This window comes from Eubalaena glacialis, chromosome 18, assembly GCF_028564815.1.
Source record: "Eubalaena glacialis isolate mEubGla1 chromosome 18, mEubGla1.1.hap2.+ XY, whole genome shotgun sequence".
Lineage (NCBI taxonomy): Eukaryota > Metazoa > Chordata > Mammalia > Artiodactyla > Balaenidae > Eubalaena > Eubalaena glacialis.
Window position 1 is genome coordinate 12238357 of NC_083733.1, and position 62320 is coordinate 12300676.

A 62320-nucleotide genomic window follows, 5' to 3' on the forward strand; every position below is an offset into this window, starting at 1 on the left:
AGGCGTGCGGGCTTCAGTAGTTGCGGCATGTGGGCTCAGTAGTTGTGGCTCACGGGCTCCAGAGCGCAGGCTCAGCAGTTGTGGTGCACGGGCTTAGTTACTCCATGGCACATGGGATCTTCCCGGACCAGGGATCAAACCCGTGTCCCCTGCACTGGCAGGCAGATTCTTAACCACTGCGCCACCAGGGAAGTCCCTGGACTCATTATTGATCATGTATCAATATCTGTTCATCAACTGTAGGAAATGTGCAGCACTAACGCAAGATGTTAATTACAGAAGAAACTATACGTTATAAATTGCATCTTTATAAGAACTCTTTGTGCTCAATTTTTCTGTAAACCTGAAACTGTTCTTCAGAGTGTGTGTGGGCAAGGCACGTAGAGCGCTGGGGGTGCCAGGGGCCAGTTGGGGGGATCCGCGGGTGAGGCGTTCACAGCAGCTCATGAGCTGTCTTCTTGACGGAGTCTGCGATGCAGTTGGTACAATCCGCGTCCCTTAATGCCCTCTGAGAGTCCTCTCTGCCACTCTCCCAGCCTCTACCACCCCCAGTCACGCAGCCCATATTCAGCCTTCTTGATGAGGTGAAAGAGGACCCTTCAGCAGTGTCCTGTGTTCCTCCGCGGGAGATCACAGGTCAAGAAACTTTCTCGTGGCCCTAAGCTGTGTTTTTCTGGGGAAGGAAAGATGTAGGCAAAGTCAAGCTATTCCTCTTATCCACTCCAATGCATCCAAACTTTTTTCCCCTCCAACAGTGTGCTGGAACTTCTCCTCTGGAAACTCAGACTTCCACAAAGGCTCTCTTTTCAATGTCTTTTAGAGGCTCCCTGGTCTGAAGCAGAGAAGGGCTGGAGCTGGTTCACAGGCCACTGCAGGGTGCATGACCAGGACCAAAGTGTGTGTGCCTATTACCCAATGCACAGGTGGGTGAGATGCCTCCTGGGTCACTTGGCATATGGTGCTGGATCCCACAGATCCCACAAAGGCAATTTGTCTGTGGATGAATGCCAAGTGTTTGTTGTTGCGGGGGAGGCGGTGACAAGAACGAGTGACATCTTATGCTGCCATGATGCTGACATCCTGGAGACATGTTGATTGTCATGATGGGGAAGGACGCCACTGACATCTAGTGGGTAGAGAAACCGCTAAACATCCTACACTGTCTAAGACACCACCCACAGAGAATGATCTTATATAAAAATGCCAATAGAGACAAGGTTGAGAAATGCCGATGAATAATATCCAGTTTTGAAAAGGAAGAACAAAGTCAGAGGACTTAAACCGCATGATTTTAAGACTTAATATAAAGCCACAGTGACCAAACCATGCAATTGGTGTACAGATAGACAAATAGATCAATGGGACAGATTAGTGAGTGCAGAAATAGACTCATACATATAAACTGATTTTCCACCAAGGTCCCAAGGCCATTTGATGGGGAAAGGATAATCTTTCAACAAATGGTACTGAAACAATAAAATATATGTGTAAACCTCTACCCTTAATCTCACACCATATACAAAAATTATGTTGTGTCATAGACCAATTTTAGGAGCTTAATTTATAAAATTCTAGGAGAAAACATAAGCAGGGCTTCCCTGGTGGCGCAGTGGTTAAGAATCCGCCTGCCAATGCAGGGGACACGGGTTCGAGCCCTGGTCCGGGAAGATCCCACATTCCGCAGAGCAACTAAGCCCAAGCGCCACACCTACTGAGCCTGCACCCCAGAGCCCGCAAGCCACAACTACTGAGCCCACATGTTACAACTACTGAAGCCCGCATGCTTAGAGCCCGGGCTCCTCAACAAGAGAAGCCACCGCAGGGAGAAGCCCGTGCACCGCAACGAAGAGTAGCCCCCGCTCGTTGCAACTAGAGAAAGCCCGTGAGCAGCAATGCAGACCCAATGCAGCCAAAAACAAATAAATAAATAAATAAATTTATCTTTAAAAAAATAAGCAAAAATCTTAGTGATCCTGGTGTTGGCAAGGTTGCTTAAATACAACACAAAGAGCACAAAGTTTTTTTTTAATGTAAAAAATTGGACTTCATCTATATATATTTTGCGTTGCTAGAAAAAGGTCTCCAGGAAAATGTTATATACATTGTCTGTAGTCAGGATGCCCAGTGAGGGGAGAAGCCAGGGGCTGGCAGGTAGGTCCCCACCAGCCCAGGACCCTGAAAGCCCCACATTCAGACTGCACAGGGGCAGCCTCATTCTGCCACCAGCGTCCCCCCCGTGCAGCAGAGGGTGGAGCCCACGCTTCCACCTCCCACGACCAGGGCCTAGGTTTGCTCATCTTTGGAATAGGGGGGAGTGTGAGCCAGGCTAGTGTCCACAGCACTCTCATTCACAGTGTGCTGGTACAGCTGTGTCCTTGGTGCAGGGTCACTCACCCTTGGCTAAGCTGTTGGGTGCACCTCCCCTGCCTGGAACCAGCTCAGTCCAAGCAGCCAGATCAGGCTCCTGGTTTGAGTGCTGTGACCAGACCTGGCTCCAAACAAAGCCGTGTCCCATGTAAAGACAAAGCATATTTCTGTGTGGAGGTGGCGAGTGTGGAAACAACGGGCACTAGGGGATGGCAAGAGAGCTTGAGTTTGTGATCTGTCCTGGGCCAGGTCCTGATTGTGCTCCCACCTCCCTCATTCCCACCTCAGCCTGAAGCCCCCTCTCCCAAGGAGGGACAGGATCAGAAATGAAAGGAGGGGCTTCCCTGATGGTGCAGTGGTTAAGAATCCGCCTGCCAATGCAGGGGACATGGGTTCGAGCCCTGGTCCAGGAAGATCCCACATGCTGCAGAGCAACTAAGTCCGTGCACCACAACTACTGAGCCTGCACTCTAGAGCCCACAAGCCACAACTACTGAAGCCCGCATGCCTAGAGCCCGTGCTCCGCAACAAGAGAAGCCACCACAATGAGAAGCCCGCGCACCGCAACGAAGAGTAGCCCCCACTCGCCGCAACTAGAGAAAGCCCGCGCGCAGCAACGAAGACCCAACGCAGCCAATAAATTAATTAATTAATTAATTTAAAAAAAAGAAATGAAAGGAGATGAAGAACAAGTGTCAGGAAATATTGGACATGAGGGTTCTTATTGCAGTGATTGAAAGGTTCTAAAGCACATTAATGCTGATTGTTGCACCACTCAGTAAATTTACTTAAATCACTGAATCATACATTTGGTAAGGGCAAATTTTTTATGTGTAAAATGTACCTAAATAAAGCTGTTTGAAAAAAGAGCATTGGCCAGGGATTACTGTATTTGTCCCTCTCCCTCAGCTCAGCTGAGGTCTGCCTGGTTGCCACAATGCTCTCAACACTCTCTGAAGTCTGCTGTGAGCAGCAGCGTTCTGGACACGAGGTAGTGCTGCAGTATTCGTGACGCTGTGTGTCCTGCCGGTCCAGGAGATGTGGAGCTGGGCAGTGGCGACACTTTCAGGGGACCTCAGACCAGGCCTAGCTCTCCGCTCATTGCTGTATTTGATGGGAGTCGAGATGGTCATGGTCGGAATTATCAAGGTCTGACTTCATTCAAATAGAGACAAACTAGACACTGGAGACTCTGCCCCTCTGGAGGAAAGACAACATATCTTTACACTTTGCCTAACTGAAAATGAATTTGAAGGGCATGAGTCAACTTCAGTGGAACCCCTTTGGGAGACCACAGTATCAGTAATAAGAAAATTAGAAGCCATGAATAAAGACCTAGAAACATCTAACCTTTTTCTTAGGTGTAAAGTGGACATTCCAAAAACTACCAAAAGAGGACAAATCTCAAAATGTAAAACAAGTTGAGCTAATGGCTGGCATTACCAGAAAAATCTGGTCCTTAACAAGGTACAGCAGAGGACACACAAAATTCAAGTAGTTGCTCCTGTTATATCCTTCAAAATCCATCAGGAAAATGAAGAAGAAATTCAGGTATCTCTATAAGGAAAAGTCTCATCTTCAAGGAAGCCTAACACTGTTTTCAAGAGAAGCTGAATGAGTGAAAAGAGTGAGCACATTTACTATACAGAATAAAAAGATATTACAAAACTTTTTTTAAAAAGCCAGATCAAGCTTCTGGGTGAACTTTGGGGAAGAAGGAGTATTGGGCTTCTGCTCCTGGAGAAGACACATGGGTGGTAGGAGCTTGGAATTGGATGTAACAAGTTCACCAGAAAACAGAGACCACATGGATGACAAATCAAAGGGAGTTTTGAAGACTACGACTGATGTGACTGAGTTAAATACTTATTTAAAAACTCTTGAAGAAAAAAGAAACCAACTGCATACTAACTGAACTGAGGAATATGAAATAATTGATGCCCTTAAATTTCATATGAAATGTCTCCAAACTGGGAAAGCTTCACTGCAGTCAGAAAAAAAGCACAGTTAGAAAGGGACATGTCACAGCTCTAGTGGAAACTTAAAGTCCTCCTTGAACCGTATCAGGAAAAAAATAATGTTCACCAGACACCTGATTTAGAGGGAACATACCTGCAAAGAAAGGTACAGTAGAATCTTTCAAAAGCAGACGACAAAACCAGCCAGCTGTTAATGTGAAGAGATGGACATCTACAGAATACAAGCCAGAATTCTCTTTTTTTGGGGGGGGGGGCGCGGGCGGGGGGACGGCACTGCGCAGCATGTGGTATCTTACTTCCCCGACGAGGGACTGAACCGGGGATCGAACCCAGGCCCTTGGTAGTGAGAGCGAGGAGTCCTAACCACTGGACCTCCAGGGAATTCCCAAGCCAGAATTCTTTCAGGAAAATGTGGAAGAATCACACATTATCAAAGCCTATTTAGAGAAAAGTTCATGACAATGAGTTGAAAGCTCTGTTGGCTGAATTCTGTGTAGTGTCCCTCCATAACTTAAGAAAATGTATACCTGAGACAAATAAACTGAGGAAGAACGTAAGGTTTTGTAAAAGATCCTTATGTCCCTGATGTTTCACACAGGACAGGGGGAGAGGACAGACAGGACTATCAGGCATCCTCTGGATGTCCAGATCCTCAAGGAAGGAGCAGCCCCAGGCTGAGGCTCGTTGAGGACCCAACGTCCCTCCAAGGACCAGGACCCCAGGGGACAGATGCCTCCAGGAGGTCAGCTTCATCCTGACAGAGCAGATCTTTCTCAAGATCAAAAGAGAGTGTGCCCTGGTGCAGACAGCAGCTAGGGACTTTCTCTTGATTCAACAAATCATGGGATCGGAATTGAACTGGTCCAGGCTCTGATTCTGCACCTTACCCCTTGTCAAATGTGAGAGGTTTTAGAAAGGCTTAAGGGAGCAGCTCAGGAGAAGAGAACTCTCTGGTCTTCCCCCTGTTCCAGAAATTCAGGAAGAAATTGCCTGGGAATCTTCTCCATGGAGGGACTTCCCTGGCCCCGCACATCTCGCCATCTTCCATCAGCCACAAGAAATGATTTTATACCAAAGGCTGTCCACACAGCCTGAAAGCAGAAGTGAGTCACCTTAGAATTGATCCCACTTTCTATTGAGCCTGCAACTATAGAACCAGAACCACAGCCAGACGCTCTTTCTCTCTCTGCTAAAATAATTTTCTTTTTCTCTATTTTAGCTTTATTGCTATTAAGTGATTATATAATGTCTAAAATGAAAACCACATGGGATTATGCTTCGGGGATAATTTTCTATGCCTGTATATTATTTCAGTGTGACACTAAATTAATTGCTTCCATTTTATTTTATTTGCAAGCAGTGTAATTACAGTTTGTTGTTTTTAACAGGTGTTCTAAAATAATCCAGGAAACCAGCAAATATTTTATTTTGACTTCCTTTTAAAATAATTTATGTTTTTTTCTCTATTGGTTTTTTTTGTTTGTTTGTTTGTTTTTTTGGCTGCCTTGGGTCTCTGTTGCCACGCACGGGCTTTCTCTAGTTGCGGCAAGCAGGGGCTACCCTTTGTTGCAGTGCACGGGCTTCTCATTGCAGTGGCTTCTCTTGTTGTGGAGCACGGGCTCCAGGTGCACAGGCCTCAATAGTTGCAGCATGCGGGCTCAGCAGTTGTGGCTCACAGGCTCCAGAACGCAGGCTCAGTAGCTGTGGCACACGGGCCTAGCTGCTCTGCAGCATGCGGGATCCTCCCGGACCAGGGACCAAACCCGTGTACCCCGCACCGGCAGGCGGATTCTTAACCACTGAGCCACCAGGGAAGCCCTCTCTATTGGTTTATTGCCATTATACAAAGTGACACACACATCTCAAAAGGAGACCTGATAGGTTTATAATGTTTAGGATTGTGTTGTACCTGTTGTGAAAGTGAATCACATATAACACTGAAGCCACAGCTGTTTTAACCTCCACAACCTAAACTCCTTAGGGTGTTGACTAGAAGCAACCTTAGCCTTGACTCTGAAAGCTGCCCCCGGGGAAAGGGAGGGCTGACTGAGTTCACAGGTCAAACCCAGCCACTCTTCACCCAGCCCTGCCCCAGACAATATTATGAAGGTGACAAGGTTTTTTCAGGACCCCTGATTCCCTTGCCTGTCCCTGTCCTGTGTGCTGTACCACTCCACCCCATCACAAGCCTGGATTTGGGATTGGGAAGGACCTCAGAAGCCAGAGTCAACCCTCACCACTCCCTCCCTGAGCTTTCTCACCTTCACAACTGTGCAGTCAGTGGAACATTTAAAAACCCTAAATGAGGGCTTCCCTGGTGGCACAGTGCTTAAGAACCCGCCCGCCAATGAAGGGGACACTGGTTCAAGCCCTGTTCCAGGAAGAACCCACATGCCCGTGCACCACCACTACTGAGCCTGTGCTCTAGAGCCCACGAGCCACAACTACTGAGCCCACGTGCCACAACTACTGAAGCCCGCAGGCCTAGAGCCCGTGCTCCACAACAAGAGAAGCCACCGCAGTGAGAAGCCAGGGTACCACAATGAAGACCCAATACAGCCAAAAATAAATAAATTAAATAAATAAATAAATAAAACCCTAAGTGAGACCATGAGGCCACCCTGCTCAAAGCCCGTCAATGCCTCCAAGTCACACTGAGACTCAAATCCATGCTTCCATGACCCCCCCAAGGTGGTGCATGTCCTGGTCCAGGCATGTACATGCCCAAGCTCCTCCTAACAGCCACTGGCCATCCTTCTGTTCAATTAGCATCTCAAGCTCACTTGTGTCATTCCCTCTGTCAGAAGCACCTTTCCACAGATAGGTGGGTGCTCCCTCCTTCATTTAGGTACCAATTCTGATCCTGTTTTCTTAAAGTGGCCTTTACCGACCACTGTAGCTTAGTGATGGCATTTCATCCACCCCTCTCTATTCCTTTGCCCTATTTATTGCCTCCTAGCAGTCATCCTTCCTGAAATCGTTTTATTTCCATGTTTATTCATGTCTACTTTCTGCATCACCCTCTGCACTATAATGGCCAATAGGACAGAGAGATTATCTTACTTCCACTGAGTCCTCTCCTGTCTGGCATGTGACAGGAGCTCATTAAGGATTTGAGAAACTGAGCAAGAAATTAACGAGTCCAGTGGGAAGACCCATGAGATCTCAGACCTGCCCAAACATCAGAGTAAGGCCATTCTGGGCCTCCAGTGCAGGACCTCCTTGGAGCCTGACCTGGGACCCAGCTGCTCCCACTACCTGAATGTTCCCAGAGGAACACAGCTTATGTCCCAGAAACTGCTCCTCTCTCACGAGTGGGTTTCAGGCCAAAGACTGTGCATTCACACGGTCCATGTGGAGGGCAGGGGAAGCTCCAGGTTGCAGGGAAGCAGGGAAGTGGTATTAAGGAAAGAGACATGGTGGGGTGGCCACTGCCTCCTGTACCGCAGTATTGAGCAGGAAAGAGCTGGGGTGCCTTTGTGGTAAAGGAAAAGCCGCTGGGCCTCAGGGGCCCAGATTACTTCACTGGTTCGGACAGTCAGTCCCTAGCGAGGAGGGGCCTGCAAGCGTTTAACACCCAGCTCCTCCTGGGAGTCATGACTAATATCTGCAAGGCAAGAAGTCACAAAGCACAGACCCTCATAAGAGCTCCATGCTGTCTTCTACTTCATCACCTGTAAGCCCCGCTGATGGCTCCCCTCTAGTACAAGGGTTACATGCAGAGATGAGGAAACAGGTTCAAACGAGCTCCAAATTATGAAACATTGAGAGGTGGTTATCAGCTCAGAAACTTAAACCCGCTCCCTGGAATCCCTCAGCTCTAACACAGAGACATGCAGGTTAAATGAGATGAATTTATGCAAAACTCTTAGCACATGGTAAAATAAGTTGCTACGTTTATCATCACACTCATAACCGGCATTGAATCTGGGACTTCCATCCCCAAATCCCATTCATTTTCCACTCTCTGAAAAGCTGTTTTGCCTCTGTTTATGCTTTTTTTTTCCCAATTATTTTTTTTAATTGAAGTACAGCTGATTTACAATGTTGTGTTAGTTTCCAGTGTATAACAAGGTGATTCAGATATAGATATATATTCTTTTCAGATTCTTTTCCATTATAGGTTATTACAAGATATTGAGTACAGTTCCCTGTGCTATACAGTAGGACCTTGTTGTTTATGTATTTTATATATAGTAGTGCGTATCTGTTAATCCCAAACTCCTAATTTATCCCTCCCCCTCCTTTCTCCTTTGGTAACCATAAGTTTGTTTTCTGTGTCTGTGAGTCTATTTCTGTTTTGTAAATAAGTTCATTTGGATCATTTTTTTAGATTCCACATATAAGTGACGTTATATGATATTTGTCTTTGTCTTACTTCACTTAGTATGATAATCTCTAGATCCATCCATGTTGCTGCAAATAGCATTATTTCATTCTTTTCTATGGCTCAATAATATTCCACTGTATATATGTACCACATCTTCTTTATCCATTCATCTGTCAATGGACATTTACATTGTTTCCATGTCTTGGCTATTGTGAGTAGTGCTGTCTACAAGAGACCCACTTCAGACGTAGGGACACATACAGACTGAAAGTGAGGGGATGGAAAAAGATATTCCATGCAAATGGAAATCAAGAGGAAGCTGGAGTAGCAATTCTCATATCAGACAAAATAGCTTTAAAATAAAGACTATTACAAGAGACAAAGAAGGACACTATATAATGATCAAGGCATCAATCCAAGAAGAAGATATAACAATTGTAAATATTTATGCACCCAACATAGGAGCACCTCAATACATAAGGCAAATACTAACAGCCATAAAAGGGGAAATCGACAGTAACACAATCATAGTAGGGGACTTTAACACCCCACTTTCACCAATGGACAGATCATCCAATATGAAAATAAATAAGGAAACACAAGCTTTAAATGATACATTAAACAAGATGGACTTAATTGATATTTATAGGACATTCCATCCAAAAACAACAGAATACACATTATTCTCAAGTGCTCATGGAACATTCTCCAGGATAGATCATATTTGCGTCACAAATCAAGCCTTGGTAAATTTAAGAAAATTGAAATGGTATCAAGTATCTTTTCTGACCACAACGCTATGAGACTAGGTATCAATTACAGGAAAAAATCTGTAAAAAATACAAACACATGGAGGCTAAACAATACACTACTTAATAACCAAGTGATCACTGAAGAAATCAAAGAGGAAATCAAAAAATACCTAGAAAGAAATGACAATGAAAACACGATGATTCAAAACCTATGGGATGCAGCAAAAGCAGTTCTAAGAGGGAAGTTTATAGCAACACAATCCTATCTTAAGAAACAAGAAACATCTCAAACAACCTAACCTTACACCTAAAGCAATTAGAGAAAGAAGAACAAAAAAACCCCAAAGTTAGCAGAAGGAAAGAAATCATATAGATCAGATCAGAAATAAATGAAAAAGAAATGAAGGAAACAATAGTAAAGATCAATAAAACTAAAAGCTGGTTCTTTGAGAAGATAAACAAAATTGATAAACCATTAGCCAGACTCATCAAGAAAAAAAGGGAGAAGACTCAAATCAATAGAATTAGAAATGAAAAAGGAGAAGTAACAACTGACACTGCAGAAATACAAAGGATTCTGAGAGATTACTACAAGCAACTATAAGCCAATAAAATGGACAACATGGAAGAAATGGACAAATTCTTAGAAAAGCACAACCTTCCGCGACTGAACCAGGAAGAACTAGAAAATATGAACAGACCAATCACAAGCACTGAAATTGAAACTGTGATTAAAAATCTTCCAACAAACAAAAGCCCAGGACCAGATGGCTTCACAGGCGAATTCTATCAAACATTTAGAGAAGAGCTAACACCTATCCTTCTCAAACTCTTCCAAAATATAGCAGAGGGAGGAACACTCCCAAACTCATTCTATGAGGCCACCATCACCCTGATATCAAAATCAGACAAAGATGTCACAAAGAAAGAAAACTACAGGCCAATATCACTGATGAACATAGATGCAAAAATCCTCAACAAAATACTAGCAAACAGAATCCAACAGCACATTAAAAGGATCATACACCATGATCAAGTGGGGTTTATCCCAGGAATGCAAGGGATATACACAAATCAATATATGCAAATCAATCAATGTGATACACCATATTAACAAATTGAAGGAGAAAAATGATATGATCATCTCAATAGATGCAGAGAAAGCTTTTGACAAAATTCAACACCCATTTATGATTAAAACCCTCCAGAAAGTAGGCATAGAGTGAACTTTCCTCAACATAATAAAGGCCATATATGACAAACCCACAGCCAACATCGTCCTCAATGGTGAAAAACTGAAACCATTTCCACTAAGATCAGGAACAAGACAAGGTTGCCCACTCTCATCACTATTATTCAACATAGTTTTGGAATTTTTAGCCACAGCAATCAGAGAAGAAAAAGAAATAAAAGGAATCCAAATTGGAAAAGAAGAAGTAAAGCTGTCACTGTTTGCAGATGACATGATACTATACATAGAGAATCCTAAAGATGCTACCAGAAAACTACTAGAGCTAATCAATGAATTTGGTAAAGTAGCAGGATACAAAATTAATGCACAGAAATCTCTAGCATTCCTATAAACTAATGATGAAAAATCTGAAAGTGAAATTAAGAAAACACTCCCGTTTACCATTGCAACAAAAAAGAATAAAATATCTAGGAATAAACCTACCTAAGGAGACAAAAGACCTGTATGCAGAAAATTATAAGACACTGATGAAAGAAATTAAAGATGACACAAATAGATGGAGAGATATCCCATGTTCTTGGATTGGAAGAATCAACGTTGTGAAAATGACTCTACTACCCAAAGCAATCTACAGATTCAATGCAATCCCTATCAAACTACCACTGGCATTTTTCACAGAACTAGAACAAAAAATTTCACAATTTGTATGGAAACACAAAAGACCCCGAATAGCCAAAGCAATCTTGAGAAAGAAAAACGGAGCTGGAGGAATCAGGCTCCCTGACTTCAGACTATACTACAAAGCTACAGTAATCAAGACAGTATGGTACTGGCACAAAAACAGAAATATAGATCAATGGAACAAGATAGAAAGCCCAGAGATAAACCCACGCACATATGGTCACCTTATCTTTGATAAAGGAGGCAGGAATATACAGTGGAGAAAAGACAGCCACTTCAATAAGTGGTGCTGGGAAAACTGGACAGGTACATGTAAAAGTATGAAATTAGAACACTCCCTAACACCATATGCAAAAATAAACTCAAAATGGATTAAAGACCTAAATGTAAGGCCAGACACTATCAAACTCTTAGAGGAAATCATAGGCAGAACACTCTATGACATACATCACAGCAAGATCCTTTTTGACCCATCTCCTACAGAAATGGAAATAAAAACAAAAATAAACAAATGGGACCTAATGAAACTTAAAAGCTTTTGAACAGCAAAGGAAACCATAAACAAGGCGAAAAGACAACCCTCAGAATGGGAGAAAATATTTGCAAATGAAGCAACTGACAAAGGATTAATCTCCAAAATTTACAAGCAGCTCATGCAGCTCAATATCAAAAAAAACAAACAACCCAATCCAAAAATGGGCAGAAGACCTAAATAGACATTTCTCCAAAGAAGATATACAGCTTGCCAACAAACACATGAAAGAATGCTCAACATCATTAATCATTAGAGAAATGCAAATCAAAACTACTATGAGATATCATCTCACACCAGTCAGAATGGCCATCATCAAAAAAAATCTACAAACAATAAATGCTGGAGAGGGTGTGGAGAAAAGGGAACCCTCTTGCACTGTTGGTGGGAATGTAAATTGATACAGCCACTATGGAGAACAGTATGGAGGTTCCTTAAAACACTAAAAATAGAACTACCATACGACCCAGCAATCCCACTACTGGGCATATACCCAGAGAAAACCATAATTCAAAAAGAGTCATGTACCACAATGTTCATTGCAGCACTATTTACAATAGCCAGGACATGGAAGCAACCTAAGTGTCCATCGACAGATGAATGGATAAAGAAGATGTGGCACATATATACAATGGAATATTACTCAGCCATAAAAAGAAACGAAATTGAGTTATTTGTAGTGAGTGGATGGACCTAGAGTCTGTCATACAGAGTGAAGTAAGTCAGAAAGAGAAAAACAAATACTGTATGCTAACACATATATATGGAATCTAAAAAAAAAAAAAAAAAAAGGTGGTCATGAAGAACCTAGGGGCAAGACAGGAATAAAGACACAGACCTACTAGAGAATGGACTTGAGGATATGGGAAGGGGGAAGGGTAAGCTGTGACAAAGTGAGAGAGTGGCATGGACATATATACACCACCAAACATAAAATAGATAGCTAGTGGGAAGCAGCTGCATAGCACAGGGAGATCAGCTCGGTGCTTTTTGACCACTAGAGGGGTGGGATAGGGAGGGTGGGAGGTAGGGAGACGCAAGAGGGAAGAGATATGGGGACATATGTATATGTATAACTGATTTACTTTGTTATAAAGCAGAAACTAACACACGATTGTAAAGCAATTATACTCCAATAAAGATGTTAAAAAAAAAAAATGGAGCTGGAGGAATCAGGCTCCCGGACTTCAGACTATACTACAAAGCTACAGTAATCAAGACAATATGGTACTGGCACAAAAACAGAAATATAGATCAATGGAACAGGATAGCAAGCCCAGAGATAAACCCACGCACCTGTGTTCAACTAATCTATGCAAAAGGAGGCAAGGATATACAATGGAGAAAAGACACTCTCTTCAATAAGTGGTGCTGGGAAATCTGGACAGCTACGCATAAAAGAATGAAATTATAACACTCCCTAACACCATACACAAAAATAAACTCAAAATGGATTAGAGACCTAAATGTAAGACTGGACACTATAAAACTCTTAGAGGAAAACATAGGAAGAACACTCTTTGACATAAATCACAGCAAGATCTTTTTTGACCCACCCCCCTAGAGAAATGGAAATAAAATCAAAAATAAACAAATGGGACCTAATGAAACTTAAAAGTTTTTTGCACAGTAAAGGAAACTACAAACAAGACGAAAAGACAACCCTCAGAATGGGAGAAAATATTTGCAAACGAATCAACGGACAAAGGATTAATCTCCAAAATATATAAACAGCTCATGCAGCTCAATATTACAAAAACAAACAACCCAATCCAAAAATGGGCAGAAGACCTAAATAGACATTTCTCCAAAGAAGACATACAGATGGCCAAGAAGCACATGAAAAGCTGCTCAACATCACTAATTATTAGAGAATTGCAAATCAAAACTACAATGAGGGAAAAAAAAAAAAACTACAATGAGGTATCACCTCACACCAGTTAGAATGGGCATCATCAGAAAATCTACAAACAACAAATGCTGGAAAGGGTATGGAGAAAACGGAACCCTCTTGCACTGTTGGTGGGAATGTAAATTGATACAGCCACTATGGAGAACAGTATGGAGGTTCCTTAAAAAACTAAAAATAGAATTACCATATGATCCAGCAATCCCACTACTGGGCATATACCCAGAGAAAACCACAATTCAAAAAGACACATGCACCCCAATGTTCATTGCAGCACTATTTACAATAGCCAGGTCATGGAAGCAACCTAAATGCCCACTGACAGACGAATGGATAAAGAAGATGTGGTACATATATACAATGGAATATCACTCAGCCATAAAGAGGAACAAAATTGGTTCATTTGTAGAGACATGGATGGATCTAGAGACTGTCATACAGAGTGAAGTAAGTCAGAAAGAGAAAAACAAATATCGTATATTAACACATATATGTGGAACCTAGAAAAATGGTACAGATGACTGGTTTGCAGGGCAGAAATTGAAACACAGATGCAGAGAACAAACGTATGGACACCAAGGGGGGAAAGTGGCGGAGGGGGGAGGGTGTGATGAATTGGGAGATTGGGATTGACATATATACACCAATATGTATAAAATGGATAACTAATAAGAACCTGCTGTATAAAAAAATAAATAAAATAAAATTCAAAAAAAAAAAGAAAGTGAATAACTTGGAAATGAATGGATGTTTTTGAGTTATGTTTTTTTTTAACTTATTTATTTATTTATTTATGGCTGTGTTGGGTCTTCACTTCTGTGCGAGGGCTTTCTCTAGTTGCGGCAAGTGGGGGCCATTCTTCATCGCGGAGCGCGGGCCTCTCACTATCGCGGCCTCTCTTGTTGTGGAGCACAGGCTCCAGACGCGCAGGCTCAGCAATTGTGGATCACGGGCCTAGTCGCTCCGCGGCATGTGGGATCTTCCCAGACCAGGGCTCGAACCCGTGTCCCCTGCATTGGCAGGCAGATTCTCAACCACTGCGCCACCAGGGAAGCCCCCTTGAGTTATGTTTTAATGTCCTTTTATTTTCAACATAATTATATTATTCATTTCATACTTCTGAAATTTTCAATAAGTTAATATTCTCATTTGAAAAATTGAAATTATTCACAAAATTAAACGCATATTTAAAAATTTTTTTTTCTGGTCAAAGGTATTTTATATAAATATTCAAGTTATAGTCAACTACATTCTTTTAATATAAAATGTGTGATCAATATAATATGTTGACAAGTGTTAACACTAATGGCATTAAATTTCACCGAAGTGTGTGACTCTTTAACTTACACTTCCATTTTAAACAATTTTGTGATGTTAATTGTTTTTGGAAAGTTTCTTCTGCACTTTCACTTATCCAGGTGGCAGACTATTTCATGACCCTTTCCATTATATTATGGTTTCATAAGCTATTCTCTTTTTTACAACAGTTTTATTAAGGTATCCTTTTAGGGTGTGCAATCCAGTGGTTTTTAATATATTCAAAGAGTTGTGCAACCATCAACATCAGCTAATTTTTAAAATTTTTCATAATCTCTAAAGAGAAATCCCCTATCAATTAGCAGTCAGTCCCCATTCTCCCTTCTCCCAGTCCCTAGAAACTGCTAACCTACTTTCTGTCTTCTATGGATTTGTCCATCCTGGACATTTCATAGAAATGGAATCAAACAATGTGTGTCCTTTTGTATCTGGCTTCTTTCAGCATAATGTTTGCAAGGTTCATCCATGTTATAGCGTGTATTCATTGATATGTCTGAATAACACTGCATTGTATAGATATCCCACATTTTATTTATCCACTCATTAGTTGAATTAGTCTCATATGCTAACATTCAGTAATTATGAACATCTTTCCTTGTCATTCTTCTCCTTAAGTAAAGTAAAGAGCTTGAGAACAAAATCTGGGCAATAGAAAGAAGGCATGCCCTCCTGGAGGAGAAAAGAAGCCCTCAGATCACAAAAAAAAAAAAAAAGAATGGGCAAGACTTGTTTCATGAAGAGGCACTGTAAACCCATGAGGAAATCTGTCTCTAAGGGAGTCAGCTCACTGTGCACAGGTGAGAATGACTCAATAGTCAACTTGGCCCCCAAAGTTTATCAAAAAGAATGTGTGTGAACACACACACACACACACACACACACTTTCCTGTTGGACCCAGTGAGCAGAGTGTCATTTTATTCTGTTAGATCGTGAATGGTTTAAACATTTATTTTCAGAGTAAGAGCTAAAATCTTTTTCCTTTTTTCTAAATTGAAGTGCTTTTTCAGTACTGTGAATATTTTATGCAAAATGCTTTTCATGATAGAAATTTCTATTTCACATCAGTTTCATTACCTCCTCGGAATATTCTCAGATGTGCTATAGGATAAGCGCTCCAACACGTGAATGTGGGGTCACTGCTCAGCCCTTTGTTTCTCCCTTGCCCCCTCCAAGCTGGCACCTGGCAGTGAGGGAGCCTCAGTATTTCCAGCCCTCAACCCTGTGGGGCAGACAGTTAAGCAGTTTCTAGGGCTGAGATGGCTGACGTGAGAGTGGGAGGGGGAGGCAACAGGTGGAGGATAGTTGCAGAGAAGGGAGGAAAGTGACATCTATTCCTGATGGAGGAAGGGAGGGGTCAGACATCAGAAGAGAATGGAAAGGAGGTGGTTCTCAGGGGGATGGCCCAGGACTCCCTGGCTGCTGGATCCTGGTTTCTTCCCTTTGCAGAAGGTCCTGGATGCCATCAGCCCAGGTACCCCTCCTCCCCCAGTCAGGCTCACTGTGGCTCCATCATATTCTGACAATGCCTTTCTTTTCCTTCTCTTTACCCTGGACCTGTATTTGAAGGCAGACACCACGACGGACCCAGCAGATGGGCTGTAATTCTCCAACTCACCTCCTGCCCCCACTTCTCCATGAAATGTGTGAGAAAGAATGAAGCCAGTCCTGATATCCGGGAGCCAGCCTAGTACCCTCAGTTATATCTTGGGGTTCTTCTGCAGAACACACCTGTTTTTATAGACTATCAACATTAGGCAAGTCCACTCTAATCAGGATGGATCAAGACACAAACAAGATCACTTTGTGGTCCTGTCTGAACAGACAAATTGGAACATCATCTAAACCACAAAATCCCAACCATCCACTCTCCAGACCAGTATGAGTGCCATTACATCTCTAGCCTTGCTCAAGTTTCCCTCCCTACCAATAAGATTTATTAAAATACCAATCATAGAATTATCCCTGTTTTGTGACAGCATGCAGTCCAGAGAAAATGTCTGTTTCCATGAAGTCACTCAAAATCACCTGGCATAACTGGAAACCCTATAATAAGGCCCTTCAGCAGGGGCAATAACTTCTAAACCATGAAGGATTTGGGGGGACCCACAAGGAACTCGGCAGCAGGACAGGGAACAGTGCTGTTGGTGGCCCCTAGAAATGGTCAGAACAAATCCCTTCAGCCACTGCAGACTGGGGTGGGGCCATCAGGAAAATTCTGGCTGGGAAAATGCCCTCCCACTCCCCCTCTCCTCCTATAGTGGCTGGGCCATGTGGTCCATTGGTCACCCTCATTACGGAAACTGTGGTTGGACTCCACTGCCACGTCCACCTAAGGTTTGTTTGTCCACAGTATCCATAAAAGTGAGTTGAAGCAGTAGGTGGAGCTGCCCTGGCTCAGAAAGTCTAGCTACTGAACCATGTCACTGCTGCCACCAGCCTGACCCCATACTCTTGAGGGAAGTGCTATTCAGCTTGGCGATGCTCCCCTGTCCTGCGTCATGGGCCAAAAGTCCAACACAGAGGAGCTGTGGGCAGGCGGTGGGTGGTGGAAGGACAGAGCACCCAGCAGGGCAGCAGCCCAGGTCCAAGAGCATGATTCCTTCAGTGGTGACCTGCAGGACAGTGTGCCTGGGAGACTCCTCCTGGCCTGCTCAGAGCCTTCCAGGGACTCAAGGCTGCTGCTGCCTTGGTTTCTGGAACATTTGCCTGTCTCTGTGTGGCAGAGGATGGCATCATGAGAACATGAGAAATGTAGGGAGATGCTGGGTGACTGCAGCTGCCTCAAAGGCTAGTCCTTGGCTGCCCCTGCTTTCTGAGGCGCCCAAAACATGGCGCCCCTGCTGGATCTTCTTTGGGCCCCATGCACGTGTCCTGAGCCCAAGGTCCCTCCTGCTTCCATGTCAGGGGCATCATAGGTTTACCATTCAGTGTCATGTTGTACTTCCGGGGACAGAGGTTGAAGGCCATGGGGGGAAACCTAGGGATGCAGTAAATGCAGTAAAACCTAGGGATGCAGGGGTAGCCCCTCCTGAAAGCAGCTTAGCACAGGGATCACCAGAGTACTGCACATCCTGGCATGTGCCATCCACCCCAGCTGCCCTGTGGGTGATTATGAGGTGGCCTGGGAGGCTCTGAAATTGCGTCTCCACAGGCTCTTGGGTATGTGGATGGTGGGTGGTGGGTCTCCGATTCAGGCTGGGCTGTCAGTGCCCCTGGCCATTTTCACAGCTGCTGAGGCCTCCTTCCAGTGAACAAGTCTGTTTGCTGTCATCAAACTTGGCCTTGATGTTGCCCCATCCATGGCTTCGTCCGTCCATAGTGACTTATCTCCGACTGAGGTGAAATTGGCACCTAACTTGCAGCGGGATTGGAAGTCGGAAGACAGGCTTGTTCAGTGAAAACTACATATTGTGGCAGCCACTCTTTGTGCATCTGGCTCCAGCTCGAAGCTCTGAAGCTGGAACTGAGAGGCCGTCTTGAACTTGCACACAACAGTGCTGGATCTGCAACTGCTCCAGTGTGTCCTGCAAACACAGGACACTCCTGTGGACCTCACTGCCGCTGTGGTTCCTGACCTGAGTGCTGCAGATCTCTGCCCAGTACGGGCTTTCCTAGCCATGCATGACCTGCTCACCGTGGGCACACCCCACAGCACCATATTCCCCACCTGCTTGGGCCTGAGGGGCTGGAGCCTGAGGAGGGCTGCAACCCCTGCTGGCAGTCTGGGGAAGATTTCCCTTCTTACTTGGACCTCACTCAGGGTTGAGACCCTCCAGGCTACAGCTCCCATGAAACAAGAGCAGATGAGGGAGTTAAATGAGGATTAGAGAAGTTAAATGAAATAATTAGGGTCAGACAACAAATATGTGGTCAAATGACAATTGCTTCCCTTATCTGTGGACATCAGTGCATGTAAGAATTATGTGCATGTATGTGTGGGATGTCAGAAAGGACATCATTAATTCACCCCAATGGGGCAGCTTGAGTAAAGCAACAGTTGTAGTAACGATGCATTATGCTGGTGGGACAGCTGGGAGCCTCTTCTGTAGGGCAGAGAGGGTCTCTTAGTGAACAAGAGTGGGTTGCATATTCCGAAGAGCCTTGATTTACACATAAACCACAGGACCACTGCCTCTAGTGGCGGAGGTTGTGGTTCTGGAAAAGTGCAGTGCACAAATGGAAAAGTGAAATCATGAGTGCAGCCCTGGGATAGACAGCTTTTATTTTTCACATGCTTCACCCACTGTCAGAAGAAAGTCTGTCTTGACCCCCCTTTTGTCCCATCTACTACAAGCGTTGGCGTATCTCATCCCTCTCTGATGGGGTACAAACCTGTGCTGTCATAGTTATTCTGAGTCAAAGTGCCGTCCATTATATTGGCCCTAAGACTGCGGAATGGTCTTCACTTTTTAATAAACAAATAGATTAGAATCTGGGTAACTAAATCCAGAAAGGTCATTGTTTTACTTTCTTCCTAAAGTACAAATAAACATCTTCTCCAGGATTAAGGAAACAGTTGGATAGATTCACTCTTTTCTCCCACACGTAGGCAACATCCCGAGTCTCTAGCCCCTAAATCCAAGAGATTCCTTCATTTTCTGCACATCAGATGACCACCTGAGCAAACAGCTTCCCATGGTTTTCATCATGGTGGGTCCTGTCCTATGTACAGTACCTCCTTAGGCTTCATACCTGACACAAGGACAAGTCTCTTGGAATTCTTCATTTAGAAAATGGATTTCATGCCCTTCTAAATTTCACAAAAATTTACTGCAGTTGAAAAAAAAACAGGGTTGGGGGAGGCTATTAAACAAAATTATAACAAATGGGTTTCTGGAAATGTTCAGATAATTGTTGTTTTTTTTTTTTTCCACTGTACACTTTAAGATTTATTGATTGATTGCTATGTTGGGTCTTCGTTTCTGTGCGAGGGCTTTCTCTAGTTGCGGCAAGCGGGGGCCACTCTTCATCGCGGTGCGCGGGCCTCTCACTATCGCGGCCTCTCCTGTTGCGGAGCACAGGCTCCAGATGCGCAGGCTCAGTAGTTGTGGCGCACGGGCTTAGTTGCTCCGCGGCATGTGGGATCTTCCCAGACCAGGGCTCGAACCCGTGTCCCCTGCATTAGCAGGCAGATCCTCAACCACTGCGCCACCAGGGAAGCCCCCAGATAATTGTTTTTTTAAAAAAGACAACTCTGGTCATAGAACTTAAAGATACAAAAAGCAAATTTGTATATCCATCACCTTAGTCTCAATTATGTTATTGTAATAAGTGACCTTAAACACTAATGACTCACCTATTTCTCACTCATCCTTCTGGGATTCAGGTTAATGGTATCATTATCGAGGACTAAGAAGGCGCATGGTAGTGAGAAGAGAACGATGGCCCCAAAAGATGGAGGATTCTGCTCAGAGATGGCACACGCTGCCTCATTAAATCCATTCATATTTTACTGGCTGAAAGAAATCACAAGGCAAAGACTGAAATCAACAATTTGGAAAGTATAAGCCTTTTGGAAGACATGGCCTGATTGGGCTGGTGCCATGAAATATTCAGTCCCTATATAATATAGTGCACGGGACTTTCCTGGTTGTGCACTGGTTAAGAATCCACCTGCCAATGCAGGGGACACGGGTTCGATCCCTGGTCTGGGAAGATTCCACATGCCGCGGAGCAACTAAGCCCATGAGCCACAAATAGTGAGCCTGCACTCTAGGACCCGTGAGCCACAGCTACTGAGCCCACATGCTGCAATTACTAAAGCCCGCGTGCCTAGAGCCCGTGCTCTGCAGCAAGAGAAGCCACAGTAATAAGAAGCCCACGCACCGCAACAAAGTTTAGCCCCCGCTTACCACAACTAGAGAATGCCCGCACAGAGCAACGAAGACCCAACACAGCCAAAAATCAATCAATCAATAAATAAAATTTTTAAAAAAAGAAATGACTTTTTTAAAATTTATTTGTTTATTTATTTATATTGCAGTCCATCTATTTGGTCAAAATTATTGGCTTCTATCCCTAAAGTACACAGAATAATCTTACCCTTCTCCACCAGGCACAGTATGAAAGATTTTTCCAAACACAGTTAGGACTCAAAGCCCAACACCTCCATTCACACTCAAAGCAGCTGAAAGATCCAGATATAACTCTTCCTCATCAAAATATCAAAGAACAAAAGCCCATGCTATGAGCCAGCTGGAACATGGACTGGATCAACGTAACATCCTCTCATGATATGGAAGAAGAGGAGGGACACTGCACCCATTGAAACGTAGCAACAGCAAGATTCAGATGGGGGGATGTTTTGAGGAAGAGCTCCCTTTAGCTGAGAATGCTTTTCCCCCTAGTTAGGTCAATGTCTGATCCAAGATGAAGTCCCTACACCAGATACTTGGATGTCCTTTATGTTGCTTGGCCTCATTTGTAGGGGCATTAGAGGCTATAGCTCTTTGAGGGTTTTACCATCTGGGTATAATATGAGGAGGTGCAGTACACAACATATTGTTTTTATCCAAGCTAAGTTTCTTTTAGTTAAAGCATGTGAATTTTCTGGTAATCGCACACATATAAGTCAACAAAGGGAAACACACACAATTAAAGACGAATTAACCTATCTAATTATATCTATTTCCAGGTGCAATTAGCCCATCCCCCAATTCATTGTGCCTAATTTTTCTGTTTCTCATCTTAAATATCTTGAGCTTATCACTGTCTGTGGCAAAAACACATACCATTTTTTTTCTGGTGGCAGTTTATAGTAATGCTGTCTTAAATAATAGAAGAATGATTGGTAAAAGTTATAATGCAATCACTGCTTTAAACCAAAGGTTTTAAGCCACAACCCAGGTTTGATTTTTGCTTTTTTTTAACTGTGTAAACTTTTTGTTAGAAAATATGTCTCCAAGTTCATATTTCCTCATATAAATGATACAAAGTCTGCCTGTACACGTTATCTTGCAGTTCATACAATCTTTCTATCCCCTTCCATTTTTCCTGTTAAGGAACACATTTCCTTCTGAGCTCATTTCTCTCTAGATGTTCCCAAGGCAATAGTAGCCAAGAGCACATGAGTCTTGACAGAGATATTCTGTTGTCTTTAAGTCAAGGCATAGAGTATTTGTCGCATTTCCTGCCTTCCAGTTTTTCACAGCTGACGTTTACCAAAAAAAATTTACAGCAGCAAAATTTACAGTTGCCATCTTTTCCAGATTCAATAAATTTTTCCATCACCCATGGTCTAGCCCCATGACAAATGCACATATATATTTTTTTCTTGTTAAAGTCATCACTTCAAAGTAAATAATTTAATAATTGTATCAGATGATTGTATTCAACCAGAGAAGCAGAATCAGTGTGTATGTGGAGATTTATTGCAAGGAATTGGCTTATGTGACTGCAGAGAAGCCTTGGCAAGTCTAAAATCCATAGGGCAGATAAGAACTCTTGGGCAAGAGCTGATGCATCTATCAATAGGCAGAATTTCTTCCTCTCACTGAAGCCTTCACTCAGTCCTTCTGGCCTCTCAGTTGATTGACTTAGGCCCACCCAGATTATATAGGATAATCTCCCTTAGTCAAGTGATTATGAACTTTAATCACATCCACAAAATACCTTCACAGAAACGCTGAGTAGGTGACTGTTTGAATTACTAGGGTCTGTAGCCTAGCCATACTGACACAAAACTGACCAGCTCTGTCCACACCTTGTCAACCTGGAAACCATACACATCTCCTGAAACCATAAATAATTTCCAAATAAAGATAATAACAAAGTGGTATTTCTGCCTAATATGGTGCAACTATCATGCCTACAAGAGAAACATGCTAATCCTTTCCCCAAAGAGGATGCAACATCCTTGGCTGATGTGAGTACTTCTCTTCTGATGCTCCTTAAATACAGTGATTTAATGTTAACTATTATTAATACATCTTATATTGGATCATCAGGGAATAACAGCAGGAAGAAAGCAAAATATTTTGTTAATATTTATACAATCATATTCATAATGCAATCCTCATAATTAGTATATCCTCATTTATGCAAATGGTCACATGGTAATAGCTGGTATTTTTAACTTTTCTTCTGTTAGGGAACCGTTGACCAAAACTGCCCACCTTGGCCAGGTATGATGATAACCGCTTGCCTGAGTTGTCTCACAGTAGGAGGTCTTGATAAAGAATGAAGTGCAACTAACCAGAATTCAGGAGGGGCCAAAAGGAGGAGGGAGGAGACGATATGTCCTGCCAACCTCCCAGAAGCCCTCACGCTGAAATCCATCTTGACTGAGAGATGGGTGCACCACCAGGAAGGACCCTGAGTCAGACGAAGTATGGGCCAATCAAGATGACTGGCCAGAGACAACCTGGAAACTAACCCCATTACCATAAAACCTGAGACAGTGAGCCACATGGCAGAGCAGTTCCCCTGGGTTCCCTTACCCTACTGCTCTCTACCCAAGTGCCCCTTCCCAATAAAGTCTTTTGCTTTGTCAGCATGTGTGTCTCCTTGGACAACGCATGTCCAAGTGTTAGACAATGCATGTCCAAGTGTTAGACAAGAGCCCACTCTCAGGCCCTGGAAGGGGTCCCCCCACTTCCTGCAACACTTCCACTATCAGTTCATATTTCCTTTGTCCTCAGCAACTACTTTGGATGGTTTTAGTTCTTTGCCTTGTCAGTGACCCAAATATATAGATATATATTTTTTATATTTATATATAAATGTATGTATATCTGTATATATATGATATATACAAACATACACCTATAAGAGTCTATTCTTATAGAACTACCTCCAGCACCGATGCCAAAAGCTCGGCCTCTGTGCACCAGTGCCAAATCGGATCTCAGAGACAGAGTTTTGGGTGAAGTAGAAAAGAATAGCTTTATTGCTTTGCCAGGCAAAGGGGACCACAGCAGGCTCATGCCCTGAAAAACTGAGTGTCCCAACCCAGGAGGATTTGGTGAGGAGTTTTATAGCAATGGTTCAAGGGTGGGGTTGTTAATAAGGATTAGGGTGTGTGCAGGGCCTGCATTCCTTTAATCTGGCCTCAGGTGGTCTCTTGAAGAGCTTCTCTGGTTTCTTTAATCTGGAATGAAGAATGCTAACATCTTCGATTTGTTGGGGGTTTGAGTTCTATAAAGAGCTCAAAGATATTGTTATGTGTATCCCTTGAAGCGGAACCAGGACCCTGCCCCAAGGCTGCACTAGTGTTTCTTGGCCGCTCCTCCCTTGTCTCTGCATCCCCTTCCTTCCCTGATTAGCAACTGTTTGAAAGACTTCCTTGCCCAGGAGCCCCACAGGGTCCTGCTCGGTTTCAGTACCAACATCTGTATCATTTAGTGTTCAACCGGAGAAACAGAATCAGTAGTGTTCTGAACTCAAGTCACATAGGGAACTTGTAAAATTATATACATACTTGTGTGTGTACATACATGCATACACATACACAAATAAAGACATTTATTAAATGGAAATGGCTTATACAATTGTGGGGGCTGGCTAGGCAAGAATGAGATTTCTAGGGCAGGCCCTTTGGAAGGGCAGGCCCTTTGGAAGGGCAGGCCCTTTGGAAGGGCAGGCCCTTTGGAAGGGCAGGCCCTTTGGAAGGGCAGGCCCTTTGGAAGGGCAGGCCCTTTGGAAGGGCAGGCCCTTTGGAAGGGCAGGCTGTAAGTCTCTGGCAGGAGATGAAGCTGCTGTCCATAGGCGTGATTTCTTTTACTTCAGGAATGCACCCAGATTTGCTCTTAAGACTTTTCGCTGATTGCATCAGCCCCACCCAGATTATCGAGGATAATCTCCTTTACTTAAATCCAACTGATTATATAATTCAATCAATTTATAGAATACCTTCACAGCAACACCTAGATCAGTGTTTTTTTTTATAACTGTGGAATATAGAACAGCCAAAGTAACACATAAACCCTACTAACAATAATGGAAAGAAATTTGTTTCAGTAAGGGCTAAGGAAAACAGGGAGCCTACAAAGTGAATAGGAATATACATCTAATATTAAAATAATGTCATCAAGCCAAAATAATTAAAAAACAGGAGTACTAAAAATTATAGAGAACAAAGCATATATTATAATATATATTGATACATACATATGTACTCTGTAAAGTAGAAAGCACAGATTCTAAGTCATATTTGGGGAGATATTATAATAGATGCAAAATTAGAATCTGGTAGAATCTGTATTTCCTCTTAACCTGATTACTTCAAGTCTCTCCTGAAAAGTGTTAAATATTTAATGAAGGGATTAAATAGGAGGGTATTTAAGAAATGGGTGGGTCGCTCTGGGTGTTTATAAATCCTGTGTCTTGCTTAGTTGTCCACTCATCTCTGCAGAATCTGGATACCTCTTCCCAAGATGGATTTGAACAGCACTGCAAGTGGTAAATTCCCATCTGTGTTTTGCTGTCTTCTTTGATAATGCCACATGCTTTGTTTATTTTCCAGAGTTTATAAAAAGTAAAATCCCAGTTATGATTAGAGGAATAGACTGTTGAAGCAGGGGCTGTTTTGCAGTGATAAGTTGTGTCAGGGGATTGATGGGTGCTTTGAAGTTAGAGAATGCAATTTCAAATTTAAGAGACAGCCGTGAGTCCCATATGTGGGTTTTCAAAAGTCTTAAAGTTAACACTTTAAATGGAGAAAAATATATATGGAATACATAATATTTTACATTTAGTTTATATCTAATAATTTAACATTTTATATTTATTTAAATGTATTTTATCATAAAGTAACAGTTTTGTGTATTGTATTTTATTTATCCTTTTAATGTTTTTCATATTTTACTTGTTTCATTTATTTCCATTTATTTTCCTAACTCCTATTTTCTTTGCATGTAATTTTGTGGATTTCTAGTAACTTCTTCCTTTGGTAACTCAGAGATGACAGATTGTCATTTTTTCTATTATATATATATTTGACCTATATGTCTCCAATTTTTTCTTTTGGCCACGCCGGGCTGCTTGTGGGATCTTAGTTCCCCAAGCAAGGATTGAACCCAGGCCCTTGGCAGTGACAGCATGGAGTCCTAACCACTGGACCACCAGGGAATTCCCATGTCTCCAATTTAGAATGACTTTAGGTATATCCCTAAAGTAAAAATACAGAATAATCATTGGATCTACAGACTTTCAACCTGAAATAAGATATATGCTCACCCAGTTTTTAATCCATAAACATATCCTTCATACTTCTCCCCATTTTCTCTTCATCAGACATACTATTACAAAAAGAAACCTGGCAAGGCAAGATTATTTACAACCAGAGTCAAAAGAATATCCTCCAAGCATGGTTTGAACATGACCCTTACCCTGAAAAAGCAAGCAGGAAACAACTGGCCAAGGAAATTGGCATTCCAGAATCTAAAATTCAGGTAAGTATCAGTTTTCTATTTCATTATCTGTCAGGTTCAAGGTAAAGAGAAAGGCCAAGCTTAGCACTGGCAGGCGATTCTCTTATGCTGGGTACGTTTCCCAAAGGTTTTTCCTGTTAAATAATATTTAAAACAAAATAAAAACAAGAATTACCTCTTTTACCAATGGTAGAAAACTATTACTTCTTTTACCAATTGGTTGGGGGTATTCACTCTTGGAGAAAAGAATATACTGTTGAGGGTCTCCCAATGGGAGATAATTAAATCAACTTTTGAGATTTAGAGAATATAGGAAATTGGATCACTATGATAATAATATGGTATCAAGTACTGGAATATATACTGCAGAATAATGATTAATATGTAATTATGAGGAAACTGTGGGGTAAGCACTCATGTAAATTCCCAATTCTCAAGCTAGTTTTTTCTTTTTTTTTCACTAATATCTGAAATGTGATTCATACACAGGAGTGTATGAAATAAAATCCCATATTGTATCATTTTGAATTGAACTACTAATGTAAAAATAAAAATAAACTGGATTTCTTCAGTCAGCAAAGAGATAGCTGTAAATAATACAATTATACCAACTGAAACAGTATTGAAATCAATAAAGGTCAGTAAGAAAGGTGCTTTCAGAGGAGAATAATGAGTTCAGATTTTTGTTATCAAAAATAGTCTCCAGGGCTTCCCTGGTGGCGCAGTGGTTGAGAATCTGCCTGCTAAAGCAGGGGACACGGGTTCGAGCCCTGGTCTGGGAAGATCCCACATGCCGCAGAGCAGCTGGGCCCGTGAGCCACAACTACTGAGCCTGCACGTCTGGAGCCTGTGCTCCGCAACAAGAGAGGCCACGATAGTGAGAGACCCGCGCACCGCGATGAAGAGTGGCCCCCGCTTGCCACAACTAGAGAAAGCCCTCGCACAGAAACGAAGACCCAACACAGCCAAAAATAAATAAATAAATAAGTAAATTTTAAAATAATAATAATAATAATTTTAAAAAAATAGTCTCCAATAAGTCACTATATATAAGGGCTATAAGGGCATCAGTCTGAGGGGATGCTGGGGAGAAGAAAAGTTCCTCTTTTCTTAATGCATTTGTTTTAGGTGTAGGAAACAGTTTTCCCAAATCCCAGAATAAAGTGCACTTTGGGGGACTATCTAGTGACTGGCTGCATGAGAGGTACTAGGCCCATTTGAACTGAGGTGGAGGATGGCAAGTCCAGGAAACAATGTAGGATGAGGTTGGTTCTGCAACTGTGTTCAGTAACTTACTTATTAGTTTCCAGTTTCCACTTGGGCTTAAGACTTCTTATTGGAAAATATTTTTATTAATTAATTTAAAGAATAGATATAACCTTTTAGCACAATGCCTGGGATATGAGTGCTACATCAGATATTGGTTATAATTGACACCCTAATCTTACCACGAATTATCAAAATAAAACACTCAGAAATACTTAGAAAGTACCTTGCAATGCCAACTCCAGTAATGAGGAAACAAGCAGAATACAATGGGTTATGTTAGTGATAATAGTTTTAAAGCAAGATATATGGGGTCCCTAGGAGTTTCATTATCTATTGCTGACTATGGGATGAAGTAAGTAAGAGGAAGTGTGGGTGAGTTAGTCCTGCTCTTGACTATGGCTAATTCTACTGCCCTACGTAAAGAAATTCTTTTCTAAGATCAATCCCATATGTATTGTGTATTATGAAATGGTATTCTAATGAAAAGTTGATACAACACAAGGGAGAAAGAGAGAGAGATTGATTTCCTTTGAGAGAACTACACTGTTTTTCTTAAATCAGGGAAATTTATTTTGGATACCCTGAGGATAACCATACAAGAAATGCTAATTTGAGTTGAGAGCAAATTGTGTACTGTCCTGAATTGTATGCTAATAATAGCATCACTCCCAAGATAATACATCGTCTTTCTCTCAGGAATATTATCCCAAGAGCAGTTGATCAATTAGTTTTGTTTAACTGCATTGATATTTGGAATGACACAGACTGAGTTACATGACTTTCACGTTGTCTTTTCCCACTCAGATTGGGTTTAAAAACCACAGAGCAAGACAGAGACGATTGGGGTTCAGCTCCTCCTTAGGAGAAGACCAAACCCATGGACAGAACCAGCCTCAGCCTTATACTCAAGGTAAGAACCCACCAGTCCAAATGCAGTTCATCAGTGGGTCCCATTGAGAGGGGAATCAATTCTGCATGTTGTGCTCAAATTCTCCACAAAGAATCCTTAGTTTTGGAGCCAGTTACAGCTTGTCCTGGGTAACCTAAGGTCTTCAATATAAGCATGGTCCCACAGTGGCTGGGACAGACAGGTTCTGAGCAAGAAAGGCTTTGGACTTTTTGGTCCTGTTGCTCTAAGCAGGGCAACATCCTCCTCTTCTGTCATCTCAGGGGGATTCAGGGGGAGTAAGAGGTCAGCACTATCTTCCCAAGTTTGAGTTTCCAGCTTGAATGCAAAAATGTCCTAAAAACCCTTTTGTCCCTGCGTTCTCTTTAGAATACTTACCAAAAGGAGCCACACGAGACCACACATCCGTTCCAAGATCTCAATCAAACATTCTAGTTCAAGCCTTCAAGAGGAACCAACTCCTTGATATTGCAAACAGGAAAACACTAGCCAAACAGGCATTCCAGAATCGAGAATTCAAGTAAGTTTTATGTCTATGGCAGCAAATATCCCTAACCCATTAAACGATGTTACCCTGAGTGGTTGCTGGAAAACCTTGACTAACCTAGATTACCACAGCAATCAAGGACAAAGGCCTGGGATAGTAAACACCTGGCATTGCAAGTCACATTCCTGCAAAAGGAAGAATTTTCTAATCAAATTGTCAGTGGTGCATCTATTCAGAATCACCAGCAGCAAAACTGGGAAAATGTGAAAGTTAATGCCTATTTTGAGAACACTCTTGTCAGGTTTTCTAAAGCTTGGCACTGCTGTCATTTTGGGCCAGATAATTCTTTCTTGGGAGGGGCAGTCCATGCCAGGTAGAGTGTTTTTCAGCATTCCTGGCCTCTACCAACTAGCTATCCTGCCCATCTCTCCTTCCCCCACTTTTAACACCCCCAAAAAATCTACAAGCATAGTCAAATAGGGGAACAAAAACACCCTCATTAGTACCTTCTTCTACGTAAGTTATGGGGATAGTGGTTCCATATACATTCAACGCTCATGACTGGGAAGCATGTTCATAGGTCTATCAGCACAATGACCCTCATGAACACTTACCTGTGTTTATTAACCCTTATTCAGATTTATACACGTTTACAAGGTATGTATTCCTGTGCACACACTGATTAAGAGGAGGAAAATGTCAACCTCGTCAAGAGATCTTGTTCCCTGATCCATCGTTGAAATTGAAGGGTGGATCCTAAAGCACATGCCTTTTTAGCCAGAGTTTCAATTCATCTATAGTTGACTGCTGAATGTGCTATGACCTAAATCTATGTGTTTGTATGTATGTATATGTTTGTATGTGTGTATATAGACACACACACACACCTCTTGAGATTTGGGCCTATATAATAGGCCCTTTGCTTTACACAGTTTGAGAACAGAGCCAGAATCGCTTGTCTTATGATGTCCACGTCTCTGGTTTTTCTCACGGAGATGTGGTTTCAGGACCCAAGATCTCTGTACCCTGGGCAGAGTAGAAGTGAGCCTGTGAATTCCTTGGTAGATGGCCCAAATGGGAGACCTGGTCTGACAGCTCAGCAGCACAAAATTGACCCGTGCACTCTCCCAGGCAGATCTCATCATTTTCCTTCCTCCAGTTCTTTCAGCAGGAACCAACCATTTCTACCTGTTCTTCTCCCATCCCACGTATCCTCTGTCCCTTGTGTGATCCAAGGACAAAGTGTCACGATGCAGCCCATGAAGGCTGTGCAGAGAGGAGAGAACTCTCCCTCTACTCTAACACTTGGGAATTATGTGCCAGTACTGCTGACTATGGGAGGAGACCCAGATACTCAGTATCCTTTCTGGCCCCAATACCAAGAAGAACGCCAGGATCACCAAGAACAGACTGACATGGGAGTACTGCAGTTGGAAGACTATTCTCAGCCTCAAGCTGAGCACAAAAAACAACCACCGCAGGATCTGAGCCAGGTGGACATATCTTACTTTCTGCAGTGGTGGGATGAGTGCTGCCAGGCTCTGACTGCAGAGTGGGATCCTCAAAAAGGGACCCACTGAAGCAGACTGGTGGCCACAGCACACAGAGTCAGCTGGAGAACCATCTCATGCCCTCAGCCAACCACACCAGCAATATATAGAAACCTCAAGAAGCCTTTAGGTCAACTCCTGCCATCCACAGATTGTCAGTAAAAGGTACAAACTTTTTTGAATCCTGATCCACAGGAAGAGGACCCTCCAGGATTTTCAGGCTCTTCTGAACACTCTGCAAAGCTCACCAGGGCTTGAGCTTCAGGAGGAAGAAGATAGCATTCTGAACCTGATCCAGGCCTCCTTTCTTTTGATGCAGATCAGAGCAATTTAAAGAACAATGAATAAGGAAGTCATCCTGTCAGAGGCAAAACTAAAGCAGGGGGAAGGAAAAACCACTTGGAAACCCACATGGAGGTTGTTTTTCTTGTGGGCAGTGGTTATCTTCTGTACTCCACTAAGTGAAGGATTGTTTCCAAGCTCCACACTGCCTCTGGAAGCACCATGGGCACTAGGTGGTGGACATGTCTGCTGAATTCTTACAGAAAAAAAGTATTTTACTCACAAATATGACCTTCTCTCTGTAATCACCACGTCCTCCACAGTCTGGAAAATCCACAAACTGTAACCTAACTCAGGTGAGAATAGATCTCTGAGGGACATATTAGAACTTCTTTCCCTCCTGGCATCATGAGAGGGCAAACTTGAAATTAGTTCTTTGTGTAGAAAACGAAGGGATGTTGTACTTCCTGATGATGTGAGCTCATAAAAGTGAGCTTTTCCCCAAAGCTCCGAGGGTTTAAATTGGGAACTAGATACTACCTCAGCATCCATCATTAAGGGAATGATTAAATGGATTAGGACAAATCCATAATCCTGAGTAATCTTCACTTAGAAGTGTATTTTTACTTTGACTATTTAAAACATACAAAAAATTACAAGGAAATTATAATAGAAATACCGTGTCATCACTGAACATAGTCTAATGATGCTAATATTTCCACTTTTTTAGTTTTTTGTATATATTTGCAAATATGTATATATATATATGTCCATAATATTTCTCCTCTTATTATAAATACATTATACGTTCATCTAAAACCTGGGATAACCATTCTCATTCTCAGTCTTCCCCCTTCTTTTGAAAAGGTAAATTCTGAAAACAGATTTTGGTGTATGTGGGTTTACCTTGGCAATAAAAATGTCTTTAAAAAATATCACTTTTGTTCATTTTATCAATTTGCTTTCTGTTTTGTCATATTTGCTTTGTTTACTTTCCATATGAAGGTGTTGAAAGACGATCAGTACGCATACATCTAGTTCTACAAAGATACCAGTTTTGCACAAATATAGTCGTGAGGTGGACATCCTTCTGGTATCTGGGTGCGTTACATCCAAGAGTTCTCTAGATGTTTATACACTGAAGCACAAGTGCCAGAATATTCCAACATCAGTATTTACAGCCAAATAACACTCAGCACAAGTTATTTTTCCTAATACGAGCTGTATCTTCATTAACCACTTAGGGAATTAAAACTCACATGCGTATGTGCAGGTATTAGTGGCACAAATCTACAAAAAAAATCTGATATAATTATTTGACAGTGTTGAAACCATGCCTAGTTTGATTTTTAAATTGTTCCCCCACATGATTCTCATGTGGCCAGAGATGAGAGGTCCTAGTATCTTTCCTGTACTTCAAACACATATGTGGACAGAGTTCTCCAACTTATGAAAACAAGTCTGATTATTTGTGAAGGGAAAACTATACATTTGGGTCTATAATCTACTTCTTCATTTATATGCATATCTGTATCTCCATGTTTATATGTATGGATCTATGTAAATATATTATCTATTGTTCATCTACATTGTCTCTACAGCTCCCCTCCATACTCTTCTCTATGCCTATCTCTATATCTACACGTCTAACTATAGCCTCTAGAGGGAGACAGATGGGATGACCTTCTCTAGAGAAATAGGTAAATTTTCACTTCTGAAGCAAGCAGTGGGATTAAGTCTCTAGAGAAAAAGGTAAGGAATAGTATCTGACCAAGAGAACCACGCTGACCAGTTCAGAATCTCCTGTGAGTCAGATGTCCCTTTCATGGATTGGGTGACCAGACATCCTATTCTTATACCAGATTGAGGTGACCATGAATGTGCACTGGGCTCATAGCCAGTGGAGGCCTTAAAGGTCGTCACGGTCGAGGCCTCTACAGCCTGAAAGCAGGGTTGAGAACATGGATCCTGCAGGGTTTTGGCACAGGGTGGCAAGTCCAGTGGACCTTGCTTGGTGCCCAGGGCTGGGGCATCTGACTGCCCCATTCCAGCTCTGTCTCCGATAAAGGGCACCTGCCCTCTTCCTAGAGGCCCCTTGGGTCCCAACAATCTGGTCCCTTAGTTCTTGGACCCCTTGGGGCTGAAAACCTTTGGACGGGAGGGGCCATGGATGAGGTCATGCATCTCGCAGGCCAGTCCTGGTCCAGGTTGTGTCCACTGTTTGGGTGATGGCCAAAGTGCAGACTTCACCTCTGGAGCAGAAATCACTGTATATCCTCTGGAGGGGGCATTGGGGATTCAGTCACTAGCTATGCTGCCTGCTCCTGGGTAGAATATTCTTGCTCCTGAAGAAGGTGACTCGTCCGTACAATGGAAGTTCTTAGCAGACCCTAAACTCCCTGACTTTTATTTGGGTATACACCCTCCCCTTTCAGGCCACATTCCCAGGAAAGGATACACAATCCGCAGCCCAAGGAGTATAGATCTTAATCACTCTAAGTCAATTTCATTTACCCTGCAGAGACGTGGAGTTAGGAAGGGGCACGTGTCACAATTCTGGCCAGTGAGATGTCTATGAGGGACTTCTGAGAAAGGCTGCCCACCAAAAAAGGAGACACTTAGGAGGAAACCCTCCCTCTTCACCTGTTGGAGCTGTAGCTGCCACCTTTCAACCACAAGGGGAGCAGCTGACAGGACATGTTAAGGATGGCAGAGCAGAAAACTAGAACTTTAAAGCCACCCTACCTCAGGGCTTCTTGTTATATATACAAAATATAAATCCCCTTATTTACTAAAGTCCTTTAGAGTTAGGTTTTCTGTTACGTTCAATGAATTACACCTTATTGCTATAGCCAGGTAGGCATATGATTCAGCCAAAAGCATTAGTCCAAAAGCAAGAGAGGATCAGAACAATTCAAACAGCAGCTTCAACTTTTAAAACTCAACTGCACCCACTTAAATGGAATAGGGAACAGAGGAAAATAATGAATAGCCTCAATGTTGCAGAGAAAGAGAAGACAGAATGTTTCTGCCACTAATGAAGTTTTGGAGGTTATTTAAGGTCTAGAAAAATTTCAAAAGCTGGAGTAAGGGGGAGCCAAGGGGGAATAGTGAGGAAGGCCTAGAACTCAAGAGCTAAAATGAGTAAGAAATAATGTATCCCACATCATAAGCAGAAAAGCAAAGCCAAACTCACGAAGTCAAGGAAAGAAAACCCAAAGAACAAGAATCTGGCAGCACAAAGCAGAAGTATCTCAATTCAAGACTTGAACTGCTGGTCTCTGGAGTAGATACAGCCATAGCTCAATGCCATTAACCATTAAGATCCAACTCATTTTCCTTGCTTAGTTTTGTGCTCCCCAAAATACTTCTGATAATTTGTTTCCCCACATATATCCCAGCCCAAGAGATGAAATGACCAGAGAAATTACAAAACCAGATATTTGAAAATTACTCGTTTATAATGAGCACTAGAAGTTGGTGTGTGTTTTGATTTCAACATGTCTTCTGGGAGTCTGGGTAAAATAAATCAGACCCTTTTGCACATGACTGACAAAACTGGAATTTCTAGCTCTATAAAGCCAATAGGCTGTGGTAACTTTATTGAGATACAGACATGCTAGATGACATTTCCATTTCATATCTAAAGCAATGATTTTCAACCACCCTAGGGTCACATCACAATGGAGGAGAACCCATTTTAAACAAATATCCACCACCCAACCCCTCCCAAGCCCCATTTAAGAATCACTACTGTAGGGACTTCCCTGGTGGTCCAGAGGTTAAGACTCCATGCTTCCACTGCAGGGGGCGCGGGTTCGATCCCTGGTCAAGGAACTAAGATCCTGCATGCCATGCAGCACAGCCAAAAAAAAGAATCACTACTGTAGTGAGCTACGTTTACTGCTGGGTGTGTGTTGTATCCTTCCAACATTCTAAGGAGGAAAAGGTTAAATGCTTTGCTTTAGGCTGGGTTCTCCCAGAAGCAGACTCTAAGGAAAGAATGTGAACTTAACTGATGATTCTAGGATGCACTAGTAGGGAAGTGGGTATGTAAAATAAGAGGAGGCCTATGCAGGTGCATTCATACCACTGTGGGCAACTATGCTTTCTTCTACTGGCGGCCTCGGATGGTATGGAAACCATTGCTCCACTCAAGGGGTAACTCAAATATTCAGTTGTCATTTCTCTGGTGAGCAAGGAAGCTGGGTATGCATCCTCTGATTCCTATTCACCATTAGCTGAAAGCTGCTCTCAGGGGCATTAACTCCACAGCACTTCAAGCAGAGAGAGAGCCTCAGGAAGGTGCTTGCAGTAGGACTCCTGTTGGTGGCAAGTGCTGGAATGGTGAGTGCTCAGGCATTTGGGACAGGCACTGACACCTTCTGTTACCGGATGGTTCCTTATTGGCTTCTCTTCCCTTTTGACTCTCAGCAGTTCACCTTGTTATGCCATCTTTCACAGTCCCTGACACAGATCTTCTCTTTGCTCCACCCAGAAGAAACAGTTTCTTTCTAATAATCCATTAGCTCTTAAATGGAACTCTTTATTGGTTCTAATTACTAAGAGCCAAAAATGTTAGTTCCTTTATGGTTTTTATACCCAAAAGGTTTTGTGAATACAATCAAAGAAAACACTTTGTGGAGACTCAAATACAAAGTTCTATTTATTTTCAATAATGAAATCAACACAACAAAGAGGAATTAATCCTCTAATTTTTAAATCTAATACTATTCTTAGCACAAAACTATCCTCAATAAATAAAAACACATTACTAGTAACCAAGTAAGACTTTTCTCAAGACTCTCTAAATTTTTGTTTGTGTTTTAAACAAAACTGGATGGTAGGTAAAGAAACACATGCTAGAGACTTAACTGACATAGACCTGAAGAAAAGAACAGCCAACAAACAGGCTCCCCAAATATAAGTTGGCAAAAGGAATATGGGGTTTTCAAAGCAGCCCAGAAATCAGAGTTCACTGGGGGATGCAAGGGTTTGGGACAGTCCATGTTCAAAGGCCTTGTAATTAAATCTTTCCACATTCCTAGATTCCTGATTTGGAATCTATCATAATCTAGAGAAGCTTCTGCCAAAGGATAGGAGGCTCTTTATTTATGCTTTCTGAAAAGATCCATCTAATTTTCCGCCTTTGACTTTGTCACTAGCTCCTCTCACCAATACAGCAGGGATTCCATTCCAGAAAGCGGTTATTACTATGTAAACCAACCTCTCTGTTTTTGATTTTCCTTTTACAAACACATTGATACTGCCAGGAACAGCTCTAAATATATCCAATTTCTTTTATTTTCATCCTCCAACTTTACTTGGCTATAAAATCTAGGACTCACAGAGCAACAATAGCATTGGTCAAAAGATGAGTGTCAGTTCCAATGTAAACATCTCTGAAGTTCAATAGTCACAAAAAATTTTTTAATGCCTTATCTGCCAAACCGTTTTTTTTTCATTATCTTGCCAATTATTTCTTTCGGAATTCAATCCTCCGAGCTACATTCTGAGCACCAAATTTTTTGACCAGTGCATCTCGGGTACCCTCATCATCTTTTTGCAAATCTAAGTCATCCTGTCGGGACCAAATGGGATACCCATCAGCCCTCTGACCAGACTCTAAAAAGGAGGAAGTAGCCTCCAGCTCACCACTATTTTTTAGGAAGGCCTGTGTAACTGTTGACAGATCCAAGTTAAACTTTTCCATTAACTGCCGGATGATCTTAATGGCAGCTCCCACCTCTGGTGCGGAAACTTTTTCTTCTTCTTCTTCTTCATCAGGCTGTGTTTCTGAGTCTTCCTCAGGTGTGGGTGGATCATCATCACACATTGTTATATGTATTTCAAAATCAGGGCTCTCATCCACCTAGAGAAAGTGATGAATACGACCAGTTCCTAATTACCAAGTCATGAATACTTACTCTTAAAATATCTGGTCTCTCCCAGCTACCACTTCCTTGCCCTTTTCACCTCAATCACACTGGACTTCCTTCAGTTCCTCTTATGTGCTATGTTCCTTCTTACATTTACTCATGTTGGATGTGTGCATACGTGTATGTATGTGTATATATATGTATGTATATGATAGGGTAAGGAGAAGTGTGAGTGTGAATGGGGGTATATATGTGTGTGTGTGTGTGCATGTGTACATACGTACGTATGTGTATGTATATGGTATTCCAACAGAACATTAGAAGCTACACTGAATGTGAAAAATAAATGTTACGTGCATACACATATATGTATACACATGTATGCACTAGATTATTTGTTAAAAATTTGACTTCACTCTCAGATTGTAAGCTCCATAGGGCAGGAAATGTTATGTTTTGCTCATCACTACATCCCCAGTGCCTACCAATGCCTTCACATGGTAAGTACTCAAATAACATTGCTGTATGAATATATTAGGGTCTCCATGCTACACTACATTTAGGCACGTTACAAAGCGTGTTATGTGAGAGGAGACCTATGTAGGCCATGTTTGAGTTGTTGAGAGTATCTGAAAGTTTACAGAAAATGAACCAACTTTAAATTAAATGAACTTCAAATTATTTTCCTGTTTTAGACTGACGCATAACCATTTTTCTTAGTGTTAGTTAAGAAAAGTTAATTAACAAGATCCTTTTTCTTAAAGAAAATATGCACATATAATTTGTATTTTTTTATTACTCATTATTTTATGGTTGCCTTTCTCTATAACTATGATTAAATATGGGATTCCAACAAAGTTTTAGAACTTAACTGAATATGGAAGAGCTAAAAAATTCTAAAAAAGCTCTAAGTATACAAAGAGCTAAAATTGCTTGATAAAAAATTAACCTCTTTAAAAAATTACTTTTACCTGAGAAGAAGAAAAACATTTTAAAAAGATAAATCTGCAATCTTAACTTAGAAAAACTTACAGATGAAAGTACTCAAAGTAAGATGCTTTGTACTGCTTAAAAATAATTCTCCCCTATCTTTCTCCCTCCCCTCCTCCTTAAATCATCCTACCAAAAACTAAAAGTACATGCCCAGAACCTTGATCAGTCCCACCTTCCATTTTCCTCCTCCATCTTGAACTTCTCTCTTACCTTTCTGGGCCTCAGGTGTATAAAAAGGACAGATGGGAAGACCAATTTCAAAGGAGGAGAATGGACGTAGGAAAAAAATATGAGTTAAATCTAGTTAACATACCACAATATCCTCAAACTCCCGGGTGGCTTCTACAAGCATCTTTTTGACTGCTTCTTCATTCTCCTTGATCTCTTCCTTTTCAAATTCTTCTTCAGGCAAGTCTGGAGTTCTCTTATTTTGTGGTTCTATTAAACAGAACAGCACCAGATTAGAATTAGCCTTTTTTACAGAAACCAAAAATATAGTGAACGCTCTGTGAGCTCTGGGCCAGAAGTGAGCCTGCACTTTTCTCCTATTAGAAAATATCTGTTTTTGATCAGAAGGGTAAGAAAAACATGACATGCATGTTCAATAATTTCTACTCTTGCTTCTGAAAAGTTGTACAATAAAAATGGTGATAATTTTCCTAGGTTCTGATATGTAAAGTAAAAATACTCTTCAAGCTTAATTCATTTTTCGCTTTGTATTTATAGATCTTGCAAATTAACAAAACTGTGCCATAAATTGGGTTCTCTGGGAAGTAGGTTCTGAGATGGAGATTAACATGTAAGGTGTTGATTAGGGAGTGTTCACTGGGCAGAAAGAAGCTGAGCTGTGAGAGTTCCAACAAGGCCTCAACTGAAACCATGTACAAGTCTGGAGCTAGGAAGGCCCTACAGAGTTGACCAAGTTCGGGCAAGGGAGCCAAGATGTTATTATAACCCCGCATAGATTAGTCATTGGATGCTAGCCTAGAATGACAGAACCTTGGGTAAGGCAGTTCTCCCAGCTGAAGATAGATCTGGGGGGTCTACCACAATCCACCACATACCATCTACAGAAAGGAGAGCCTCCGAAAGCTAAACATCCTCCTATTTCCCTTTTACTCTTTGTTCTCTGAGGACTTAACTCTGCTATTTTCCACTTAACAAAGACTGACTACTGACTACTAAGGGGCAACACGAGAGAGTTTTTTGTGATGGAATTGTTCTGTATCCTGATTTTGGTGGTTACATCACCACCTGTACATGTGTTAAAACACCTAACTGGAAAACTGTATGGCAGTTTCTTAAAATATTAAACATATAATTACCATATGATCCAGCAATTCCACTTTTGAGAATACACCAAAAAAAAAAAAAAAAAAGCAGGGTCTCAAACAGGTATTATTAACCCATACCACAGCAGCATTATTCACAATATCCAAGATGTGGAAACACTAGGAACAAAATTCTCACACATGTTGCAACATGGGTTGGTGTTTAACAGGTACAAATTTCAGTTCTGGAAGACGAAAATGTTCTAGAGTTGGATGGTGGTGATGACTGCATTACAATGTGAACATACTTAGTGCTACTGAACTGAACACTTAAAAACAGCTAAAATGGTATATTTTATCTAATGTACATTCTACCACAATAAAAAAAATTTAAATACATAACTGTACACCAAAATAAGTCAATTTTATTTTACATAAAATTTTAAAAAGAAGCCTTATATTTTAGAGATACATGCTGAAACAGATAAAATGGGATAATGCCCGGCACTGGCTTCAAAATAATCCCAGAAGTCAGGATGAAAGGTGTAGATGAAAAAACTGGCCACAAACTATAATCAGGTGAAGTTGGGTGATGGGTACATGCATTATACTATTCTCTTTCTACTTATGTAAATGTATGAAATTTTCCATAATAAAAAGTGTAAACAAATTATGGCTCACATAATGAAACACAATGCAATGAACAAGAAAGGAATGAAGCAAACAATGAGCAGACACACAAAAGCTTCAAGATCTATTAAGTTAAAAAAAAGAAAGCAAACTGCAGAACAAACTTCTGTCTAGTGTGCTAGTGTTACTATGAGCAAAAAGGACACAGACAGGGGACAACAACAGTGGTTGCCTCTGGGAGAGGAAGCAGGGGAAGGGGTATGGAGCAGTGAAACTCACTTTTCACTATGTACTCTTTTACACTTGGAGTATATCTGTAGGATAAATTCCTAGAGGCAATATTACCATGTTTAAGGGAACATGTATTTTAAATGTTGTCAGATGGTGTCAAAATTCCTTCCAAAGAAATTGTACCGATTTCCTTCTATTAATAATGTAGGAGTGTACTTGTTTTCATATACCTCGTTAACTCTGGGTATTACCCATTTTATTAGCTATTGCCAATCTAACAGATAAAATGACATTGCCTTGCTCTGATCTACTTTTCTAAAAAACACACCACACACACTTATTTCAGTTTCCACGGGCAGAAGTACAGGCATGGCTTGTATTGGTCCTCTGCTCAGGATGTAATTTTTTGTTTGTTTGTGGGGCTGCACCTTATGGCATGGGGGCGGGGGGGGGGGGGGGGGGCGCGCGGATCTTAGTTCCCTGACCAGGGATCGAACCGTGCCCCCTGCAGTGGAAGCACGGAGTCTTAACCACTGGACAGCCAAGGAAGTCCCCTCAGGGCCTAATTTATTTTTATTCAGTAACAATATTTCTGCATTTGTTTATTTGCCATTTATCTATTTCCTTTTCTGGAAACTTCCTGTTCCATTTCCTTTGCTCATTTTTCTACTAGTTGTTCTTTTACTTACTCACTTCTGCAAGCTCTTTGGACATTAAGGAAACTCACTCTGTTGCAATGTATTGGAAATATTTTTCCAGTTTGCCCTCTGACTTTATCATGAGAAGCTTTAAGTAATCAAATATATAAAGTTTTTTCTTAGTCTTCCTGGTTTCAGAACTATCAACATGTAACTATTAAAAGGGATACTCAGAAAAGAAAAAAAAAAAAAAAAAAAGGGATACTCGGGGACTTCCCTACTGGCGCAGTGGTTAAGAATCCGCCTGCCAGTGCAGCGGACACGGGTTCAAGCCCTGGTCCAGGAACATCCCACATGCCGCGGAGCAGCTAAGCCCGTGCACCACAACTACTGAGCCTGCGCTCTAGAGCTGGCGAGACGCAACTACTGAGCCCACATGCCACAACTACTGAAGCCCGCACACCTAGAGCCTGTGCTCTGCAACAAAGACAAGCCACAGCAATGAGAAGCCCGCGCACAGCAATGAAGAGTAGCCTGCGCTCTCCGCAACTAGAGAAAGCCCACGTGCAGCAATGAAGACCCAACGCAGCCAAAAATAAATAATAAAATAAAATTAATTAATTAAAAATAAAATAAAATTTAAAAATAAAAAGGGTACTCGGGAATTCCCTGGCAGTCCAGTGGTTAAGACTCTGTGCTTTCACTGCCATGGGCCTGGGTTCGACCCCTGGTCGGGGAACCCTGCAAGCCGCGGCCAAAAAAAAAAACACAAAAAACAAAAAAGGATACTCATCCACATTTTCTCCTGGTCATGATTTTAATTTTTACATTTAAATGCCTGAATATCAAAACACTGAGTAGGGTGAATCCAGCTTAATTTTGTCCCAAGTTCCAATTGGTCTACCACTCATCTCCACACCACTGATTTAAAATCAGGGCCCTACATGATCTCCTTCACCCATACACACAGCCCTATCTCTCCAAGAATTCTCCCTCTTGCTTCCTCCATCCCACACACAGGTCTCTGTTGCTCCAAGAACACACCAGCCATACTCCACCTCAGGGCCTTTGTACTTAATACTCCCTAAGCCTGAAACACTCTTTCTCAGATAACCACCTGCTGAGTTCTTTCATTTCCTCTGGTCTCTGCTCAAGCATCAGCTTACAACAGTGACCTTCCCTTCTCACCCTGTAGAAAACAACTCTCCGGCCCTTACCCTGATTTATTTTTTTCTATAGCACTTCCCGCTGCCCAGGTAGCATTTTAGGCTCCAAGACTAAAGGGAGTTTTATTTACTGTTATATCCCAGCAGGATAAATGTCTGGCACTCAAATATCTGTTGAATGAATGACTCTCAAATGTCACTTTTACCAAAAACAAAATTCCTACTAAGCATACTGAATAGGAGAAACAGATTTTGCCTCCCCAGACTTCAACTGTTATGCGGAATAGCCACATAAGGGAAGCTGGGGAAGCAGCATGACTCTTTAAACAAAAGGGTCTGTCAGTTTACGCTGTCAATACCCGTTTTATCAGAAGTGAAGCATCTCAACAGCTATGCACTGTGTCCTAACCGCCACTGAATCCCAATATTCTGTTCAACTGCGTTAGAAATACACTTCACCCGAGCGAAACGAGGAAGCGACTTCCCACTGAGAACCTTCTTATGTGAAGATGCAGTCATTTAAGCCAAGAAATTAAAATAAGCTGGTCTGGCAGGCATGGCTTTAAAACGTCTTATACTGAATGTACCTGAATACACAAGAAATATTTTTTAAAACTAGTCTGGGAAATCTCTGAAAAGATACCCAAGAAGCTGGTTCCCCGTTGTCTCTGGGGGGGGGGGGAACTAGGTAGCTGTTGGTAAAGGAAAGGAGGGAGAATTTTCCACATACTCTTTCTGCACCTTTTGAATATCAGACCATGCCAATACCCCAGTTATTGGAAAAGTGAATTAAGAGAGACCTTAGAAAATGGCGCAATTTTACCCGGATGTCAAAGGGGGGGAGGAGGAGGAGGGGGCTGGGCGAAGCTCCCAAAGACGCCAACATGGACGCCCAACAGAAGGGGAGAGACGCCGACGCCCCCGCCCCAGCCTCACACAGGGGACAGCAGAGGGCTCGCGCGTTCGCAGCAAGCCTCACCCCCGCTATCAGCATCCTCGGGGTCTTGCTCAGCTTTCCGCTTGAGTTTATGGGAGGAGGGGCTCACTGGGGCCTCCCCCAACAGGTACTTATGCTCCTGGCCCCGCAGGCGCTTGAGGTAGCGGTCCTTCATGGACTGCCACGAGTGCTGGGTGAGCGAGCTCTTCTCCATCGCTTTCCACAAGGCGTTGCCGGTGACGGAGCTGGGCGAGCGAGCATGCTCTTTCACGTAGGTCAAGATGGCCACGTCGTCCGCGTCCGTGAAGACCATCCGCCCCGCGTGCGGCTGCAGCTCGGGCTCCGCGGCGGCGGCGCCCCCAGCCTGAGCCCCGGGCTTCGTCTCTGGGGCCTGGTCGGCCCCTGGAGCCGGGCCCAACCGGTAGGCCTCCAGCTCGAGCCTCTCGTTGCGCTCCACGCAGTCCAGGATGTACTGCGTGGAGATGAAGTCGCCCGAGGCCTCGGCCGCCGCCTCCCCGGGCTGAGCCAGCAGCACGGCCCCGGGCTCCTGCACGCGACACAAGGTGCCGCCGCCGTGCAGGATGAGCGTCGAGAGCCGGCGCTTCGCCGGGCTGGGACGCACGTAAAAGGACATGGAGCTGCCATCCTCCCTCACGAACAGAGTCGAGGAATGGGTTGGCCCATTGGGGTCTTTGCCCAAATCCATCGCCTCAGCCATAGCTCACGCCGAGCACCAGAAGAAGCTGCCGTCTTGCCAGCCCTCGGCACACAGACCCCAGAGCCTGAGGTAACGCTCCAGACACCACTGCCACCGCCCCGCAACCCCGTACTACGCCTGCGCAGCAGTTGCGCAGAGCAGTGCCCGCCCCCTTTCCCCGGAAGAGGCGGGGCTTCTGAGCGTGACCTGGAAATTGCCTTGCGACCCTCGTTCTCATGAGCTCCGGCCCTCTGGGAAGATGGCTGAGGTGCAGGGGGCTGAAGTTAAAGTGCCCGACGGCGAGCCGAAACTGAGCAAAAAGTAAGTGTCGCGGCAGGTCATTAAAACCTTTGCTGTCGGAGAGTCTGAACTAGGAGGCGCCTCGAGGCTCCGGCCGAGGCCGCTGTGCCTGGGGCCTTCCTGCCGGTTCTCGTGGGTATGAACATGCTGGGACGTAGTCGCTGCGCCCCGAAACTACATACCCCAGGATGCCCGGGGCTCCCCGCTGGTTGGGTCCTTCCTCCTTCTCGTACTCGTGGAGTAAGAATGCGGAGAACTGGGCGGGGACAGAGAAAAGCGAAATTTACTCCTTCCGTTTTCTCCGAGAAATGCGTTACTGTGCCACACCCCGGTAAAGAAGTTGGAGAAATGTTAAATATCCTAGCTTTTCAGAAGCACCTTCAACGTTCGAACTTTATGTATCAAAAGCCATTCTGAACCCTTTGTATTAAAGGGATCAGTTCTAAAACTGTGTCGTACACCTATCCATATGGGTTAGAGCATTGTATGTCTGGCAGTAGGGACTGTCTTATTTAGCCGGGTACACCGAACTGCACTTAGCACTGCTGGCTATATCTTTGTTGATCACCGCAAATCCTTGGAGTATGAAGGTAAATATAAATAAATTAAGGTTAGCCGCCCTTTCACTGACTGTGTCTTGTATTCTCTTAATACTACACTCCTTCTCAACCGGAGTTCTTCATAGAACATAGGTAATGATCTGAGTGACTAGTTCCTCAGTACTCCTAAGGATAGTACATAAATATAGTACCGTTACAGAGGCATCGGAGAGAAGTTAGTTTATTGCATATAATGCCTGCTTTAGTGCATTTTTTTAGTTCTGTTTCTTAATTGTTCTTGGAACTTCCTTGGTGTGAATCTTTAGTGAGCACCATTGTATGCCAGTTATTTTCTCCAAGTTTAAAAACAGATAGGCTGCCTGCCAGGTGATTCATTCAAGGCCACATTTATTTTAAGGCAATAAAGAACATGATCTCTGTCATTCTGTTGCCTTCCAGTGTTAATGTATAAACTTAATGTAGTTTACACTCTTACACTCTTAAGTTTAAGAGTGTAGACTCTTTCTGAATTTCTTCTTTCCTCCTTGTTCCTGGAGCTGCTCCAAACAAGGCTTGTCTTTGATTCAGGTGCTTTTGTGTGGCTTGTTTTTAGCTTCCTCTAGAGTTTGCAGTTGATGGTGACGTTTTGTATGCTTCCCATTGCCATCTTTGTGGACAGGTATTTCATCACCAAGAGAGAAACTACATGTCAGGGGCTTCAGAAACACTCCCATTTTCTAGACTGTTGTGATCATTTCTACCCATAAACCATTGACTGACTTGCTGTTGACCCCAAATAAGCACCATCTTACCATAGCCAAGACTGAGAACATTGTCAGTTACATTTGCAGCACAGTGAGTGTTACAGGGTTGATGTCAGTTGAGAGGGTCTTATGTAAAATGGGACACTAAAAGGTTGTGTAACCTCGCTTTCTCCCCGCACCCAACCCATAAGAGTAGGAGTGCTGGCTGGGAGTATGTGTACTGTCTGTCCCATCTGACACCACATCTCTGTGTTTCCTGTTAGGTGGTGGTAATCATTAGTTCCAGGGTAATCTGCCATGTTGACGCAAGCGGCTGTAAGGCTTGTTAGGGGGTCCCTGCGCCAAACCTCCTGGGCACAGTGGGGGCAGAGGGAGCTGCGCCTGTGTCAACTTGCTCCTTTCACAACGGTTCACAAGGACAAGGCACTTTCTGATAAAAGAAGGTTGGTGCCCATTACCTTCTTTATTGCTCTGGGAGCAAAAATCCTTCTCTTACTTAGTTTCTTATCTGTTAAGCCTCTGGCTAAGTCTTTGGACTTGATAAGGAAACAACCGTGCTACCTACCAAAACCAATAGTTCTTTCTCAGTTTCTCTTTAATAAATTGAAATTCTCACTCCATAGATTCTTGAGATGACTTTTAGGTCTTATTCTAGAACAGTGCTGAGAACAAAACTCTTTATGAATAAAGAATTTCTAATGCAGGTTATTTTCCCTTCCCTGTCTTTCTGGAATTTCTTTGCTCCTGAGATTAACTTGGTTTCTAGTCTTAGTTCTTATTCCTAGGACCTTTTTGGATTATCCTTATTATTGATTTGATTTAAAGGGCAACAGCCAGTTGAATGGAAAACAAGTTCATTATGTTAATGCCAGGAAGAACCAGAGAGGCTTCGATGCCCACTGACTGAATGACAGCACAATAAGTCTAGCACACTGTTCTAGAAAGGTGGCTTCACAACTGGTACAAAACAGATTATATACAGAGACACTTACTTTGAGGCCCTTAGAGTCAGTTTTCTTACTTAAAAGATAATCATTTCAAATCTCCAATTAAGTTTTTTAATTGAGTTATTCTAAACTCATAATTTAAAATGCACCCTGAAGCCAAACAGTATGCAAGCCTGACTAAGGATCATTTGCCATGGTTCATTATGACAGGATATTCAGTTAACATTGGTGGTTTAAAAGAATGATCAAGTCTATTTGCATAATGAGGGTATCCCTCTCTACCCAAATCCGTTTGGTTTCTGGGTTCAGATAGCAAGTTTTCAAGTTATTTAAACCAAGTTGTACCAATCGCTTTAGTTTTTGAGTCTCAGGTGATGAGTATCAAGAGTTTGAATAGTGAGAGATTTGACAAGAAATGTATCCACATCTGTAAAATTTCTGTCCTTGAGGCAGAGTGTGAAGGGTTAAGATAGTGAGGGATACCTAGAATGGTTCACATTTGCATGCTTACTAAAATGCTAGGGGCGGGGTCATCTCTTTATGTACATTATCTCAATCCTCACAACATCTGGGGAGGAGGGTGTCTATTATTATTTTACAGGAGAAATTAAGTCACTTGCCCAAAGTCACATAATTGGTAGGTAGGCGTGTCAGGATTTAGCCCCAGGCAGTCTGGCTCCAAAGATGGTATATTATCCCCTGTGCTGTGCTGCTTTGTACACTATTCTACCCAATTTGTTGTCAAAGTCAGGTTCCACTGGGGAGAGTGAGGCCAATGCTGAGGGCCATTGTCAATGCATTGATCAATGCTGGGGGAGAGATTGTCAGTGGAGTGTCTCCCTGAACTCTGAAGAGCCACCTCTTCCTCACCCCACCCCAGACTAACCCACTCCTTTTGGGAGGGGAGAGAGATGACAGACAAAGCTAGAGATGTCGCCTTATCACACATCAGATCTGATGCTCTAGGAACTTCATCTTCTGCAGAGGAATCCAAACAACTAAGATTCAGTCCCTGGCCTCAAGGAGCTCCCAAGCCCAATTAGCTTGAGAAAAGCCTATCTTGCTGATTTTCTGGAAAACCTTTTTTCCTATTCTAAATATAAATTAATATGTAGGGTTTTCTTTGTCCTTGTCTATCTTGATTTTAGTTGGGATCTAATGCCAAGGACCTCAGACTGGAAAAAAGAGACTGAGAAAGATCTTTCACATCTTTATTCTAAGTTTATTTTTTTCCCTTGTCTGTTTCACATATAGAGTTCAGTGACTGAGAGACTAACAGTGGGCATGTAGAACTGGGCATGAGTGTTTCCCCAGGTTATTCATATTTTTGATAAGTAGCTATGGGGCAGAACATAGAGGACTCTTCAGGCACCTGTCACGTTGAACATTTTCATCTTCCTGACAGTGAGCTAAAGAGACGCCTGAAAGCTGAGAAGAAAATAGCAGAGAAGGAGGCCAAGCAGAAGGAGCTCAGTGAGAAACAACTAAGCCAGGCCGCTGCTGCCACCAACCACACTGCTGATAATGGTGTGGGTGCGGAGGAGGAGAGCTTGGACCCAAACGTGAGTCCTCGGGACCACTGCCCTGGCTGGGCATAGGGAAGCTTCTAATGAGGATTATGGCAAATTCCTTGGGACCAGTGATTAAGGAGATAAATAGGAACTGAAACAGGCACAGGGATGGTTGAGGGTGGGCCCACCACTCCATCTGGTTAAAGGCACAGGCCCTGCGCATTTTTCTTGTCGACTACTTACAGATATTTGGGAGAATCCAGTACTTCCAAGTGACTGATCTTCCTTGGAGCTAGCTGGGCCTTATAGCAGCCCCAGAGAAAATGTCTCCCTAAAGGTGGGCTGGGGTTTACTTTAGCCCAGAGATTGGCAAACTGTGGCCCACAGGCCAAAGCCACCACTACCCCCATCCCTCCTCCCTGGTTTTATAAATAAAATTGTGTTGAAACACAGCCATGCCCATTTGTTTACATATGTCTGAGGCTGCTTTCACACTACAATAGAGTTGAGTAGTTGCATCAGAAAAAGTTTGCTGACCCCTGATATAGAATATTCCTTTTTCACACCCTCCAGGCCCATGCGCCTGCCTTGGGGAAAAAGTCTGGTGTGTGGCCAGGGGCAGGAAAGTAGGAAGATAAGTGACTCACCATGCAGATGTGTCTACAAAAGTGGTAACCAGGGCCATCTGTACCAATTAAACATTATTTTAGGCAGAGACATGATTTTTCTTTTTGTTGAATCTTGTATTTTGGAATTCTGGCCTTTATTCCCAGCTGTGGATCTGGCCACCCTGCATATTTAAGTGCAAATCTCTCTCCATATTCCAAGCCTGTGATTTCAAGGATGCAGGGGGGTTGGTTAAAGAAACCTCACTGTATTGGGGCCCCTCTGAGGCAGAATACAGAACTCCGCTAGACAGGCCTCTGGTCTGACCAGGTTCAACTTCTCAAAGGCTCTTTTGTTTTTTGTTTTTAACAGCAATACTTCAAAATCCGCAGCCAAGCAGTCCACCAGCTGAAGGTCAATGGGGAAGACCCATACCCACACAAGTTCCACGTCGACATCTCGCTCACTCACTTTATCCAAGAATACAGTCACCTGCAGCCTGGGGACCACCTGACTGACATCACCTTAAAGGTGGCAGGTAGGAAGATTCCCTGGCAGTTTGCTGAGCTCCCACAGCAGGCAGGCCTCTCCAGTTGCACAAAGGAAGGTCTGGGGTGGTCTTGCTCTCAAAAAGCTTAAGTCTGAGGCTACATTACTAGAGATGGCACCAGTATGTCTATTCACAGAAAGTAGAGCAGCCCTGAGGCATGAGGTCACATTCCAGTGGTGTGATGCTACAGAGGAAGGGTCATTCTTTGTGGGGGACTCCTGGCCTGATGCTGCTACTCATTCATAGTCCTTTATGAGGACTTCCCTTCATCAGTGGGAGCCATGGCCCTAAGCTCCTAAAAATTGCAATCTGTGTTCCTAGACTACTTTACGCTAGGCTATTTTTCTAGAGCACTGTTATTTTGGAGTTTACTATCTTGTGTGGGATCTTCTCCTTAATTTAAGAGACAATTAAATCCTGTCCTTCGTTTATACCTTCCCCCCAAAAAAATATATAAAATTATTAGTTGTAGAAAATTTAGAATGTTGAAACATTCAGAAAGGCAAAGAAAGAAAAGTTTGATTACCCATAATCCCACCACCCAGAGAGAACCCCTGCCAATACTTAAATGCCCCCCAAATTTCTTTTTCTTTAAAGTCCAGTGTTTTCACTAAAATATGTCTTGATGTTAGTTATTCTGGGTCAGTATTCTCAGGTACACAGTGTGCCCTTTATTTTTTTTTTTTAATAAATTTATTCATTTTATTTATTTATTTTTGGGGTCTTCGTTGCTGCATGCAGACTTTCTCTAGTTGCGGCGAGCGGGGGCTACTCTTCATTGCGGTGCGCGGTCTTCTCATTGTCGTGGCTTCTCTTACTGCAGAGCACGGGCTCTAGGCGTATGAGGTTCAGTAGTTGTGGCACGAGGACTCAGTAGTTGTGACTTGCGGGCTCTAGAGCGCAGGCTCAGTAGTTGTGGCGCACAGGCTTAGTTGCTCCGCGGCCTGTGGGATCTTCCCGGACCAGTGCTCGAACCCGTGTCCCCTGCATTGGCAGGCGAATTCTTAACCACTGTGCCACCAGGGAAGCCCTGTGCCCTTTAAATATGTATTCTCAAGTCTTTTTTTTTTTTGGACATTTTTCTTGAATATAATTTTTTTGTATTCTGTTTCTTGCTTAGGTTTATGTTTGGGACTCCTTTTTATCTCTTTTTTTGTACTTTGATTTTTAAATTGTATCCTCCTTTCCAGTGTAGTTCTCTTAAGGCATTATTTGTTGTATTTATTCACTCTTACTTCCATCTAATTTAGGCTTCATTTCTGAGATGATTTTTTCCTTTATTTCTAATTTTTCAACGTGTCATCTCATTTCTTAGTTTCTTCTAGTTCTAATTTGTGTTCTTTCACATTTTGTGTCATATTCTTAATGTCTTTCAGCTCATGAAATAGAATATTTTGCTTTTCCTGAGCATGTCTTTCTCGAGTGCTTTTGTTGCCTGTGATGATGTTATTCTCCTTATTCTCTTTTTTTTAATTTAATAACTTTGATATTTGACCTCACTACTTTTATGTTGTTTATTTTCATGTGAGATTAATTTTTTTCAATGTTAAAAGGAAGCTTGATTCAGATAGCTTTTCAACTTCACTGAGCTCCCTCTTCTGTTGTTTTTGTGGAGCATTCAGAAATACAGCAGCTTCCTTTCTGGGATTTTCAGGCTCTTCTCCTTTCTCGCTTTTGTTGGACCTTCTCTTTCCTTTGTCTCTGTTTTCTTGGTCTTGTTCAATTTTGTGGGGCCTTGTCCTAGGAGAGATCCCTTGCTGTTAAATTTAGAGAGTTCTTGGGGGCTACACTAAAGGGCTTCATCCCCTAGACCTTCTTAATGCAGCCCACTATACTCACTTGTATGGCAGTAAGCTGCTATCCTCCCAGTGTCCGCTGCTATCCTCCACTTAGCCCTGCCACATTTTCCAGCGAATACCTATGGCTTTTTGGGAGACTTCCAGTTCTCAGACCTGCCAGAGACTCCATTGCTTCCCATAGCTTTTTCCCATATAGAGGTCTTGGGGCCCTTAGTGGTTTTCCCCAGCGCTTGTATTTGGGGATTCTTGGGAATATCTTCCCACATAATTTTGTTGTAAATTTTGTCCATGGCTTTTTGGACTTGCCTGTCTAGTTGTGCTTTCTTTTCTTTCTTTTTTTTTTTTAACTATTTATTTGGCTGCACCAGGTCTTAGTTGCAGCATGAGGGACCTAGTTCCCTGACCAGGGATCAAACCCAGGCCCCCTGCATTGGGAGCACAGAGTCTTAACCACTGGACCACCAGGGAAGTCCTTGTGCTTTCTATTTTTTTTTTTTTTTTAATATATTTATTTATGGCTGTGTTGGGTCTTCGTTTCTGTGCGAGGGCTTTCTCTAGTTGTGGCAAGCGGGGGCCACTCTTCATCGCGGTGCGCGGGCCTCTCACTATCGCGGCCTCTCTTGTTGCAGAGCACAGGCTCCAGACACGCAGGCTCAGTAATTGTGGCTCACGGGCCCAGTTGCTCTGCGGCATGTGGGATCTTCCCAGACCAGGGCTCGAACCCGTGTCCCCTGCATTGGCAGGCAGATTCTCAACCACTGCGCCACCAGGGAAGCCCGCTTTCTATTTTTATGTGAGGATTTAGGAAGATCCCACAGCTATGCTGCCATCAACATTCCAGGAATCCATTGGACACCTTTAAAAGCCAGATCTTCCTGCACATCTTTTAACTGATTTAAATGGGGAGCCAACTTTGTCATGAAGAAAATGGCAGGGCTTAGGCCTCAGGCTAAAATCAAATTGTTCTAGTTTATATTCTGCCTGGATGTAAAAACTGCAGAGGGAGCTTTTTTGGCACTGATATCATGAAATAGCTTCTGTTTCTGTCATTATTTTTGCTGTTCTCTAGGTAGGATCCATGCCAAAAGAGCTTCTGGGGGAAAGCTCATCTTCTATGACCTTCGAGGAGAGGGGGTCAAGTTGCAAGTCATGGCCAATTCCAGGTATATAGAAATATCCAGTTACAGGCCTTTCTAGGTTGGCCCAGAGCAACATGACTGGGGACAAAGGCCCATATAGTCTTCTTTTCCCATTGGAAATTAAAGTTAAAGGGAGTGGTATATGGTTGGGAAAATAAAAGGGCCATCTGGTCACCTGGAGAATAAAGACTGATCTTGGGTTGTGGAGCAGTTAAAAATAAAAGATAATACTTTTTAACGGTTGACCTTGAATCTGAGATTCTTCTTGGGTACACATTAACACTTTAGTGAGGGTTCCACAGTAAACCAGTGGTCAGTTTTAGTTTGGGATATTGTATACTGAATTATGTTTTCCATTTATTCAGGAATTATAAATCTGAAGAAGAATTTATTCGTATTAACAACAAACTGCGCCGGGGAGACATAATTGGAGTTCAGGGCAATCCTGGGAAAACCAAGAAAGGCGAACTGAGCATCATTCCCTATGAAATCACACTGCTGTCTCCTTGCTTGCATATGTTACCTCATCTTCACTTTGGCCTCAAAGACAAGGTAATTTCTTGTGGCCTCCTGGCTCTGGTTTATCATACCATTGAATCAAACACATCAGTGATTTCTATCTGTTACTTTTCATTTAGGAAACACGGTTTCGTCAGAGATACTTGGACTTGATCCTGAATGACTTTGTGAGGCAGAAGTTTATCATCCGCTCTAAGATCATCACATATATAAGAAGTTTCTTGGATGAGTTGGGATTCCTAGAGGTGATGGAAAGCTCTTACCTGACATGATGAGCTGCCTTCTGTGCTTGCCTCTTACTCTTCTTCCCTTCCCTTCTCCACAGGCACATCCTGTGTCAGTATCCTTCATGCTCAGTGAAAAGTCCCCTTTCTTGCCAGTGTCTTTGTTCCACCTTGTTTATTTAGTGCCCTGATTAGGAAGGTAGGACAGGACTTCTAAGATAATGGACAAAGTAGAGGGCCATCCACATGCTAACAATGCCATGTTCAATGTGTTATCAACTCATTTTGCTTTTTTGTAGCATTAAAAAATATTTTTCTTGATTTTTATTCAACTTATTTAAACTAAAAAATGTGTTTAGGAAAATTTTTAGAGCAAAAAAAAATTTTTTTTTAATATTTTCTAATTTTATGAGAAATGTGAGTACGTGTTACCATAAAACAAATTCAAACAATAAAGAAATAAATAGAAACAAAACTGAAAGTCCCCTTTCATTTTTTCCTGGCTAATGTCCCTCTCCAAACTTGAATTTGAGGTGGCACAGTGGTTAAGACTGCACTCCTGATGCAGGGGGCCAAGGTTCAATCCCTGGTCAGGGAACTAGGTCCCACACGCATGCCGCAACTAAGAGTTTGCGTGCCACAACTGAGGAACTCTCGAGCCTCAACTAAGGAGCCTGCGTGCTGCAACTAAGACCCAGCGCAACCAGATAAATAAATAAATAAATAAATATTTTTTTTAAAATCAACTTGAATATGTATCCTTCCTCGCCATTTACTCTGCATATTTATAATGTTTTAGAACAGTTTTATTTTTTGCTTTAAACATAAATGAAGTCACATTGTATTATAATGGACCTCCCCCCACACACACAATATATTCTGGGGCCCTTTGCATGTCCATATATATGTGTGTATGTGTATTCCTTTTTGATGCTTTATAATTATTTCCCCTATTGATAGTTTAAGTTTCTGATTTTCTTCAATAATGTTTTAGTGAACATCTTTGTGCACATGGACAGGTGTTTCTGTAGGATGGATTTCTAGAAGTAGAATAAGTCAAAGGGTATAAGCAGTTACAATTTTTAATAAATACTGCAAACTGAACTCAAGAAAGGCTGTGCCCATTTAGAGTCCCACTAACAGCTTGTGAAAGTTTATGGGACTGTGTTAATGGTGTTTGGTATTAATAGAGACACTATTCTAGAAAATCAAGCTATCTCTACTTTTTTTGTCAAGCACCTACACATTATTATTGAACTTAACTTTTACTTGGGATATAGTAGGCTTACACTATCACATTCAAAGCATAAGCCATTCCCAAGAACTCTAGTTTGAGGACCTCTGTCTGTGAACTAAATGTTTTTCCTCTCTTTTAGATTGAAACTCCCATGATGAACATCATCCCAGGGGGAGCTGTGGCCAAGCCTTTTATCACCTACCACAACGAGCTGGACATGAATTTATATATGAGGATTGCTCCAGAACTCTACCATAAGGTAGTCAATAAGAAGATCCCCTGTGTCCTTAGAGAAGTAGAAGGCTGAAAAATATTGGCTAGACAGGTACAGTCAGAAATAAGAGGAACATTGAGGGTAGAACAACCAGGAGAGTATTCTAAATTGTCAGGCTTCTGAGTATTACATTTCTGGAATTTATCTATAGGATCAGTAGAGCATTATAGCGCAAAGGGAGTATCTTTCCTAGGTGTACAGATCCTCCTAACATACTTTGTTTCCCATAATCTCATAATACTTTTAAGTTTATAATTCTCCTTGGATTAAATTTGATTTTAGTCTTTTGTAGAAGAATGAGTTGAATCTCTGTCTGAAAGTTGGAAATATCCTCAAATCACCAGAGTAAATATCGAAGACTGTGTCATTTGAGATTCTTACTTGCAAACGACAAAACCTGTTAATGGTGTTTAAGCAAAAAAAAAATGTATTCGAATATATAAGGAAGCTCACAATTTCCAGGAAGATCAGAGAATCAGGCTTGGAGACCACACAACTAGGAATGATTCTGAATCATATCACTGAGCTGTTCCCATGAAGAACCCAGTATCTTCCAGTCAGGACAGTTACCACAACTCATAAGCTTGGCACTAGGCACAGGTCATTGCCATTGGGACTTCTGCAGTTACTACCTCTATAAGCCAGATATCTCTGGCCCCCTTCACCAGAAGGAATTCTGTGCAATACCTACATCTTCTTTGCGTGTTGAAGTCTCACAGGTTGGGGAACTTAGGTCACATGCCTACATCCTAACCCCAAAAGAGGCTTCTTTCTTGGGGAGGCTCACACTCACAAGATGGGGGACACCCCAGACAAAGGAAGATAGTTCAGTGATCCTGGACAGCCAGAATGAATGATGACTGTCCACAAAGGCCTAAAGAGAGTAGGGCACTCAGCATTTGGGTAGAGACCTGAAAGCATGCCTTGAGCTGTGAAATCCAAGTTACAGCTTTTGTAGACAGACACTTTCCCTAGCCAGTAAGACAAGATTAGCTGCCATGACCATGGCCGTGTGTTGTTATTAGATGCTGGTGGTTGGTGGCATTGACCGGGTTTATGAAATCGGACGCCAGTTCCGGAATGAAGGAATTGATTTGACTCACAATCCTGAGTTCACCACCTGTGAATTCTACATGGCCTATGCAGACTATCATGATCTCATGGAAATCACAGAGAAGATGATTTCAGGTGACCCCTCCTGCTCCCTTTGTCTTTCACTACAAAGAAAGTCTGCAGGGCTGGTGTGCCGCTTTCAATTGGACTTCCTGTTGGTCCTCTTTAAATGACACATTTCTTTCCCAGGGATGGTGAAACACATTACAGGCAGTTACAAAGTCATCTATCATCCAGATGGCCCAGAGGGCCAAGCCTGTGAGATTGACTTCACCCCACCCTTCCGGAAAATCAGCATGGTAGAAGAGCTTGAGAAAGCCCTGGGCATGAAACTGCCAGAAACTAAACTCTTCGAAACCGAAGGTAAAGTGATGCACTCCTTCACTGTAGGGCCCTCCTTCCTGTTCAGCTCTGAATTAGATTAGGTCAGGGCTAGAATTTCCCATGTTATTCTCTTTATATACCTCTTAATGGGGTAGTGTGATGTCTTCTGTCCTAACTTGTATGTTTGTATTACAGAAACTCGCAAAATTCTAGATGATATCTGTGTGGCAAAAGCTGTTGAATGCCCTCCACCTCGGACCACAGCCAGGCTCCTTGATAAGGTGAAAGGCCGTGCACTTCTAGTACATGCCCTCATCCAGTGGTAACGCCCCCTACTCCCTATGAAGGTGAACTCCACTGCAGAGAATGAACTTCTACAGCTTCACAGGAAAGCTCTAATGAGAGAACAAGTTTTGAATTCCTGCTGTACTAAGCTCTGTGCCAAATAGTTATGTTCGTTACCTTATTACCAACCATTGAGAAGCTTAGGATAAACCCGTATAGCATCAGGTATAGGGTTAGGGTCCGAGGCCTCTACCACCAAGACGGAGGTGATCAAAATGCCATTTAGAAGGACTCTCTAACTCTGCTTTCTCCTTAAGCTTGTCGGGGAGTTCCTGGAAGTGACGTGCATCAATCCTACATTCATCTGTGATCACCCGCAGATAATGAGTCCTCTGGCCAAATGGTAAGATAAAGCACGGTGTTGCAGTTACCTGTTGCTGCATAACCTCAGAACTTAGCGGCATAAAACAGTTTATTCTCAAGAGTTTGTGGGTTCATTGGGTAGTCTTTCTGCTCTACGTGGTGTTGGCTAGGGTAACTCAAGTGGCTTTTTTCAACTGGGAACTTTGCCAGGGCACCTTGCATCTCCTCCACATGGGATCTCATCCTCTGGGGCCTCTCTGGCAGCGTAGCCAGGGTTCCAAGTGGAAGCATTCCAAAAGAATAAATCCTGATGTGGAAACACATATCAAGCCTCTGCTGATGTCCCATTGGCCAGAGCAAGTCATATGGGCAGCCCAGAGTCAGTGTGGCAGGGACTGCAGAAGGGCATGAATACAGGGGGTATGGTTCAGTGTATCAGTCTACCACACATGCCTGTTGTGAAGATAATTAAAGGTTCTTTGTCTCTAACCCTCCTCAATAATGTACCAAATGATTTGGTGCCAAGGATGTATGCAAGCTTTGGGTCACAATCAGTACAATTTTGAGTCAACTGGATTTCAGGAATTCTTGTTTGTAGCAGATGTTCTTACTGAACCTGCATATTCACCCTCCCCTTTGGTCTCCTGTCCCCAGGCACCGCTCTAAAGAGGGTCTGACTGAACGCTTTGAGCTATTTGTCATGAAAAAGGAAATATGCAATGCCTACACTGAGCTGAATGACCCTATGCGACAGCGGCAACTTTTTGAAGAACAGGCCAAGGTAAGGAAGGAATGTGTGCCCACTCACCAGAAGATATCAGCATTAACCCTGGTCTGTGTCTTGTCTGCAACTCCTGGTGACTTCAGCAGAATGAAGGATGAAAGCCACAGCCTTCACTGGAGGAAGTCACATTTCAAGATGGAGTACTTGACTAGTTTTGGCCCTAGAATTTCTATATAAATGGAGCTTAGGCATGAATATCTGTTTGAGAAGTGTGACACTTGACAAGAACATAATTTTTCTTAGATGGTACATTTATTGAGGTGGCATGAGGATGAGAAGCCAAAGCACCCACAGGCTGCCTACACTAGCACTGCCACTGATGGGTGGTTTAGGAAGTGGGAGAAAGACTGTTGGGAATCATCAGAGTCTCTGAAAGAAAATGCGTTTCACTGGACTCGAAGAGCCCCAGGCAGTAGAAGTATTTTCATTTGGCAGAGAAATTTGCATGTGTTCTGAGGTAGAATTCATCAGTCCTGACCTCCAGGTCTTTGAAAGAAATGGCTCCATCCTGGAGTTACTGGGAAACCAATTCCCAGCAAGTGCTGGGTGTCCAGAGCATCCCTGGAATGATACTGCCTCTGGACGTTTTCACGTGCTCACTCAGACGCTGAGAGAGCACAGCCTAGAACAACGTCGCTGTGTGGTTCTCCTCTTCCAGGCCAAAGCTGCTGGCGATGATGAGGCCATGTTCATAGATGAAACCTTCTGCACTGCCCTGGAATACGGGCTGCCCCCCACAGGTGGCTGGGGCATGGGCATCGACCGCGTCACCATGTTTCTCACGGACTCCAATAACATCAAGGTACGAGGAGACCCTGAAGGAGCACCACTGTGTTGGAAGCGGGGTGTGGTGGGCCTGGAGCCTAAAGAGAGGGCTTTGGGCTAGGAGAAGGGGCAGGCAGAGAAGTTACAGGGGACTTCACCAGAGGAGGGGCAGAGCATCTGACCTTACAGAATTCGGGGGTTTTTCAGCCTGAGGCAGAAGAAATACTAATTGTTCACATTTCTTAAGGATCCAAGGAACATGCTAAGCCAGCTGCATGCATTATCTCTTTTAACTTAAGTCAGCTTATGATGTGTAGAAACTGTTGCTGTCCCATGTTTATAGTTCAGGAAATCATATTTGAAGAGAACCTCTCTGTTGATTCCTTCTTTTGACATTGTACCCTAGGCAGCGCTGTGCATTTCTTCTTTTCCATCCTCTGTAACTGAGAGGGACTGAATTGAAATGAAAGAACACAGGTCTCCGGGTGTTGGTGATAACAGTAATGAGGGGCGAAAGGAGTAGGTGGATAGCCAGGAAAAAGTGTGTCTTAGCTTCAGAACGCATTCTCTCTCCTGTAGGAAGTGCTTCTGTTTCCTGCCATGAAACCCGAAGACAAGAAGGAGAACGCAGCCACCACTGAGGGACTGGAAAGCACAGCAGCCGGCACTTCTGTCTAGAAAACAATGACAGCAAGTCGCACGGCTTGGGCATCTGCGCTTGTGCAGAAGATCACGGACTGAGAGGGAATGCCTGTGTGCGTTGCTGTCTATTTGACTATCACATTTCATGTCAGCCATCAAAAGAGAGAAGAGGAATTAAGAATTCCTTTTTACTCCTTGTTACCAAATAAATCATTTGTCTCTACTCCTGTCTCATCACTCTTTTTACTTTTGGAATGTCATCTTATTTCTCAGCTGACATAATGAATGTTTTAAAGTCTTTATTGAATTTGTTAACAATATTGCTTCTGTTTTATGTTTTGGTTTTTAGGCCGCGAGGCATGTGGGATCTTAGCTCCCCAACCAGGGATCAAACCACCCCCTGCATTGGAAGGCGGAGTCTTAACCACTGGACCGCCAGGGAAGTCCCCAGAGGTGCTATTTTAGATAGAAGTGATGGAGGCAGTGCTACGTTGCATATGTGGTCAGGGAAGACCTCTTCTAGGTGACATTTAAGTAGAGATCTGGAAACAGAGATCTGAGTGGAAAAGGGGTGATTCAGACTACAGGGCTGCATTTTTGAGGAACAGCAAAGGGGTCTGGTATGGCCGGAGAGGAGCAAGTAAAGATCAGTAAGGGGCCAGATCATGCAGGCATCTGTAAGCCATGCAGAGGAGTATGTATTATGAGTGGGGCGTGAAGCCATTGGAGGGTTTTGAGCAGTGTTTTTTTTTTGTTTGTTTTTTGGCCACACCACGTATGGCATGTGGGATCTTAATTCCCCAACCAGGGATTGAACCCATGCCCTCTGCATTGGAAGCACGGAGTCTTAGCCACTGGACCACCAGGGAAGTTCCCTTGAGCAGTGTTTTTAAAAGATTGTTCTAGTTAGCATGCGGAAAGCAAGAGTGAAAGGGAGACAGTTGCACTGCAGCAGTGGGCTGAGGAGAGATGATGGCTTAGACTTGGGTGGTGTAAAGTGATAGTGATGGTTGAGCCATTGGACTTTGCCTGTGTTCCTGAGGTCAGCAGAATCTGCTGTCAATGTGGGTTGTAAGAAGAGGAATCAAAGATAATTTCAAGGTTTGGGCCCTGACCAACTGGAAAGTAGAGTTGTCATTGACTTGAGATGGAAAAAACTTGAGGCAGTGCAGGTTTGAGAAGGAAGGTTGAGTGTTTGGTTTTGGACATAATTAAATTTAACATGCTTGTTAGACATTGGGTGAGAAGAGTGAATAGGATGCTGAATAGTGAGTCTGGTGTATTCTCATTTTCACAGTTCAATTGGGCTAAGAATGTGACAAGGGTATGGCTGGGGACCTGCTATTAAAAGAGAGCCCATGACACAGGGAGGCAGCTGGGGGAAATTTTTCTCCAATGAGACAACAAAGGACTTGTCTTTTGCATTTCAGCAAAACCTCTGCAAGCGTCTCGACTTGGGAGTTGCCAGTCTACTTTCATAGAGCAGGTTTTTACTTTGCGGTTGGTAAAATGATCTAAGCATGCAGAATTACCTAACTGGGAACTACAGGGGGTGCTGAGCCCCTCACTCCTTGCTGGCGTTGAACATAGGCTCCAGGAGCACTTGGCAGTGCAGGTTAGATGACCAGGTGGTATTTCAGAAGAAACACATCATATGGCACATCCTTCAGCAAGGTGGTGTTAATTAAAATGAAAAGTCAACTCACCAGGATAAGGGACTGGACTTCAGGCACCACTGTACCGTCAATGTGGACCATTGGAAAAGGCAACAAGGATTAATGAGGTCACAAGTGATCTTTGGAGAGCTGTTTAGTAGTAGGCTGGGGGCAGATGCCAGCTGTCTGGCCTCAAGGAGCTTGGGGATAGAGGAACTGAAGCAGCAGTAGACATCTTGTCTGTGTGGTTTAGCAGGAAAAAATGACAAACAGAATGAAAGCTGGAAGGGGACTTCCCTGGTGGTGCAGTGGTTAAGAATCCTCCTGCCAATGCAGGGGGCATGGGTTTGATCCCTGGTCTGGGAAGATGCCACATGCCGCAGAGCAACTAAGCCCATGTACCACAATTAAGCCTGCGCTTTAGAGCCCGTGTGCCACAACAACTGAGCCCACGCGCCTAGAGCCCATGCTCCACAACAAGAGAAGCCACCGCAATGAGAAGCCCGCGCACCACAACGAAGAGTAGCCCCCGCTCGCCACAACTAGAGAAAGCCTGCGCACAGCAATGTAGACCCAACACAGCCAAAAATAGGTAAAATTAAATCTTAAAAAAAAAATCCTTTAAGAAAATATTTAATAAATCATCCCAATAAAACCAAAAAACGGCAACTCTGGAAAATGCTTTGAAGGAGAGATCCATGGGGTATTGAGAAACTCTAACAGACCTAGTTAAGGAAGGTTTCCCTGAGGACATCAGATCTGAGATCTGAAGGAAGATAGAGCACTAACTAGTCAAAGAAGGGAAGGAAGGGCTTTCCATAGTGTGGCAACAAGTGCAAAGGCCCTGACAAGGAAAGAACAAGGAGAAGACCAATACCACTAGATATAAAAACCCAAAGAAATATGCCAACAGATGAGGCAGGAGGGTGCTGGTCATACAGGGCTGTGAGCCCTACTATGGGACTTTGTCTGCACTTTAAAAGTGCTGGGAAACCACTGAAGCATTTAAGCAGGGGAGTGACATCATATCTGCATTTTGAAAACATCAGTCTGGCTGCTCTGTGAAAAAGAATTGGAGTTGAGCAGAAAGAGGTTAAAGTCCAAGGTTAACAAGCAGTCCAAGAGGGAAACAACAGCAGTTCGGACTAGGGTGTTGCCATGAAAATGGACAGAATTGGATGGACTCAAGAGAGAGAAAGCTCAACAGGACTTGGTAATGGATTATATATTGGATTATATTATGGGGGTGAAGGGAAGGGAAATAACAAGGTGATTCATTTTTCAGTTTATGCAACTAGACAATGGTGGTACTAATCCCTGAGATAACCCTGGAAGATGATTCCCCCACCAGGAATCTTTAAAGACAAGGAGTCAGTCGCAGATTAAACATGCTGGAGGGACTTCCCTGGCAGTCCAGTGGTTAAGACCCTGCGCTTCCAATGCAAGGGGCGCAGGTTCGATCCCTGGTCAGGGAACTAAGATCCCACGTGCCGCATGGCCAAAAACAAAAAACAAAACAAAAAAACTAAACATGTTGGAGAGAGGAAGGAGGATCAGGGTCCTGACACTTGGAGGAGGCCTGTGGCCCTTTTCCTCTGATCTAGAGAGAAAGATGGGGATCAAGTAAGTTGCACTTCTTCTCTAGCTTTTGAGGGGTAGTAAGAAAAGTGAATTCTCTCATCTTTAGTAATTGAGGTATACAGCTGCTGAATGGTACAGGCTCCTGAACTATCCAAGACAGCTATACTACCTATACCTGACAAACTGAAGGTTTTAGACGTGAGCTGTCCAATACGGTAAGCCACTAGCCACATATGGCTATTGAGCGTTTGAAATGTGGCTGGTCAGAAACTTAGATGTACTGTAATATACACACCAGATTTCTTAAACTTAGTATGAAAAAAAGAATGTAAAATATCTCAAATTTATTTTAAAAAATTGATTACACGTTGAAATATGTTGAATATGCTGGGTTAAATAAAATATATGGTTAAAATTAATTTCACTTATGTCTTTTGACTTTTTAAAATGTAGCTACTAGAAATTTTTTAATTACATATCTGGCTCGAATTATATTTCTACTGGACATCGCTGTTTTAGACAAAAATTCAGACTAGTGTTCCAAGATACGACATCATTCTACTATTTGAATCTATCCCACCGGGGAGTCAGCTTCCCTGAGCCCATTTCACCGGTACCTAAGCACAGCGCCGGAAGTCGCTAGACTCTAAGGATCAGCCCAGCTGCCCCTGGCTCCGCCCCCTAAACGACTACAAGGGCCAGCGTGCACTGCGCGCCTCCGGAGACGGGTCTGGAAGCACCACCTCTTTGTGACGTCACGCCCGTTGCGCCGCGCGGGCTCTGTTCGTTCCCTTCGAGAGCGCGAGTTGTGGAGGTGGGAGGCGAGCGTCCGTGAAGGGGGTGGGGTCGTGCGGCCGAGGGCGCGCAACTAAGGGGGACCTTGGGGCTCCTGGGTGAGGTCCCCTCTGTCCGACTTTCCGGAGCCCTTTTTGTGTGGGGAGAGGATATCAGGACCGCGCCTCTCCCACCGCGTGTCTGGTGGGATAATGTGGCTCCTTTCAGGGAAATGCCAACGTCCCCCTGTGCGGAGAGC

General features: G+C 43.0%; 3 protein-coding genes across 4 annotated transcripts; 2 read left to right on the plus strand and 1 right to left on the minus strand.

Moving 5' to 3' along the window:
• The first annotated feature begins 2117 nt into the window (after positions 1–2117).
• DUXB (double homeobox B) lies at positions 2118–30672 on the plus strand. Its single transcript, XM_061172417.1, is given in 7 exon segments — positions 2118–2151; positions 3403–3516; positions 26293–26450; positions 28503–28608; positions 28975–29091; positions 29094–29125; positions 30088–30672. Coding segments are annotated over 7 exon segments (1146 nt in total).
• A 4966-nt stretch (positions 30673–35638) lies between these two features.
• TERF2IP (TERF2 interacting protein) lies at positions 35639–43502 on the minus strand. Its single transcript, XM_061172668.1, has 3 exons — positions 42712–43502; positions 38110–38234; positions 35639–36796 (listed from the first exon to the last, which is right to left on the minus strand). Exons 1-3 carry the CDS (start codon positions 43385–43387, stop codon positions 36401–36403), a joined length of 1197 nt encoding a protein of 398 aa, XP_061028651.1. The 5' UTR covers positions 43388–43502; the 3' UTR covers positions 35639–36400.
• A 70-nt stretch (positions 43503–43572) lies between these two features.
• KARS1 (lysyl-tRNA synthetase 1) lies at positions 43573–58274 on the plus strand. Of its 2 annotated transcripts, XM_061172666.1 has the most exons (15): positions 43605–43687; positions 45233–45412; positions 47322–47478; positions 48406–48571; positions 51452–51545; positions 51887–52073; positions 52160–52285; positions 53641–53760; positions 54801–54963; positions 55078–55251; positions 55408–55493; positions 55815–55900; positions 56515–56641; positions 57303–57446; positions 57989–58274. In XM_061172666.1, the coding sequence occupies exons 2-15, from the start codon at positions 45267–45269 to the stop codon at positions 58085–58087; spliced, it is 1875 nt and encodes a 624-aa protein (XP_061028649.1). In that variant the 5' UTR covers positions 43605–43687; positions 45233–45266; the 3' UTR covers positions 58088–58274. The 2 variants fall into 2 exon arrangements, with proteins under 2 accessions (XP_061028650.1, XP_061028649.1); XM_061172667.1 differs by lacking the exon at positions 45233–45412 and having other exon boundaries at positions 43573–43687.
• The last annotated feature ends 4046 nt before the right edge of the window (positions 58275–62320 follow it).

Coding starts and splice junctions, on each gene's coding strand:
- TERF2IP (XM_061172668.1), bottom strand. CDS start 43,387: ATGGCTGAGGCGATGGATTTGGGCAAAGACCCCAATGGGCCAACCCAT. Junction 38,235..42,711: donor CGAGGATGCTGATAGCGGGG/GTGAGGCTTGCT, acceptor TCTGTTTAATAG/AACCACAAAATAAGAGAACT. Junction 36,797..38,109: donor GGGAGTTTGAGGATATTGTG/GTATGTTAACTA, acceptor CACTTTCTCTAG/GTGGATGAGAGCCCTGATTT.
- KARS1 (XM_061172666.1), top strand. CDS start 45,267: ATGTTGACGCAAGCGGCTGTAAGGCTTGTTAGGGGGTCCCTGCGCCAA. Junction 52,286..53,640: donor ATGAGTTGGGATTCCTAGAG/GTGATGGAAAGC, acceptor CCTCTCTTTTAG/ATTGAAACTCCCATGATGAA. Junction 57,447..57,988: donor CGGACTCCAATAACATCAAG/GTACGAGGAGAC, acceptor TCTCTCCTGTAG/GAAGTGCTTCTGTTTCCTGC.